This window comes from Humulus lupulus, chromosome 7 (genome assembly GCF_963169125.1).
Source record: "Humulus lupulus chromosome 7, drHumLupu1.1, whole genome shotgun sequence".
Taxonomy (NCBI): domain Eukaryota; kingdom Viridiplantae; phylum Streptophyta; class Magnoliopsida; order Rosales; family Cannabaceae; genus Humulus; species Humulus lupulus.
This window is the reverse complement of record NC_084799.1, coordinates 56,898,530-56,970,618: the sequence shown is the minus strand read 5'-3', so window position 1 is coordinate 56,970,618 and position 72,089 is coordinate 56,898,530. Positions and strand designations below refer to the sequence as shown.

The 72,089-nt window shown below is 37.0% G+C and overlaps 2 protein-coding genes and 1 pseudogene across 2 annotated transcripts; 2 read left to right on the top strand and 1 right to left on the bottom strand.

Moving 5' to 3' along the window:
* Positions 1–747: 747 nt before the first annotated feature.
* On the top strand, positions 748–11,949 carry LOC133791732 (alpha-mannosidase At3g26720-like; annotated as a pseudogene).
* A 655-nt stretch (positions 11,950–12,604) lies between these two features.
* LOC133791731 (uncharacterized) lies at positions 12,605–14,972 on the top strand. The gene is made up of 5 exons (XM_062229648.1): positions 12,605–12,750; positions 13,357–13,447; positions 14,333–14,342; positions 14,412–14,761; positions 14,858–14,972. Exons 1-5 carry the CDS (start codon positions 12,605–12,607, stop codon positions 14,936–14,938), a joined length of 678 nt encoding a protein of 225 aa, XP_062085632.1. The 3' UTR covers positions 14,939–14,972.
* A 32,312-nt stretch (positions 14,973–47,284) lies between these two features.
* Positions 47,285–49,492, bottom strand: LOC133792742 (UDP-glycosyltransferase 87A1-like). Its single transcript, XM_062230654.1, has 2 exons — positions 48,889–49,492; positions 47,285–48,549 (listed from the first exon to the last, which is right to left on the bottom strand). Exons 1-2 carry the CDS (start codon positions 49,391–49,393, stop codon positions 47,621–47,623), a joined length of 1,434 nt encoding a protein of 477 aa, XP_062086638.1. The 5' UTR covers positions 49,394–49,492; the 3' UTR covers positions 47,285–47,620.
* Between the last annotated feature and the right edge of the window lie 22,597 nt (positions 49,493–72,089).

The window sequence follows — 72,089 nt, the reverse complement described above, 5'->3', positions numbered from 1 at the left end:
TCAATCAGTAACTTTGAATACTCTAAATTATACCAATTAACATATTTTGAAATCATACATATGGTTTACCATATTTACTCATTATTGTCTAAACTTTTATTGTAGGAAATGCATTCACTTGTTTGAATTTGCAGTGTTGTGATTTTGTTGAAGATTAATTTTCAAGGAGAGTAATAATTACTACTTAATGTTTTATTTCTCATTTTGATATTATACAAACTATTGTTAGAGGAGTTTGAATATATTAGATATTCATTCTTATTGAAGTAGGTTCTGAGATGAAATTGTGTGTTGTGGGGATATTAGAAGGTTGAGAGAACATGTGTGTCTTAGTGAAGTATGTTCTGCGAATTCTGCGTGCTACAGTGGTTTATGGAAAAAATTATGCTTTTTGATTGTTATGTTTTGTTTGAATTGAATCTATAGGCACTAATAATTTGACATATGTAATAGAAACAGAGGAAATTCTGCCCAATTTTTTAAAGATTAATATATTGATTGAACATGTTTTATAGGTTAATATGTAATAATTATGTTTGTTTATATTGAAATTGTAAATATATATGAATTTTGGATATGTTATAGAAATGATGGATTCCACCAATTTTTAGAATTTTGCCAAATAATTTGTAGTGATCTAGAAAGAATTCCTTGTCCATGTATAGATTGTGGTAATGGATCAAAATGAAATATTATCATGATAAAGAATCATGTATTTTGTCAGGGATTTGATACAAGTTATAGTATATGGTATTGACATGGTATTTTTTTGGTAGACTAGGAGTTGATGATTTGAATTATAGTAATTTTGACGATCATCCTATGAAATTGCTTGATGAAGCACAACAAGACTTTGTTGATGATGCTTCAAAATTCGACAAATTGGTTAGATATGTTGATAAACAATTATTTAATGGTTGTCTGAAAAAGAGATTACCAACGATGGTGAAATTTTACAACGTAAAAGCAGAAAATGGAGTGAGCGATAAATGTTTTAGTCAATTTTTAGCTGCTTTTAAGGAGAATTTTCCATCAGGTAATTGCTTTCCTGAGTCTACGTATGAAGTGAAGAAAACTTTAAATTTCATAGAGTTGAAGTATGAGAAGATCTATACATGTCTGAATGATTGTGTTTTATATCGTAAAGAGTATGTAGACATGAGCACTTGCCCAAAATGTGATTTACCACGCTACAAACCTAACAAGAGTACGGAGATTAGGAAACTTATTCCTCAGAAAGTGATGTGGTGCTTGCCTTTGATTCCGCAGCTTAAGCGGTTGTATCGAAGTGCAGAACACTCTGAAAACTTAATATCGCTTGAGAGTAGGCAAGTGAAAGATGGTAAACTTTGATATCCTGCAGATTAACAGGCCTGGAAAAAAGTAAATCACTTAAATCCATAATTTAAAACTGAAGAAAGACATCTTCATCTAGGTCTAGTTGCCGATGGAGTAAACTCACATAAATCTCTAAGTAGTAGGCATACTTTGTGGCATGTCTTCCTTGTTATGTTCAATCTTCCTCCGTGGTTAGTGATGATAAGAAATTTTTTATGGTTACGTTAATGATTTCAGGCGCAAATCAACTGGGACATGATATAGATGTTTATTTGGCACCATTGATGATTTGAAAGATTTGTATGAAAATGGTGCTGAGGCATATGACGGTTTTAAGAAAGAAGTCTTTAACTTAGAAGTTGTGTTGTTGTGGACTGTTAATGATTTTCTGGCATATGGTAATCTATCAGGGTTAAGCACAAAATGTTACCAGGGATGTCCAATATGTTGCATTAACACAAGGCTCATTATCTGTCGAATGGGCACAAAATGTGTTATGTGAGTCATAGACGATACTTGCCCCTAGATAATTGTTATAGGAAAAAAAACATTTGTTGGTAGTAAAGAACAAGGTGTTTCTCCTTTGCCACTACCAAGGAAACAAATTCTTGAAAAAGTAGAGATAGTTGATTTCAAATATGGAAAAACGAAGAAAAATACGAAAGCAAATGGATATTTCCAAAGGAAATCAATTTTTTTCGTCTTCCTTACTGGAAAGATTTACTTGTTCAATATTGTTTGGATGTAATGCACATAGAAAAAAAAAAGTGTGTGAAAATATTATAGGTATATTACTTTATATTCCCAGTAAAACTAAGGATGGTCTGACTAGTTGTTTAGATCTTGTTGAAATGGGTATAAGAACTTATTTGGCACCTGAAGAGAAAGGTAAACGCACATATCTACCTCCTTCTTGTTTCACGTTGTCTAGAGAAGAGAAAAAAATCATATGTAAATCATTTGCAGAGATGAAAGTGTCTGATGGATATTCATACAACATTCGAAACTTGGTATCCATGGAGGATTTGACATTATTGGGTATGAAATCACATTATTTCCATATGTTAATGCAATAATTACTTCTGATTGCCATCTGGTCAATCTTGCCGAAAAAATTAGAGATTGTTGAATAACTGTTTATCAACATGTTTATATTTTCTTGCTGAGCCTTGGCTCACGGGTGCTACACGGGTGCTACACGGTGCAGGTAAGGGCAAAGAGAAGTTGGACCAGCCATGAGTTGGAGGGGTTTAGGGGCAGAGTGTACATATGTGGCCTGCTCGACCACAATGGTCAAGATTACATGCTGGAACTAGGGTATAACCTTGATTTTTTCGCCTAGGGCGACTTTCTGTATTTATGTTGTATCAGTATCAGTTAATACACTCTGTTGGGATCCCATGTACAAACATAAACCCTTTCGATGAAATGGTTACTGTTTGACCGGAATTTTTAATACCTAATCCTTGAGTTGGTTTTAATTACACGTTTTAAATCCAAATGATTCGTTTAGCGAGTTAAGCACTATTTAAAATACACAGTTTAACGGTCCTGAATTAGTATGGCGTTACAATAAACGTCCCCCGAGCCCCTTAGTGGGCCGTCAAAATTGACCTGCGGAACCCCATGCTTTATCTCCAAAACTTAGAAAATTCACCTTTCTAGGGCAGTGGCGTAGTCACGCCCTACCCCAGCGCGATCACGCCACTTGCTATGAAACCTAAAATTGAATTCAAAATTTCTTACTTTCTGGGAAACTAGCCTGGTCGTGATAGGTCGCTAGAAACCCAAAAAACGAACCCAAATTTTTGTGTTCTTCCCCAATTTGAGAACTACAACTTTCCCCGGCAAAACCAGACCCAAAACTCGACCCAAATAGGTATTTCCAGCAGATTTTGACCATAAAAAACCTCAAACAACTTAGACAAACTACAATCAAAACAATACACCACAAAAATGTATCAAACACCTTAGAACATTCAATTGCACTTTTTGAGTTTCAAACTTAAGCTATCTCCCCAAAATCCGAGAATCATAACCCAAATCCTCAATTCCAAACTAAATTCGAGTCCCACTATAACTTCTAAACAAATTCCTATGCTCAATACACCCATCCTTACAATCTATACACAACAATTCAAAATTAAAATTCCAAAATTCACAAAACCTCATCCAAGGTACCATTGATGAACAAGTAAAAAAAATACCTCTTCAAATCCTTCCAAACTTCCTCAAATCTCCATAGAAATTGATATTTCACTATGTTGCCTTTGAACTTTGGTGTTTTTGAGTGAGTTTTTCTTTTTTTCTTTTAAGTAACTAAGGAGGAGAATGAAAGTCTAGAACATGTAGGAGAATAGCTGCCAATACTGAGCCAATTTTCTCACTCCCTTGGTCAAATAACCATTTCACCCTCCCTTTTGAATTTTTCTTCAAAGCATCCCAAGGGCAAAATGGACCTTAGTCCTAAATTTCCACCCTAAAACTCAATTTATACCCCAAATTCTTAATTAAATCTTCTAATCTTCCAAGTACAAATATTAGCAAAAATAATATTTCATTAACCGATAATTCTCAAAATACACAAAATTACCAAAATACCCCTTGGCTCCACCCCGACCTGGGTATAAATCCCCATTGTGATTTTTCTGTTAAATTGCTCAAAAGGATCAACTCATGCCAAATATCGCAAATATATCAACATCATAATAGGGTCTCAAGCACATAGCAAGTAAAATTTCAATTATACCCTCAACGGGTCAAAATTATGAAAATGTCCATTTTTAACAAAAGCATGTATTTGAACACATTTAATACACATCATCATGCATACTCAATCATATAAGCATATAATTCACCTAATACGATTAATTAGTAAATAATTACCCCACGTGTCCTCTTATCATGTTAATCCATGCAATTAATTCTATTTGAGATTTTGGGATGCGACAACTATCCCCTCCTTATAGAAATTTTGTCCTCAAAATTTACTTGAACATCTCGGGATACAGTTCCCGCATCTCTGACTCTAACTTCCGAGTCTCTTTCTCTACTTTTCTATTTCTTTATAATGCTTTCTCTACGGTTATCCTTTCTATCCAACTTCTCCATGACCTTCTCTTCACATGATAAGTCCCGCTATAATTTCAAGGTCTTTTAATCCAATAAGGTGTAGTACCTGACATATCCTTCATTAGCATCGATACTTGAAATACCCTATGAACCCCCCACCAATGTCACGGTAAGGCTAATCTATAGGCCACATGCCTAATTATTTCGAGGATCTCAAAGGTCCAACAAACCTAGGGCTTCATTCCATTTTCTTTCCAAATTATTTTATCTCTTTCGTTTGTGAAACTTGGAGAAACCCCAGAATCCTCAATCCTAGAACTCCACGTTCCTATATCTTTGTAGCTTTTCTATCCTTTGAGTGGATCGAGCATTCCCACTCTAACATTTCTCATTAATTTCATTTTTTTATTGGTCCTCTAAACCGTTTCAGAACTAACATACTTCCTTTCTCCCATCTCATCCCCAGAAATGGGTGATCTACACTTCCTATCCCACAATATCTTATACGGATCCACTCCGGTTGTCGACTGATAATCATTACTGTAGGAAAAAAATCAATCAAGGGAAGGTACCTACTCCTTGATCCTTCAAATTCCAATACACATGCCCAAAGCATGTCCTCTAATATCTAGATCGCCCTTTCAGATTACCCGTCTATCTGAGGATGATATTTGTACTATGTTTCAGCCTTGAACCCATCGCCTTCTACAAGCCTTCCCAAGACATGGAAGTAAAAATATAAGATCTCAATGCGACACTATCCCTGACCACCCATATAAAGATTTCAAATCCTGACACATCTTTGTGTTATCCAGATGTAACGATTATGGAGAGGTATGAAACTCCTACAGACTTCTTCCTCAATACCATCATCCATCGAAACACATATCTAATCCTTATATCTCAACATATCCATATAAAAAATAATAATAAAGTCCTTAGCCACTCCAGCTAAGACCTTCTTTCTATGCCTCACCAATTCATGAATCACTTCTTTTCATTTCCTTGTAATTTTATCAATAAGAGTAGACCGAGAGGGTTCCATTTGCGAACTTACCAGCCACAAACACAATACAAACACGGGTAATCTACTTAGCTAACTTTATTGTGATTTGTTTTAAACTATCCACTTTGCCTGAACCCTCCAACATAAGGCACTACCCGCTACATTGGTTTTTCCTAAATGATAAAGGATTTCACAGTCATAACCCTTTACCTATTTAACCAATATTTCTATCTCATATTTGAATCTTTTGGGATAATAAAATACTTTAACTCTTATGTCTGTGTATATCTCACACTCCTCCCCCATATAAGTGGTGTCACCTCTAGTAGTAAGTAGGACATCACTTTTTATATTTCTTTAACTGTCGTGAGGCATAAGCAATCACCTTCCTGGCATGTCTTGAAACGCCATAGTAAACCACAAACTTTTCCCAATCTGAAGGAACACTGAGTACTGACACAATAATTAACCACCACTACAATTCCTGAAAACTATTCTCACACTTATTGGTCCACCCAAACTTTAGGTTCTTACGAGTAAACTTACTCAAATGTGTTGCAATCCTCGAGAATTCTTCAACTAAATGCTGATAATACCCTGCCATTCCAAGGAATCTTGTAATCTCTGAAGCACTCATTGGCCTTGGAAAATCTCTCGCCGGGTCCATCCTGGTCGGATCCACCATAATACCAATCTCTCTCACAATATAACCCAAAATACTACTCAAAGTAGTCAAAGCTTACACTTCTTGAACATTACATGAAATTTATATTTCCCTTAGCCTCTGTAATACCAAACAGAGATGTTCTTCGTCTTCTTCTTATGACTGAGAATAGACCAATATTGTAATGCCCTATTTCGTTAGAGTCGTTACTAAGTGAGTTTTAACCGTGCAATCAACTCGCTGGTCGAGGTTTTAGGTCAAAAGTGTGGCTAAACTGTAATAAAAGTCATATAATTTGAAAATGTAATCATTCATTGAAATTATAAAGCGTTATACATTTAGGATCACAAAATACTGTTTAGAAATATTTACAACTCAAAAATATGAGTAAAGTCGACTAAACGACAAAATTTGGATCAATACATAGCATCTCCCAAAAATACCCCTGGCCGTGATAGCCAGGCAAAATGAACATGTACACGTTGCTTCACGCTCTCCGTACTCATGGTTGGTCGACCTTTCCCTTGCCCTTACCTGAACCATAGAGCACCCGTGATCTGAAACCCAACAAGAAAACTCAACACAAACAACCAACATATACATAACTATCAATAAGCATATAACAAGGCAGCCAACAGGCTAAACACATAGCGGTCATGCCGTCCCAGGCGATTTCACTACACCAAACACCCATTACCATAACACATCATTATAATACTATTTGAAAAGAGTTATTGTATATATAAAGTTATTGAGTAAATCACACGCGGTAAAGTTAAAAATAAAGCGCCAAGTGAAAAAAAAAACAGAGGCAAAATTTTCTCATTTTCACTATCTCGGACCGAAGTCTTATCTCTTTCTCATTTTCCCTTTTTTCCCCTTCTCCTTTTCATCTCTCTCTTCCCTTCGCCCTAGCCACACTCCCGTAACCACCATCATCCTCAGCTCCAACCACCTAACCACCATCCTCACACCCGTTTTTCTCCGAGCCAAGCTCCAAATCTCAGGCACCCGTGAACCCAACCCCCAAACCAAGTGACCCCAGGTGCGAGCCCACCTCAGCGTGCCTTCGACCCAGTGGTCTCATCGTTCTTGGAGATCGCCATTGGAAAAACTGCCGTTGGGATTTGACTCCCTCTATTTTTCTCGAATTGATTACCAAGACAGAGCTAAGCGTCTCAAAGAGAAAACTCTTGATGTTGTATGGCAGGGATCTAGGTCCCTTGGTTCTTCTTCACAGGTTAGGAACCTCTTTATTTTATTACCACTAATTGATTTGATATATTAATTCTTATATTTTTTGCTTCTACTAGTCCTGTGCTTGGATTCCAAGTAACTTCCTTTATTAATTTTATCCTCAGATTTTCACTGGCATATCGCCCCGGCATTATGATCCTCCTGATGGTTTCACGTTTGAATAAATGATGTTTCACCACCTATTCAGGTAAGTTTGATTGATCAATAATGTAGATATTGCCTAAAAGTTTGCATCTGAATGCATTCTGAAACATGTTTTTTGGTTGTAGGATGATACTTTTATGTTTGACTATAATGTTCAAGAGCGAGTGAATGACTTTGTTGCTGCCGCTTTAGCTCAGGTAAGAATTAGAGAGGAACCATTTAGTCGAATTCCATGTTTGCTAGATACTTGTATGCAAATGATCAATATTTAAAATAATAGGAGTCTACACATTAAATTCCATATCCTAATAATTGCATTTATGTTCATTGTGTAGATCATGATAAATCTGATAAACCTTTGTGTTTAGTCTTTTTGTTTTTGGTAACCTCAAATTTTGTAGGAATTTTAGTGGAATTCTTTTGGAATGATTAAAGTAAACGTTTTCTCTTCTTGTAGGCTAACGTGACAAGAACCAATCACATTATGTGGATGATGGGGACATATTTTCATTATCAATATGCAATTTCATGGTTCAGGCAGATGGACAAGTTTATTCACTATGTAAATCAGGTAGTCCTATAGATCTTTGCATATTGAATGAGTTAAATAGAAATATGTTGCTCAATCTGAATACCGAAGTAATATTTATTACCTGTTCATTGTCATTCCATCCTGGAGTTCTTGTTGAAGTCTAAAGTTACTAAATTGCATTAATTTGTCGATTCTTAGGATGGGTGTGTGAATGCACTGTATTCAACACCATCTCTTTACACTGATGCGAAACATGCAACTGATGAGAAATGGCCTCTTAAAACTGATGACTTTTTCCCGTGAGTAAAGTTTGATGTCTGCATTTCAGTTTTAGTTTTCAAGAATTGCTTCTTAAAATGTATTCCCTTTTTTAAAGGTATGCAGATCATCCAAATGCTTATTGGACCGGGTACTTTACAAGTCATCTAGGACTTAAAAGTTACGTTAGAGCTTTGAGTGGTTACTATCTGGTATATCCTGAGCCTCTTTTATATATTTAGAGTTTCTCTCAAGTATCTGGCAGGCTTCTACTGTCTCTTTTTAAACATCTATTGGTTTTTTATTCTAATGAACAGACAGCTAGGCAGTTGGAGTTTTTTAAAGGAAGGGTTGACTCAGGGCCAAACACTGAGGTACTTGTTGATGCTTTGGCAATTGCTCAACATCATGATGCAGTTAGTGGTACAGAAAGACAGCACGTTGCTGCTGATTATGCTTTGCGACTTTCTTTGGGCTACAAGGAGGTGCATATTTTCAACAACCAAGTTAACTTCAAAATATTTTTTATGTATTAAATTTCATATGAATCATTTCTGTTTACTTTTTTTTTTGTAGGCTGAGAAGGTGGTTGCCTCTTCTTTAGCATACTTGACACAACCAGATTCAAGCTCTGGAGTTGAAAACTTTCAACAGGCAAGTTGTCATTAGGTTTACAATATTTTCCTTCTCACTTGTGAGTTTTGACCTTATGTACTCTTTCTTTTACCCTGCTACTGGAACCCTTTTTTTGGTCATATACAAATAGGGCATAAATGGTTTTATTTCATTTCCCATGTTGCATGAGGCATCTTAGTCAATTGAAATTTGGGAACCTACATGCCATTGAGGCATGAAAGGGAGTAAATTGAACTTTTCTTTATTAGCTTTCATTTCAAAAGGGATTGGTTTAGGCTTTTATAATGTTGATGCATTTATTTAAGCACCTCTAACTTCAATCTTCAGCACCATTATTATTACACTTTTCTCAGTAACAGAGTGTACATCAATTCAGTTTTATGTTTTGGCTTTTCTTGGCAGTGTCCTCTTCTTAACATAAGTTATTGTCCTCCATCAGAAGCTGTCCTGACTTATGGGAAAAGTTTGGTAAGTACATTTTTACTTGTAAGTTGTAATATCCAACTCAATTGAGTATCAGAGAATTCCCTTTTTTATGTCATCTTATCATCATGTATTTTCTTGCTAGGTCGTTGTCATCTACAATTCCCTAGGGTGGAAGAGAGAAGAAGTAATACGAATTCTTGTAAGTAGCTAAACTGTACTTCATATGCTGATCAACATAAATTTGAAAAGGTCTACTTGAACTGATGATTTCTATTACACACTTTCAACCAAAAAGAGTTCCAATATTGAACACTTGAGGACAGAACGCTATGTATATCTGTGTCAAACACTTTCTTAATTTAAGAAGTAACCATCATTGACTTGGAGAAAACTGCAAAAAATTTAAGGTTGTATATATTAACTTATTCATGTTTACTAATGGCTTTGCAACTGAAATTTTATGTAGGTTTCCACTGACAGAATTAGTGTTCAGGATTCTAGTGGGAAGAAAGTTGAAGCCCAGCTTCTTCCTATATTGAATGCCACTTTTAGTGTTAGAAATTATTATGTGAGAGCATATTTGGGTGAATCTCCGAGAGAAACAATTACATATTGGCTTGCATTTACAGTGTCATTACCGCCAATTGGTTTTAGCACTTACATAATTTCTACCACTAAACAAACAGGTTGGCCATATTGTAATGTTTAAGGTGTTACATATAAGAGCTCTCCAAATTAGACCTGATAATCTAATTATTGCTCTACTTTACAGGCTCTAGTGTAGCCATTTCTTCTGTGTACAGGTCAGAAGAAAGTATAGACAACACTATAGAAGTTGGACAAGGAAGTTTGAAGCTAATTTATTCAGCTCGTGATGGAAAGCTTTCACACTATGCTAACAACAGAAATTTGGTATGCTATGTTGAAGATTTAGTTTCCCAATACCTTTTCCACTTCATTTTATATGGTTTGTTTTTGTATGGAGTTTTTTTTATGTATCTTCTAATATTCAATCTTAATTCAAAATTAACACATATGGGTAAATTATCTCATAGACATGTCATGGACAGTGATGCTAATCTTTTTCCTCTTTTTCTTTTTTTGGTTTCCAATTTCCTTGTACATTCATGTATTTGCTCATGGTTTTATAAAATTCTATATTGATGGACAAAGATGGTGATGTGTTTACTATGTTATGTTCCTATTGAAGATTACAGCATCTGCAGAACAGTCATACAGTTATTACAGTGGAAACGATGGAACTGATAAAGATCCACAGGTAGTGAATTATCTATGCACTTAAAAAATTTACTATGCTTTGTCAATTCCTAGATTACTTCTATTGTTTAGAGTAGTTTTAGCTGTTATCAATGTGGTGTTGTCTTTTCTGTTGAAGGCTTCTGGAGCATATGTCTTTCGTCCAAATGGCACATTTCCAATCAAATCCGATAACCAGGTAACTAAAGTCGTTTAATTTGTGTAAAATTTTTAAATGATCATGAACTGTCAATTTATAAAATTGAGTACCTAAAGGTAACACTCCTATGTTCTAGTCTTCTCTAACTATGGTTCGAGGTCCGGTACTGGATGAAGTACACCAACGGCTCAATCCATGGATATCTCAGGTGATTTGCTGCTCCAAATATAACAAGATCATACAGTTGTTTTAGACTTGATATATCAAACTGTAATTGGGTAGGATTGATTAGATAACATGTTTAGAATTGTGTTCTCAACCTAGGGACATTATTCCTTATAATTTCAGTAACAAACCCAAATGTATGCACAGATTACTAGGGTATTCAAGGAAAAGGAGCACGCTGAAGTTGAGTTTACTGTAAGTTAACTTATGAAATTGATCTACCAAGAGCACAGAGAATTCTGTTAACTTTGTTTTTCATATATATATATATATAGTTGTCAATTTACTGTTTGCTGATTATGTTATTCTATTTTTAGATTGGACCTATACATGTGGATGATAGCATAGGAAAAGAAATCACTACTCAAATTACAACACCCTTAAAGACTAATGGAACATTCTATACAGATTCTAACGGACGTGACTTCATTAAGAGGGTATTCTAAATCTCTAATACTTAAATTTGATAAGAGATATTTGAATCACACACTGTGCTACTTTATATATCATTGTACAGTTAAATATATGGAAGTTGAAGATCTTTGCGGTTTATTTTCAAGTCTTTATTCCATCTCATGGAAGCATACATGAAGTTATTATCCTGTGTGCTTCTGTTTCTTGACGCATTGAAACATACGACTCATATAGATATGTTATGGTATTGATTCAATTTATTCTCAAGCTGCATTGATCTTACCTCCATTCCATTTTACAGTTTTTATAGTAAGCATCAATTATTGAGCATGTACTTAGTTCAACTGTCTCAATTCAGTTTTTGAGAGGAAATCCAAAAACATATGCTTTGTTTTTGTTTTTCTCATGTTCAGCATTCTCTATGTATTATATTTCTGACTGCTTTCTTGCCTTTTGTTATTATTTTTCAGATTAATCTTGGAATATACATGCAAGACAATATCTCAGAACTGTCAGTGTTGGTTGACCGTTCAGTTGGAGGATCCTCGTATCTGATATGATCTTTTTGAACCATACATATGTTTATACATATATTTGGTTGTCAATTATGATTATAACTGTATTAATATGTATATATTTTTATTTGAAGAATCAATCATGGTTGGGTTTCCTTATCAACACTATAGTTGGAAATTTGAAACTCTCAATTTCAAATATTCATATCAGATACGAGGACAGTGAAAGGTGTGTAATAGCAAGTTAAATTTTATATTTTGGACTCTTAACATTCTTATTTTCTGTCTGAATTTTAATTTCCTATTCTCTAGCAATCCTGGTCACCCATTTGCAGCAGGTGTGACCTTGGAGAAACTCTTAGCTTCCTTCTGAGTGGGTCCAGGTAGAACCAATATTTAGTTTATTCTTGCAGTTACATATGTTGAGGGCATGTTAAAACTATGAAACTTTGATCATTTATTTGCTTCAGGTTTTTAGATATGGCACTGAAGAAGGCAAACCTGCTGATAGAATTGTCAAACAGCACACTTATATTCTGGAACCAATTACAAGAAATGCAAAGTATATTCTGGATGATGTCATTCTCCATATATCAAAAGTTTAATTTCATAATTCAACTGTGATTGGATACTTGGAGGCATGTTTTGATTGGCCTTGAAAATTTTTAGTATCTTGTTGTTGTAGGATGGATACAAGGATATGTTAAAACTAGCTGATAACTTTTCTACCTTTAATCAACGCTTAAAATATGCGCATTTTCATCCACATGTTTCCGTGAAATCTGATCCTCGTTCTTGGTGGAAGTATGCTTATAGAGCTGTATCTGACAAAGTGAAGAAGGGAAGGTAACTTCTTTAGGACATGGCTTTGTGTATAATGCAAGATATATTTATATAGAATTAGTCAAAATTGTTAACTCAACGTAGCAGTTAATAGGAACTTTAATTACATTGTTCGGTATTGTTAAGTAGTACATACTACCTTATTGTATATCAACTTAACCTTTTAGATTATTTAATGCTATTTTTGTATCTATGCAATCAAGATATTTCTATTGGCATGTATTGCTTATATTGTATATATTTTATTAGCTATAATAGTACTTATTAATTAGCTTGACAATTTTTTTTGCTGCTGAAATTACCTTGACTTAGCATGGTTTGAAATTTGTATTTTTGTTTAAAGGTGCATGAAACTTTCTTGCATATAAATTATGTTCTCATATGTGTGGTGCCACTAACACTCTGTTTTGGTTATTGATTATAAGCCCTGTTTATTTTATAAAAAAATCAGCACATTCTTGTTGATTAAGATTCTAGGTGCTATAATTGGAGGTTTTACTTAGCTCTCTTTCATAGATAAAAGAGTCAAAGTTCCAGAGTATTATTAACATATTGGATTTATTGCATTGCATTTTAATCATGATTTTTTGTAGTTTTTGTGCTGTAAAGACTGTTATTTCTCTGTTCTTCATCAATTAAATTGATTAGTATATTTTCACTGTTAGTTGGAAGATATGCAGCTGTTGTTGACATGAACCAGGTTTTAACTAGAATTAGCCTAACATGTTCTACATTCTGCATAGCATGCACACATATCATGTATTTACAATTAGACAGAGACACTTAGAGAGATCTAAATGAGTCATGTGTCAGAGCTTGGCTCTATTCTAGGTTAGTTTCTTCAAAGTCTTTGTTGCTGATTTTTGTCTGTTTCCAGCCTTCATTGCTGAGTTTTTTTGGGGGGCTATGTTTTCTAAAGACAAAACAGAGTATTACATCTTATTTTCTGGTTTACATTATTGGAATTTTTTTTGGCCATTATTTCCATTCCTTCATAGCCATCAAGTATGATTTTACCTTTCACAATGTCTGAAACAACCGTGCCAAGTGATTGCTTATATTGAATTGTGTCACCCTCTTTAACGGTAAATTGGCCATAATAATATATCATTATATTTTGAGCACACCATGTCACTATGTTAGGTACCTTTTGGCATATTTTAGGCAAGTATCCAAGACTGGGTCTTGTAAGTCAACATACCTCTATAATTTTTTAGGCTAATGAGTTCTTATGAATACTGTTGACTGTTTTTAATAATAGATAATATTTTAATTGTTTCATCTTTCTTTTGTCCAAGTAATCTATAGTGATTACTTTCTTTTTTAGTAGTTCAGGGTATTTCTTTTTTTAATACTTTCTTTTGTCAAACATCTTACTTGCCTAGATGTCACGTTAAGTATTATTTATTTCTTTAATTATTTTTATTGTTACACTAAATAAAGAGAAGTTAAGTTTTCAGTTTTACAGAAACATTTACTTTTGCCCTTTGGCTACTGAAGTAATATGATAATTTGCAAACCTCTTTTTTTTTCTCTATGGGATACTAAATTGTAGAAAATGACTGCTTAACTGTCTATTTTGCAGATTGATGTAGGCATTGGATCTTCATCATTTGCAAAATCACAGGGCCCGGAATGACTCATTGATAGAGGATGTTTGCCAGGTGAGTGGGAATTAAAGTCTTCTTTCTTGAAAGCTATATTTCTTCTTTCCTTGAACCATAAGCATTTATTTTTTCCGTACAAAAGTATTTTCTTCTCTTATAAGTCGACACTGGTTTGCCCAGCATGTGGAAAGATTTCAATCACTTTTGATCCCTTCATTTATTTGTCGTTACCGCTACCTTCAACTGCAACTCGGCAAATAACCGTGACTGTGTTTTACGACGATGGAAGTGGTCTTCCTATGCTATACACTGTTAGTTTGCTAAAGCAAGGTTGCTGTAAAGATCTTAGTGAACAACTAAGTAATGCTTGTTGCTTGAATGCTGATGAGATTCTTCTGCTTGCAGAGGTAAATTTGGTTTCCATTGATATCTGCTACAATTTATTTTATTTATTCCCTTAATTTTAGTTCTAGTGGTTGAGTAATTGTAATTTCGATTGCCAGGTTTATGAACATAAGATTTTTCGATATTTGGAAAACCCCTCAGAGCTATTGGCTCCAATTAAGGAGGATGACCACTTATAGACTTTCTAAAAACGTCATGGGAAGATCCAGAGTTGAAATAATTCATCGAACACATGAAAAGTAAGCTTGCATCCCTATCCTTATGTAATTGGTAAATAGCACTGGTAAACATGTGATGTACAAATTGGTGTTGCCAATCCATCTATTGAAAAATAGCTTTAACTAAGTAATTTCAGAAGGGGATTATAGTATCAATTAAAATAATTATTGGCTACTTGTTCATTAAGAAGCTGAAGTCCGTATGAATAAAGTTCAAGCGCTCAAAGTCAAGTGTTGACTGGATAATACTGGCTATATTATCTGCTTTTGAGAAATATGTGTTTTAATTTTTTGTATCCTAGTCATTTTATGTCTTGGATCATCTACGCAGACTGCTTGTTAGATTTCTGCTGGATTTCCTAACTTAGATAGTTGGATTTTTCAGGTGCCCGTCAGACAGTGTTAAGGGTTGTTAGGGAAAGCTTATCGGTACCCCTTTTGTTAATTATTTAAAAGAGCCAATATGTGGAGCCAATGTTGAAGCCGCTGTTACTAAATTGTTGTCACCTTTGAAGAGAACGCGTCCTTCAGTTAAGCTCCAGAATGGTAAGGAAAATGGATTTGAAAAAGAGGTTATTGAAGAACCATCAAATAGCTAAAATTCTAAGAACCTGTCAATGGATGATGCAGAAGTAGAGGAAAAATCCAGCGAAGCGTTATTTCTGTGTTGAAAGTAGTAAATTTTAGACTCCTTGAATATTTAAAGAATATTTTGTTGTTGATGACAATGTTGCATGTTTTAAACTAAATTGTGGATTGTTAATTCAATGTAGAATGTTCTTACTTTTTGTTATTTGAAAATCAAGTTCATTTGATGATGCTAGTATATATTAGAAAGCTAATTTTAATTATATAAAAAAATTAAAATATAATAGAATAAATTAGTGTAATATAAATAAAATATATAATGAGAATTTAAATATATCTAAATATAACAATAATACGAAAATTGAGTTATAATATATATTACAATAACACAATTTATGCAAAGAATTATGTTATGGAAACTTTATTATATAACACAAATAATGTGTTACACTAAAGTGTGGTATAACACAAAAAATGTGTTATACTAAAGTATAGTATAACACAAAAAATGTGTTATAGTAAAGTGTAGTATAACACAAAAAAAGTGTTATACTAAAGTGTAGTATAACACAAAAAAAGTGTTATAGTATCGACTATAAATAACATAATTCAACACTTATCTATATATTAAAATAACACAGAAATTGTGTTATCGTTGACAGTACAATAACACATTTGTATAACACTGATAAAGTGTTATGTAAAGTACCCTGACCTACGATAACATAGTCTGTCTTAACACATCAGAAAGTGTTATCGTAGGTTTTGATAACACATTTTTGGTGTTATTAAAAACATTTTTTCTTGTAGTGTTTACCAGGCCCTGGGTTCGCGGTCTACACCATGTGGATGACTCTAGGCATCCAAGAATGGTCTCACCCTAGCAACTTGCACTCCACATGCTCAATGCTGCTCCCGACCCTTGCCATACTCGACCTTGCACTCCACGTGCTTAATTCCGTTCCCGACCCCTTTTTGTACTCGGCTTCCTGCCGTTCTCGGCCTTCGCCATTCCCAACCTTCGTCGTTCATTCAAAAATATGCAACACGTAGCATACATTCAACAAATACTTAAAAAAAATACAAAGATAAACATTAGGGCTACACCCTACAACATAATCACATAGGGTCGTGCCCTGCAATATAAACAATAGGGCCACACCCTGCTCTACGAGTACAATAGTTTTCTTACCTGTGTCCCAAGCTTCTCGAGCACCGATATCCAGAGCACAATCCCCCAGTCCAAGCCTTGGGATTAGCTTAAGTGACTTAAATTAGATAAGATAAAACATAGAAACCCTTAGAATTTTCCCAAAAACCGACCCTGCCTCCCTTTTCTCTCCCTCTTGTGATTGTGACAGTCAGTATCCCGTGATCCATAGAGGGAAAGACCGGGTAAAGCTGTGCAATCCCACACTGTCTGGGGAAGGTTAAGTGTGATGATTCTAAGACTGTATAGGTATGGGACTACATAGTTGAAGATGGCTTAAATGGATTGATTAGTACTACCTATGCCAACAAGATGCATCTTCTTTTCGGTAGCCCATCACTTAAGAACTCAAAAGTTAAGTGTTCTTGACCTGGACCAATCTTATGATGGGTGACCTGCTGGGAAGTTTTCCCAAGAAGCGTGCGAGTGAGGAAAAAGCACGTTGGAATGAATTGTCTTGGTTTGTAGGGCCAGTCGTTATTCCAGGAAGCAACCATAGTGATGTGGGGCGTTACAAAAGGTATCAAAGCCTTGACCCAACCGGAAGTGTGGCCGATGGGGACGTCAGATCCCTATGGGTGGGTGATTGTGACAGTCAGTATCCCGTGATCCATGGAGGGAAAGATCGAGTAAAGTTGTGCAATCCTAGACCGCCTGGGGAAGGTTAAGTGTGATGATTCTGAGATTGTGTAGGTATGGGACTACACAGTTTTAAATGGATTGATGGGTACTACCTATGCCAACAAGATGCATCTTCTTTTCGGTAGCCCATCACTTAAGTACTCCAAAGTTAAGCATGCTTGACCTGGAGCAATCTTATAATGGGTGACCTCCTGGGAAGTTTTCCCAGGAAGCATACGAGTGAGGACAAAGCATGCTGGAAAGACTTTTGTTGGTTTGTAGGGCCAGTCGTTATTCCAAGAAGCAACCATAGTGACGTGGGGCATTACAAATATGTCATCAATTAACACCATCACGAACTTGTCCAAATAATCCTTGCACTCTCTATTCGTCAAATCCACAAGAGCCGATGGAGTACTGGTCAGTTCAAAGAACATCCCAAAAAATTAATGTTGTCCATACCTCATGTGGATAATAGTCTTTGGAATATCTTTTTCCTTGATCCCCAGCTGGTGATAACTAGATCATAGATCGATTTTTAAAAATCTTGTCTTGCCTTGCTACTGATCACCCAAGTCGTAAATCTTTAACGGATACTTATCCTTGATAATCACCTTATCCAATTCTCAGTAGTTAATACACATTCGTAACAATCCCTCTGTCTTCTTCATAAATAGTACTGGTGCACCCCATGACGAGAAGCTAGGTCTAATAAATCCCACATCAAGTAGTCCTTGTAACTAAGCCTCCAGTTCTTTTAACTCTTTTGGTACCATTCAGTAAAGTTCCTTAGATTTTGGTTCTATTCCAGCCGTCAATTCTATCACCCACTCGATCTCTCGATGTGGTAATAATTCAAATAAATATTTTGGAGAAACATTCAAAACCTTCCAACCAATCTGGTCTATTTCAATTCAACGGTTCCCGTAATGGGTTTCTAGCCTTCAACACTGAAGTAAAAAGAACACAGGGTCTATCCATAGCACCCATAATTACAAAGGGATCTTCTCCCATAGGCTCAAAATTACCATCTTCTTTCTTTACAATCAATAGCTTCCCCCTACTTGGCTATTAAGGCATAATTATTACCATGTCAAAATCATCATTCTCTAACTCAACCAAATTCGAAAGTAATTTCTTACCATCCAACTCCATCTGTCATGATTTAATCCATCTCTTAGGGATTACTAACTCTCTAATAGATAACAGGGTACAAAACCTGACACCATGCCTACCACAAGGTCTTCAAAATTCATTTCTCGCCAAACTTGATACAAACAGACAAATGGCACTAAGTTGTCGCCTATGTGGTATGCCCTTAAAATACGTTCTCCAATTCTCTTTTCCACCCCGATGCTTGCATTGAGTACCCCAAAATCATTTATCCTACATGGCGGGACCAGAAAGATTTATATCATTTCCTTTAAATAAATGGGGTCACATCCCCTACTAGATCCTGTTAACAGAGGAGTTTTTCTTCAAGCATTGCGCCTTACAACACCCTCTCTAGATCCCATGTTCCTTGTCCTCTTAATAATAAAGGACTCCTCTACCACCTGAGCATATGCAGCAACTCTCAATATAGATGTGATTCTCCCATTGCGAGCCCACATAAAATTCAGCCCCCAAAACAAATCTTTCATTCATTGCGACATCTGTTGGCACTAAGTCGTCAGTAATATTTTTTTTTTTTGCCAACCTATCAACTTTCAAGGCACGTTGAGTCACAATACTATTGCCCTGAACCGGCTAGTGAAATTGTCCACCTTCGTAGTTTGACTGCATCAATATGATCATTTTCATAAAATAACTCCTGGGACTCCTCCTCGTCCATTGCAACAATCACTGCATGTCTGGGATACAACCTCCCATCCTATTCAAGCATCATTTTGCAGCATATACTTGGCATAAGCTGTTCTATCATTACCCACCATCCTCATAAAATCCAGGATGAAAATGTCCATGCTTATTCGTTGTTCAGTTTCGCTCTAACTGAATCTACGCCTCCCTCAAAACCGAAGTGTCTTACTTTCAAAACCTTTCTCACAATGGTTCCAACCGATTTCCTTACTTCAAGTTACACCACCAAACCTATCGGTGTAGGAATTACATGCTAAGCAATATTCTCTGACTGGATCTATTGCCTCAACTGTCCAGTCTTTCCACTTATCTCTGTAATTTAGCTTGCACCTCAGTTAACATATGCTCACACTCCATGAGGACTAATATGAGGTTCGACAATAACATACTCCGTCTAATTAATCATCTCAGAAGCATTATTTCCAATACTCCTACAATCGATGCCTCCAGTTTGTCAAGGAATGACAACAACCTCTAGATCGTCCCACGATCAGACCAAAAAAATACATTAATCCACATGCAGCAATAAATACACATGTCTATAATATTCACGTATCCATCAAAAGGCCATGCTCTAATTGTAAATACCACACTCTACTTTAGTAGTGAGCATACATGTTCAGTCAATCTTTAAGAACCATAATTCTTGGCATCTCTGATACCAAGTTGTGATGTCCTACTAATCCATGACCGTTACACCGTGTGTTTAAAATAGTGCTTAACTTGATAAGCAAGTCATTTGGACTCAAAAATGTAATTAAAATTAAACAATGGTTTAGGTACTAAAAATTTCGGTCAATAAAATTAAGCTTTTCATTAAAAGGGTTGAATATATACACAGGATCCCAAAATTTATAAACAAAAGATATTTATATTAGGCATTACAAAAATAGCCAACCTAAGAGGCAAAACTGAACTAATGTTCTACGTTCCTCAAAATAACTTGACCGTGACAGTCAAGCAGTCTGAATATGTAAGCACCGCTCCAAAGCCCTCCAACTCATGACTGGTCCAACTCTAGCCTACCCTTACTTGCCCCATAGAGCACTCGTGAGCTAAGGCCTAACAAGAAAACCCCACATGGGATATAATAACCCAATTCTTTATAATCAATAAACACATGCTTCATAGATACAACTGCATTTATTCCAATCATATAAATCATAAACATGTTTCACAATTCACAAGTACATCTATTTCAATCACATGAATCATTTACACAGCCTAGGAAAACAGCCTTGCCGAACAACCCAATCGAGTGGTGCTCATACTTTGGCACCAAGCCTACGATATATGCCGAGGAAGTGGGGACTGCACTCTCAAACTTAACTCGCCTTCACGGCCCTTGTTACGCACAATGGTTGATCGGCCCACGTTACACACGATGGTCGAATGTCAATTGCACCAATCATTCAAAGATAATTCAATGGCAGTATGCATGGCAACCAATCTGCTCTATGTGCATATGCTAGTTTTCTTACGTCGGGTTCTATGCTAAAGACGGAGTGACCTTGAGTGCGTTCCCTTTCACGAGCCCCGTAGAACCCTAGTCACAACATAAATGGTATGCTTATTAAGGATAAAATTCAGATCATGAGTTCCAATCTAGACCCTAACTCTTGGAAACATTATTCCTAGACAACGGGGTAATAGAAACGTCCCCCGATCCCCCTAGTGGGCCCTCAAAACAGACCATTGGAATCCAAAGCCTTATCTCCAAAACTCAGAAAATTCACCTTTCTAGGGCACTGGCGCGGCCGCACCACTAGCTTCGAAACCTAAAACTGAATTCAAAATTTCTTACTTTTTGGGACACTAGCGTCATCGCGCCTCAACCAAGAGCGGTCGCGCTAGGTCGCCAAAAACCAAAAAACGAGCCCAGATTTTTGTGTTCTTCCCCAATTTGAGAACTATGGCTTTGCCTGCAAAACCAAACCCAAAACTCGGCCCAAACAAGTATTTCCAGCAGATTTTGACCACAAATCACCTCAAACAACTTAGACAAACTACAATCAATATCAAGACACCACAAAAACGTATCAAAACATCATAAAACATTAAATTGCAATTTTCGAGTTTCAAACTCAAGTTTTCTTCCCAAAATCTGAGAATCATACCCCAAATCCTCAATTCCAAACAAAATTCAAGTCTCACTTAAACTTTTAAACATATTCGTATGCTCAATACACCCATTCCTACAATTTATACACAATAATTCAAACTTATAATTTTACAATTGCCAAAACCTCATCCAAGTGACCATTGATGAACAAGTAAAGAAATTACCTCTGCATTTTGAAAATTCCAAAGTAAATGAGACCTTGGTAGCTCTTAGCTCATTTCCTTGCTGCTCAAATCCTTCCAGGCTTCCTCAAATCTCCATAGAAATTTACCTTCCACTTGGATATGTTTTGAATTTTTTTTTTGAAAGTAACTAAGGAGGATAATGAAGGTCTAGAACGTGTAAGGAGAATGGCTGCCAATACTTTTCCAATTTTTCCCACTCCCTTGGTCAAATGACCACTTCACCCTCCCTTTTGAATTTTTCTTCAACCATCCCAAGGGAAAATGGTCCTTAGTCCTGATTCCCCCCCCCCCCCCCCCCAAACCTCAATTTACATCCCAAATTCCCAATTAAATATTTTAATCTTCCAAATACAAATATTTTCCCCAATAATATTTCATTTACCGATAATTCTCAATATTACCAAAATACCCATTGGCTCACCTCGAGTCAGGTATAAATCCCCATTGCGAATTTTATGCTAAATTTCTCAAAAGGATTGACTCATGTCAAATATAAAAAATATATCCACATAATAATGTGGTCTCAAAACATAGCATGTAAAATTTCAATTATGCCCTCAACGGGTTAAAATTAGGAAAATGCCTATTTTTAACAAAAGCGGATCTTTAAACAGATTTAATAAACATAATCATGAATACACAATCATATAATAATATAATTCTCCTAATACAATTAATCAACACCTAATTACCCCACGTGTCCTCTTGACACGCTAATCCATGCACTTAATTCTATTAGAGATTTTGGGACGCTACACAGATTGTGCTTGCAACTCTATCTCTTGTGATTTCCATTAGAAGAAAGTACACATAGTGATCAAACTGGCTGCATGTGTACTTCTAATCGATGATGAAGCTATCAAAGACCTTATACCACTATTACAGTGATTGCTTCAAACCATGCAGTGACTTGCTCAGCATGCACGCCCAATTCTCTCATGCTGAAACTTTGAAGCCATCTGGTTAAGACATGTAGATCACCTCGTTCAAAGTACCATGGAGAAAAGTTGTTCTGACATTGAGTTGAGCTGACTCAAGATCAAACTGTGCTACCAAAGCCAACAATATTCGGATAGATGAATGCTTAACAACAAGTGAGAATACCTCATTGTATTCTATTCCTTCTTTCTGAGCATAACCTTTTGCTATCAGTCTGACTTTGTTTTTGTAACGTTCCAAATTCCCTAATAAGGCTTAGTGCCTTGATTAGGCGGTCAGGAGGGCAATAACTGATTAATTGCATTATTATGTGATTTGATGCATGAATAAATGAATTATGTGAGTTATATTATAATATGATTCTATTTGCATGTATATGGTCATGTTTCTTATTAGAACTACATTTTAGTAATTTTAGCCTATTGATGGCATATTTGCATATATATATATATATATTTGTCTATTGATTGAGACCACATTATTATGTGGATATATTTCGCACGATAAGATCCTAGCAAGCAAAGTAGTGGTTTAGTCATAACGGGGTCAAATACCTGGCTCGGGGGCAAGCCTAGGGGTATTTTGGTAATTCAGTTCATTATCAGGAGTTATCGGGTAATGGGAAATTATTTGATGAGTATTTGGGACATTAGAATTATTGGGAAAATTATGAGATAATTTGAAGATTAGTAAACAGTGGTGGTAAAGAAACACTTTGCCCTTGAGGGAACTAAAGGTCCTAAGTTTGACTAGAGGGTAATTTGGTCATTTCTAGCCTAAGGAGAGGATACAATCAGTTAATCTAGAAGCTAGTGGAATACTTAGAATACTCTTTGCTCTCTCTCTCTCTCTCTCTTTCTCTCATACCTTTTGGGAATTTGATTATTGTGTGGAGGAAAAGGCTTGGAAATTGAAGATTGAAGCTGGGAATTTGAGTAGGAGGAAGCTTAGGGACGTGATTCTTCATTGAGGTAAGGTTATGCTCAGTTTTTTTGGTGAACTCCTGCAGTGGTTTAAGTTTTAGCAAAGTTTTAAGCTAATGGTTGGGTTTTGATTTGGGTTAGAGATTTGGTTTCATTTTTGAGGTGTTTGTATTGCTTATGAAGCGTTATTGAGAGTCTTGGACTCATTTGGGACCTTGGTGCAAGATTGGGATGAGATTTGGGAGTTTTGGCTCGGGGGAAAAGTGGTGGAAAAACCCAGATTTTCTGGGTTCGCGCAAGGGCACTGCGACACTCTTCTTCCGAGCCACAGTGCTGGGGTGGTCCAGGGCAAGATGGCCCTGGCTGGGGGCCGCAGTGCCTGATAGGCTGTGCCACAACGCTAGGCCATTTTTAGGAGCCTTAGTTTGGCATAGGCTCAGGGGCTTGGGGGACAATTTCACCACCCCGTGTGGGGAAATTGGAGGTCCCGAGAGCACGAGATTAGTCCCGAGGTTTAGTTATGGAATCGAATGGTAAGGAGAACGTTATTTGTTGGTTGTGACTAGGTTACCGCTATGGCTCGGGAGAAGATCGTTCTCGGGAGTCATGTTTGCTTGCGCTTAGACCAAAGGTAAGAAAATTGCACCCAATATGTGATGTATGTGATTTAGGCTTTGCTCGGTTGTTGAATATAGATTTTATTAGGGCTTGGGCCCCTGTAAATGCGCATAATTATGATTATGCTTGTGAATGTTTGATTAAGCATGTTGAATGCTCTGTATCTGGATAATTGTTATATAATGTATGTCTGTTTGCATTATCTGATTGGGAAAGGCTTGACTTATAAGTCAAGGAAGACAATAGCGCTGAACGCTGGTCAAAATCATTGACTTACAAGTCAAGGGTGGCAATAGCGTGCTGAGTGCTAATCGTTATGTTTAGGCCTAATCAAGAGCGCATCATACGCTTGTTCAATTCAATGGTCGTGGAAAATTCAAAGCGCTAGGTATGATGGGCCAGCTCCAAGGCTAGTTATACAGAGGATAGGGCAATGGGCCCCAGATGACTTATTGGTCCCATATCCTAGGGTTGGGCCCCAGTGTGACGCTGCAATCACCTATCTGAATGGAATGCATGCATGAGTATGGTTATTGTTGCTACGCATGTTTATTATGATTCTATAATATGTTATCAAATGCTTATGAGCATGTTTATGTTTTCTTGCTGAGCCTTGGCTCACAGGTGCTATGTGGTGCAGGTAAGGGGAAAGGGAAGCTGGACTAGCCATGAGTTGGAGAGCTTCGGTGGCGATGTGTACATATGCGGCTACTCGATCACCACAACCAGGGTTTCTCAAAGGAACTAGGGTCAAACCCTATTTTTTCGCTTAGGTCGGCTGTTTATTACTTTTAAGTTGTAATTACCCCTTTTGGAATTGTACACGACTTTGTAAATGTTTATTTTGGGCTCCCTTGTACGAACTTAACATTTTAATAAAATGACTGTTCCTTTCATACAAAATTTTTAAACCTAAGTCGTTAACAACGTTTAGTTACACGTTTAAGGGCAAATGACTCGTTTAGAAAGTTTAACACTATTTAAACACACAGTGTAACGGTCTTGGCTATCCAGGGCATTACAGTATCGGATGTTGTCTTTACCAGGAACTCCTTCCTTCTTGGCATAGACCCACTTGTAGCCAATAGCTTTCTTTCCTTTGGGAAGTTGAACCAACTCCCAAGTCTGATTCTTGTGTAGAGACTTCATCTCTTCATCCATTGTCATCTTCCACTTTTTATTGTCAACTATTTTCACGACGTCTCTGTATGTGGATGGGACATCATCATCAATTATTGGAAGTGTGAATGCTACCATGTCTGTGTATCTGGCAGGCTTTCTAATCTCCCTTCTCGTTCAAGATGTGGCAATAGATTCTGGTTGCTGATTGATCGGCGGTGATGGTGAGGTAACATCCACCTCAACTTATATCTTCTCTGGATCTTCACTTTCATCTTCATCATGATCGGTAATCGGAACAAATTTTTCAGGATTTTTTGATGTCTCAAGCTCCACCTTAGAAAGAGCATTCATATTCTCATTTTCTGAAGTTGTCTTTCTCTGCATAACAAACTCATCAAATGTGACATCTCGGCTTAAGACTATCTTCTTGGATTCTCCACACCAAAGACGGAATCCTTTAACTCCTCCACTAAAACCCAAGAACACAACTTCCTTTGCTCTACGGTCCAGTTTGGATTCACTAACATGAAAATATGCAGGACATCCGAATATTCGTAATGAATCATAATCAGAAGCAGGCAGTCCAGACTATACCTCTTTAGGAGTTTTCTCATCTAGTGCAGTAGCAGGGAGTCAGTTGACAATATGGGTTGCATATGACAAAGCCTCTGCCAAATATGCCTTGCTCAATTTCGATTTTGAAAGCATACATCAAACTTTATCAACCAAAGTATGATTCATTCGTTCGACAACTCCATTATGCTATGGCGTTCGCAGAACTAAAAAATGTCTGACTATCCCTTCGTTTTGACAAAATTTTAAGAAGGGATCTGATTTGTACCCGCTGCCATTGTCTGATCTGATTCTCTTGATCTTCCTACTTGTCTGAGTCTCAATAATTTTCTTCCATTTAAGAAAGATATGAAGAACTTCATCTTTGTGACTCATGGTGTATACCAGACATATCTAGATCAATCATCCATAAAAATTATAAACCAGCATTTACCTCTAAGTGAAGCATTCTTAGAAGGTCCCCCGACATCAGTGTGAATGTATCTAGTGTTCCCTTAGTGTGATGAACAACAGTGTTGAACTTGATGCTCATTTGTTTTCCCAGTACACAATGCTCACAAAAATCAAACTTTCCAATCTTGGCACCTTTAAGTAGACCTTGCTTCATTAGGCCTTGCAAAGCCTTCTCTCCAACATGCCATAAGTGCATGTGCCAAAGGTGGGAAGAATCAGATGTCTTATCTTGAGAATTGCTAGAGACAACTGCTTTTTTCTGAAACTGTACTCCCGTCTAGGAAGTATAAATTCTCTTTTCATGTACCTTTCATTGCTACAAATGCACCTCGTACAACTTTCAAGAATCCATTTTCCAATGTTACCTTGTAACCATCAGAATCAGGAACACCTAAAGAAATAAGGTTTTCTTTAGATCTGGAATGAACTTGACATTTATAAGTCGTCTGATTGCACTATCATGCATCTATAGTCGTATCATTCCAATCCTTTTTGTCTTACAAGCATTGTCGTTGCCCGTAAGCACAACTCCTTCATCGAGCTCCTCAAAACTCGAGAATCAATGAATGTTCGGACACATATGATAGGAACATCCATAATCAAGGATCCATCTGTCTGAGTATGTTTCTGATGATGAAACTGTAAAGACGGATTCTTCATCATCATCGGCCTTCTATGAAACATTTACATTTGGCTTGTCCCTGTTTGGACAATCTTTCTTCCAATGCCTTTTCTAGTGGCCATAGGCAGACTCGTCCTTTTGCAAGACGTCTTCTGGATGACACTCCTTTGGACTTTGATCTGGATCGACCCCTATCATTTGATTCACCTAATTTCTTGTTGTTTGTTCGACCTCTGGCTGTAGTCAATGCTTCAGATGTTGAATCTCTATGATCGTATTGATCCTTCTTCTGGTACTCATTATTCACCAAAGCATTAGTAACATCTATGACTTTAACCTCATACTTCCATATAATAGAGTTGTGGTTAAATGATCATAGCTTTCAAGTAATTAATTCAACAACAATAAAGCTTTATCTTCATCAGTAATTTCAACATCTAGATTTTGCATATCAACCATAATTTTATTGAAATTATCTAAGTGCTCAATCATAGAGGTACCTTTCTTATATTGAAAATGAAAAAGCTTCTTCTTTAGGTAGAGTTGGTCATCTACATTTTTTTCATGTACTTGTCCTCGAGCTTCTTCCAGAGAACTTTAGCTACGTTCTTTTTCATGACAAAGTACTTCTGATCTTTTCCCAAACACAATCAGACTGTGCCACAGGCTTGTCGATTGACATAATTCCAGTCTTCATTGGAATAATCTTCTAGCCTTGTCTCTAAGGAAATATTAGATCCTTCTCGGAAAAATAGGTATAACACTTTGCATGCCACATACTAAAGTTATTTGTGCTGCCAAATTTCTCCCCCTCAAACTTTGCATTGGATAACATGCTTCTTCGAATAAAACCACTAATTATTTCGCCAGAGCTTCTAATATCACGTTGTTCATCTGAAGAACTTCTACCCTCAAGTTGTGCACCTTCCTCAGTTTCTCCAATGTTAGCCATTAGTGCAAACAGATAACAAAATTTTACACTTATAACTTAAAACAGGGCTTTTCCAAAACTTTAATACCATATTTTAAAAAAACTGGAGTCTGCAGTTGAATCCGAAATAATTCAATTAGCTAGGAATAGGTCCGACTCGATTGGAAACGGGTGAAAAAATGGACTAACTCGGCCAAAATTCACTTTTCACTCAGTTGACTCGTTGGTCAACAGTCAACGACTTGGTCAAAGGTCAACGAAAGTCAACGCCTAAATGAGTCGATCAATAGCTCAGCCAAACAGGCTCAACAGCTCGGTCAACAACTTCGTGGCTCAGTCAAATGTCTCGGTCAATGACTTGGTGGCTTAACTCGGTGAGTTGACTTAGCTACTGGCAGCAGCAATCTGGCGCCTCCTAGCGGTGCGTCCGACCTCTGATTTGAACGATTCTTCCGGCATTGGATTCGTATCATTGAGAGCCTTGATTTGATATAGTACCACTATATTTGGCTCTAATATCATTTTGTTGTGCGCGAAAGAAATAAATAACTGTATAGAAATGTATCAAATCGGTAAAAATAAAACACATCGAATTACGTGGTTCGACAATTTACCTACGTCCATGGGAGGCTGCATATATTATTGAACTGAGTAGAAAATTTAAAAAATACATATTCAGATTTCCTCACCAATAATATCTCTCACGTGTTCCCCAAAGTGTTTCCCAAATACTCTCACCAAAGAGTATTTCTCCCAACAAATGCTCTCACTCTAACCCAAGTCTTTTCTCCCTAATTCCTCCTCTTCAATCGATTGCTCTTCTTAAAAGAGATCCTTCTTATTTATAGAAGGGAAAAGACTCCCCGCCCCCCCCCCCCCCCCCCCAAATGTGCCTTAATGAAGAGACACAAAACTCTCAATTTACCACCCAACCACCCATCATTTGACTTTAGGTATAAGCTAGGCGTCTTAAGCCTCGAGCTTGAGCCAATTTGTCTACAGTGAAAACGAAGCCATCAGAATATTCCTACGATGGCCGACTTTGATGGGCCATGCCATAAGGCTATCTGTTATGATAGCACTCACAGGAGGCTTGTCAAGCCTATCAAGAAGCTCCTCAAAAAGGGCTTCTAACTTGGTTGAAACAGACTCAAAAAAATCAGCAAACTAATTCGCCCGAACATGCTCAGAAGGCACGACGTTGGGTATGGTGTCAAACCTGATGTTATCGGGCTTCGGATCCGATTCAACCCGATCAACCATAACTATTATTCAATTACAATGAAGGTGATGAGGATGTTGATCCGAGAACATAGCTGCTTGCACAAGTTCATCAAGGCGTTGATATGGCTTCTACCTGGATAGGGCATTGCTACCACGTGGCAGACCATGGCTGGATAATCATTCACGTTTGTAGACATCATCATATGGTTTCGTTCATTTTATAATTTATTGAGTTAGCTATATGTCAGGTCCCGACCAGTGACCCTCGACCAGTGGGCGCGCATCCTGTGCACGGACTCGTACGGACGAGTGGGCCGAGTAATGTCACGACCAGTGACGCGGCCCACGAAGGGCCCATGGGGCTTGGGCTGCTTGGGGGATTACTTAGCATGGATGTACTCCTCCTTCTTAAGTAACTTAGCATAGTGGGTTTACTCCCTTAATGGGTCGGCCACTTAATTTATGGGCTTGTCCACATGCTTTATGTAGATATCTAAGGGAAATGGATGGTGGGGAGCTTGCCACTTGTCGGCCTAGGGTGTTCTCTAGTTTCCTATATATATGGCAATGCCCACACTTGTTTAGGGGCTGACATTACATTTCTCTATACTTGTAAACACATTTGTTATCAATATAAAGCACAGATTCTTTGTACCTTGTTGCCTTGTTCCTTTCATTAGGTTGCTTGCACTCTTTCAGAGTGGTTTTCCATACCCACTCTTTTAGGCTGACTTTGCCAACGGACTGGTGAAGTGCCGCACTCCCTAACCTCGGTGGGTTCAAAGTGTGTGAGGTGGTATCAGAGTTGATTGTGAGGAGAAAGAGTATAACTAATGACGGATCAACCAATGGCGGAAGCCACGAAGCAAGTGTCTAAAAATAAATCTGATCTAAGAGAAACGGTAACTGAACTAGAAAAACGTCTCGAAACTAATGTGTACCAAGTCCATGCCATGGATTCGCGAATTGGAGGCCTCGAAGAAAAATGTAAGGATCTAGAAGCAGAAGATGCTGCTATACACGGATCCATTTCGGATGCACTTCAAATGCAGGCCGAAGGTCTGCGAGATGAAGTTGGAACCATGAGGGATTTGCTGCTCGCAGAAATGAATTCCATACGAGCCCGGCTCGATGTCATGGAGGTAAATAAAAGAGAGAGAGACGCAGAGCATCGAGAGATGCTCAACCGGTAGGAGGAGGCGAATACAGCCACCATGGCCAAGCTTGAAGAAATCCAAGTCGATTGGGCCATGTGTAGAAGAGCCGCGTCCGGAGGTGGAGTTTCTACCCCCTCGGTTCATAAGATCGAAATATCGAAGCCAAAAGCTTTTGGCGGGGCCCGAAATGCCAAAGAAGTTGACAACTTCATATGGGGCCTATCTCAATATTTCGAAGCTACCAACATCACCGATGAGGCAGTAAAAATCCAAACCTCGGCTATGTACTTATCCGATACCGCCATGTTATGGTGGCGCCGGAGACATGGCGAGATTGGAAGACAACTCTGCGTGATGGACTCTTTTGAAGATTTCAAAAGAGAGCTAAAGAAACAGTTCTACCCTGAGAACGCACTAGACGATGCGAAGGGCCAGTTGAGACGGCTTAAAAAAACTGGTGGGATCCGAGAGTACGTAAGAGACTTTACAACTTTTATTTTAGAAGTTCCGAACACTACCGAAGAAGACTCACTGTTTAACTTCATTGATGGGTTACAACAGTGGGCTAAAGTTGAGTTAAGGCGGAGGAATGTTCAAGATCTTTCTTCGGCCATTGCAGTGGCCGAGAGCTTAACCGACTATACTTCTAAAGAATCCTCCAGACCGAAGGAAACAAAGACGTTTGTTAACCCGAGGAGCGGAGGAGGAGAACGGTGGAAGGCTCGTGGGACGACCGATGCTAGTGCGAGTCAAAAGGGGAAGACTAAGGAGATGGCCACACGAGACACTGTTCGATGCTTTGTCTATGCTGGGCCACATTAGGCGTAGGAATGCCCACAAAAACGGCTGTTGAATGCTCAGGCAATCGTTAAGAAAAGGGAGCTCGAGGAACAACGAAGACTCGAGGAGCAAGGAGCCAGATGCGGCTCAATGAAATTGTTGAAAGCCCTGAAAGCCAGGCCACGAACAAGAGCAGATGGCCAGATGTTCGTGGATATCATCCTCAACGGAACGAAGATGACGGAGCTGGTCGATACAGGTGCGTCTCACAATTTCTTGTCACCCTTTGGAGCGAGGAGTGTTGGGGTAAAGCCTGCTCATGAAGGCGGGGCACTGAAGACGGTAAATTCAGTGCCTATCCCAATAACTGGCGTTGCCAATGGCATTGAAACCAGTCTTGGTGAATGGACTGGTCGGACTAATTGGTCGATAGTGAACATGGACGACTACAACGTTGTCCTAGGGATGGAATTCTTTGATCAAACAAAGGCCATCCTCATTCCCTACGCCAATCAGGTTTGCATCTCTGATGATGCCGGTCCGTGTGTTGTTGCTACCCGAACAGCCATGGAAATTGAAGAGCGAGCGTTGTCCGCCCTTCAATTCAAGCGAGGAATGCACTAGGAGGGTGTGAGTTACCTTGCTATACTGAAGGAGTTTGATGATGAGGTATTATCAGCCCCAACAGTGGAACTCGATGAAGTACAAAGTGTACTGAATGAGTTTAAGGATGTGATGCCGGATGCTGTACCTACGCAGCTACCCCCTCGACGTGGTGTGGACCACGAGATCGAGCTAGAAGCTGGTGCCAAGCCTCCCGTGATGTGTCCTTATCGGATGGCTCCGCCAGAGTTAGCCGAGCTGCGTAGTCAGTTGAGAGAGTTGCTCATCGCTGGCTTAATCAGACCCTCTAAGGCACCCTTTGGGGCGCCTGTGTTGTTCCAGAAGAAGAAGGACGGAAGCCTTCGGATGTGCATCGACTATCGGGCACTTAACAAGATTACCATAAAAAATAAGTACCCGATACCGCTGATCGCGGATTTGTTCGACCAGTTAGGAACTGCTCGATACTTTACCAAGCTTGATCTTCGCTCCGGCTACTATCAAGTGAGGATTAAAGAGGGCGACGAGCCGAAGACCACTTGCGTGACTCGTTACGGCTCGTATGAATACTTGGTGATGCCCTTTGGCCTTACCAATGCCCCCGCGACGTTCTGCACATTGATGAATAAGGTATTTCAGGATTACCTTGATAAATTCATTGTTGTTTATTTGGACGATATAATCATATATCGCAACACTCTGGAAGAACACCTTGAGCACTTGAAGTTAGCTTTTGCTTTGCTAAGGGAAAATCAGCTCTTTGTCAAAAGAGAGAAGTGCACCTTCGCGAGCAACGAAGTAATGTTCTTGGGTCACAAAATCAGAGACGGACTTCTGATGATGGATGGGGCCAAAGTGGTGGCCATCCAAGATTGGGAACCCCCGAAGAAAGTCCCTGAACTAAGGTCCTTCCTTGGTTTGGTGAACTACTATCGACGGTTCATCAAGAGCTACTCTGCCCGAGCAGCTAAACTGACTGACATGCTCAAGAAAAATAAACCTTGGGTATGGGACGCTGCTTGCCAAAGCGCGTTCGATGACTTGAAGGACGCGGTTGCTGTTGAACCTTTGCTGGTCCTGCCTGACTGCGCAAAGCCCTTTGAGGTGCACACTGATGCATCCGACTTTGCCATTGGAGGAGTCCTAATGCAAGACAACAGACTGGTTGCCTTCGAGAGCCGCAAGCTCAACGAGACAGAGCGGCGGTATACGGTCCAAGAAAAGGAGATGACAGCTGTGATTCATTGTCTGAGAGTATGGCGCCATTATCTCCTCGGATCCTTCTTTGTTGTCATGACTGACAACATAGCCATAAGTTACTTTCAAACTCAGAAGAAGCTGAGCCCGAAGCAGGCTCGATGGCAAGACTTCCTTGCTGAGTTTCACTACTCGCTAGAGTACCGACCAGGGAAAGTAAACGTGGTCGCAGATGCACTGAGTAGGAAGGCATCTCTTGCTGCACTCAGTCGACCACTGGGCACTCTTGTGGCTCGGATAAAAGAAGGGTTGGTACATGATCCTTTGGCCAAAAGTTTGATTACTATGGTCGAGGAAAAGAAGAGTCGGAAATTCTGGCTGGTCGATGGTTTACTCTATGCCAAGAGTCATTGAATATATGTGCCTAAATTTGCCAGTCTTCGAAGGGAGCTCATCAAGGAATGCCACGATTCCTTATGGGCTGGGCATCCGGGGATGAAGCGCACTTTGGCGTTCATTAAGGCGATTTACTATTGGCCTCAACTTCGTGATGATGTTGAAGCTTATGTTCGTACTTGTCTTATTTGCCAACAAGACAAACCAGAACATCGCTCACCAGGCGGGTTGCTGGTCCCCTTGCCCATTCCTGATAAACCATGGGAAAGTTTATCTATGGATTTCATTACTGGCTTTCCAAAGTCAGATGGTTGCGTGAGCATAATGGTGGTTGTTGATCGATTCAGCAAGTATGCAGCCTTTATCCCGGCCCCGACCGAATGTACGGCGGAAGTAACGGCGAGACTATTCCTAAAGCACGTTGTGAAATTTTGGGGGATACCCTCAAGTATCATAAGTGATAGGGACCCTCGTTTTACTGGTCGCTTTTGGACTGAGTTGTTTAAACTCCTTGGTACGGAATTAAACTTCTCTACTTCATTTCACCCTCAAACCGAAGGACAGACTGAGAGGGTGAATGCGCTGGTCGAGTTATATCTGAGGCACTATGTTAGTGCGAATCAGAAAAATTGGGCAAGTCTGATTGATGTTGCCTAGTTTTCATACAACCTTCAGCGAAGCGAGTCCACGAGCAAGAGCCTGTTTGAACTGGTCGTGGGAATGCAACCTCAGACGCCTCACGCGCTGGTCGCGAATTACGATGGGCAGAGTCCCGCGGCGTTTAGGTTTGCAAAAAATTGGAGTGAACAGGCCGAGTTGGCCAGGGCTCATTTGATGCGAGCCCAGAAACGGATGAAGAAGTGGGCGGATAAGAAGAGAAGGCAAGTCGAGTTCCAAGAAGGTGATCTTGTCTTGGTGAAGATGTTGCCTCAACAGTTCAAAGCCTTGCGGAGATTCCACAAAGCTTTGGTTCGGAAATAAGAAGGCCCATTCCCAGTGCTCCGGAGAGTAGGCCAGGTCGCCTACAAACTTCAGCTGCCTCCACAGTTGAAGATTCATCCAGTATTTCACGTGAGTATGCTGAAGCCTTATCATGGTGACGAAGAAGACCCCGAGCGGGGAGTGTCCAAACGAGCCCCTACGGCAATGACTACTTCTTATGATAAGGAAGTCGAGTGTATACTGGCCGATAGAGAAATCCGGAAGAAGAGGATCCCCAGATACACGGAATACTTAGTTAAGTGGAAAGGTTTGCCAGACGAAGAGGCTAGTTGGGAACCAGAATCCCTTCTTTGGCAATTCAGAGATCACATCCTGCGTTACAAGGATGGTGATGTGACGGGGACGTCGCGAACTTAAGTGGGGGAGGGTGTCAGGTCCCGACCAGTGACCCTCGACCAGTGGGCGCGCATCCTGCGCACGGACTCGTACGGACGAGTGGGCCGAGTAATGTCACGACCAGTGACGTGGCCCACGAAGGGCCCATGGGGCTTGGGCAGCTTGGGGGATTACTTAGCATGGATGTACTCCTCCTTCTTAAGTAACTTAGCATAGTGGGTTTACTCCCTTAATGGGCCGGCCACTTAATTTATGGGCTTGTCCACATGCTTTATGTAGATATCTAAGGGAAATGGATGGTGGGGAGCTTGCCACTTGTCGGCCTAGGGTGTTCTCTAGTTGCCTATATATATGGCAATGCCCACACTTGTTTAGGGGCTGCCATTACATTTCTCTATACTTGTAAACACATTTGTTATCAATACAAAGCACAGATTCTTTGTACCTTGTTGCCTTGTTCCTTTCATTAGGTTGCTTGCACTCTTTCGGAGTGGTTTTCCATACCCACTCTTTTAGGCTGACTTTGCCGACAGACTGGTGAAGTGCCGCACTCCCTAACCTCGGTGGGTTCGGAGCATGTCATATAACTAATAAGGCTTTGGCTAGCTACGGGGATTTTTAACACTGAAGACTGAATATTCTCTCAAGTTAAATTTTAAAAGAAAATACCTGACACATAATTAAACAATTTTTTATGGTCACGTGAAATTTCTCTCCTTTTTTTTTTAACTTACCTATATATTCAATTACTTTTTATTACTCCTCTCTCTCCAACTTAAATATTAAATATTTGAGAAATCTTCCTTCTCAACTATTCTCCTTGTCTACTTTTGGGCAATTGCTAAGTAAGTCCATTTTTCTAATCAACTAATATCTATTACAAATATATTGATGATGATGATCCACCTTAACTCATTGAATTATTTGTCCTTTTTAATTATTATTTTAATAATATTTTGTAAACAAATGGTGTATTATGTTTTTAACTAGATTTGGCGAGATCTGATGAGTTATTTTGTATATTTTTTTCATTGAAATAATCAAAAGAAAAGTTGTGTGTATTGCCATAATTGTCTTATCTACGAAAAGATAAAGAGGTTGGTAGCCAATAACATAAAACTAGTTTTCAAGAGAGGATTGTGTGTAGGTTTCCAGAAAAAAAAAATGAAAGAAATGTGTTTTACAACAGTTACAAATGCACTGAGTTTGACAAGCAGATATATCCTTTTTTTTATCTTTCGAAGTAGAAGTTTGTTCTTGGTCAATCTATTAAAACGAAAGCTTGAATGTACACTCGAGAAAAATTCCTATAAAAAGCGGTCAATACAGTTTCTCGGTCGAGGCAAAGAAAAGTTTGTATCATCTAAGGTGGGAATTGCATTAACACAAGAGCTCTCAAATTATGAATAATGATATGTGAACTAAAATTATGCACCAAAATATTACACCAACTAACATGATATTATTTTTTAAAATAGTGAGTCATGCCTGAAATAAATTTAATTAGTTAAATGAAACTTACAGATTAGTTAGTGTAATATTTTTGTGCATAATTTTAGTACACATATCATTACTCTAAAATGATATGTGATTTGGAAAATTGGCGCATAAACCTATAAAATATAACAATCACTCATTAAACATTAGCAATTAAGTTCTTGTACGTGATTTTTTTGACTAAATTTTTATGAAAATAGATTGCAAGGTATAAATAATGTGGCAATATAAAATGGCGATAATATAAAATGCGTTGTCCTAATTAGTAAACAACATAATTTTTTTTATTTCTCTCTAAAAGAAAACAATGAAATAAAAATAAATCTTTTGCATATCAAATTGTGGAGTCATAAACAAAATAATGAATTTAAGATCTCCATTTTTATACTTTGGTAATGCCATATTATATTTTTTATGAAAAAATTACCCAAAAAACCACATACTCGTAACTTAATTGCTATAATTATTTAATGAGTCTAAGGATTTAATTGCTACATTTTATAGTTTATAACTCAAGGGCTGTCATGTTAATAACCTGATAATAAAAGTACTATATCTTTTGAAATGAGTTTACAATGGTCATCTATCTCCTTCTCTTGGGTTTTTCTAGCCAGAGTCTCTTTTTAACGTGGGAGATCAAGATTGCTTCTAGTGTGCCTCGTTGTTCTCCTTCTTCGTGCAAGCTCCGAGATGAATTTTTTGTCGAGCACTCTTGCCCTTTGGGAGGTGATCCACCTGATGAAGATCCAAAGTCTACGCTCTCATGAGCATTAGTTGTCATGCTTGAGCTTGACTTGGATCTTCATGACTCCTAGTGGGGAGTCAAGACTTCTTTATGGTGCTACCGTGGAGCTCACTTATCCTTGCTAGATTCAATGGACATCTTTTTTTTATTTATGTTTTTTTATGTATAACAGGGTGAATGAGAAGTTGTCACTTAAAGTTGGTAAAATGAGAAGGAAAAGTAGTTTTATTTATGATAGTGCCCCATGGAAAATGAGTACCCTCACAAAGTGGTATAAATTGAATTCCATATCCTTAACTTGGTAAGTTGATAAGCAAGAGGCTATCTCATGTGCACAAGGGGTGTAAATCATCGTGGACTGAAAGTGCATGCAACTAGTGTGTAGTCATGCGTCCTATTGGCAGGAATGTTGGCCCAAAAAGTCTGCTTGTGTTGGACTTCTTTTTCAACTAAAATTTTAAATTTTGTTCTTCAAATTTCATTTAGGATATTCTGAAACACTCTAAAAACAAATCTAGAATATTTTTTTATGACTCATACACAATTCTACATTATGTGACAACCCAATAATTATCCAAAATTAATTTTGGAATTAATGCCGCAATTAAATGTTTTATTCCCTGTTGAAAGTCTATACATAGAGAGCTTTTCCTCTTTATTCAACACACCAAATTTGAAACTCGCATTCCCATCTTCAAATTTCTCTATTCCCTTGCTCTATGTCGTTGGTTGAAGCTCATTATGAGTTTAGTCCCTCTGGTAGTCAAAGCTCTTTATTCTGAGTCTTATCTTGATGGTGGTTTTAGACGTAGTTTAGTTCGTTGGGAAAAGACATAAATGTGCTTAGCTACTACTCATTAAATCATTTTATCTTACTAGATACAATCACCATCATTACAAGAAAATGATTCTACAGCAACAACTTTTATTGCAACAACGCTGAAGTCGTCCTTGTATGTAGTCAGTTTCCACAAAAAAATATTTTTCTTTCAATTTATTAAAATAAATTAGCTACAGCAACGACATGTCATTGGTGTAGGGTCGTCAATAAAATACGACCAATCCCTGAAAACAAGTCATCGTTGTAAGGTACCAAGAATTTAGAGGGAACACGAGGTGGGAAAATGACTCTACAGCGACATGTCGTCGCCACCATAAAGTTATCGTGGAAAAAAGGGAGGGAAGTCCCTACAAATTTTTTTAGTCTATAGCGACGACATGTCGTCGCTGTAGCGTCCCAAAAAAATAGAGGGAAATTTGACCGCCAAAATTTAGCAGTCAAATTTCGGACCCTATAGCAACGACATGTCGTCGCTATAGGATCCCAACAATGTTGAGTGAAACGGTGCGTTTGATATTAGGGACGACAAGTCGCCGCTATAGGTCCCAACAACGTTGAGTGAAACAGTGTGTTTGGTATTAGCTACGACATCCTTATACTCTATAACAACGACGTGTCGTCGCAAAAGAGTATGTCTATATAACCCCCCCCCCCCCAACCCGAGCATTCTTCTTCATTTTCTAGAAACACATAGCGCCGCCAGCGATGGAAAACCGTCCCCACTGCCGATCCAAGGTGTTTCAGGACGATTTGTGGCCATTTCTTCCTTGTTTTGCTAATCTATGCCCATTTTCTTTGTTTTTTATGGTTTAAAATGTATTTTTCTGTTAATATATGTTTGTATTTGGTGCTTGGTATAAATGGTTTTTTGAAATTTTTTGTGGGTTATTTTTTTTCTTTTTTGCAGATTACTTGTGCCTAGCTCAAGCCATGGGATTTGATTATTGGCATTGGATAACGCTCAAGCCTCATGTTTGGCTATTATTTTTAAGCTTTTTATTATTGATTAATTGTCAAATTAAGTTTTCCATTGTGTAATTGGTTATTTTGTATAGTGTTGAATTTTTTTTTTAGCTTAGATTTGTATATTTGTTAATTTAATTATTTTTGTATTTTTTTAGGGATAGATTGTAAATATATTTATTAATTTGATTTAATTAAATATTATGTTATAAAAAATTCATATGATAGGTTTAGATATTGGATGATATTTTTTGTATTTATATATATGTTTATTTTTTATGTGTATATGAATGTATATATATAAATATGAATATGTATGTATATGTAAATAAATGTGAATAGTTTTATATTATTTAATGTGGATGTGAATATTAGAATTTAATAAAAAAAATAGTTTATTAGGTTAGATAAATCTAATTAAATGTTTATAATGTAATTTATGTTGTTGATATGAGATTTAAATCTTTATATTCAATTATATGTATGTTCTGGGACTGGTTTTGTATATTTTATGCAGATTTTAATTTTTTGGATATGTTAGATTATAGTTGTCATGCAGCCAAAATTTTAGTAGATTTTAACGTAATTAATAAAAAAATTATAATGTAATAAAAAGTAGAATAAAAATTTATAATAAAGTAATTAATATAGTCAACTTTACTCTTGAAATTTTATTAAAATAAAAAGTAGAAAATAAAATAATAATTTGATGATTATTAAATAAATTAAAATAATAATATTTAATGGTAAATTAATAAGATTATAATTAAATATTTATTTATTTAATGAATTTGATAATCTATTCATAAAATTGATAATATATATTCATAAAATTTAATAATTTATTCATAATACTCAATAAGATATCATAATTTACTTAAAAAAATTTAGTGCTTTGGTGATAAAAAAAATTACCAAATAAATTTAATTTTTTATGATTATAATATTGTGACAATTTATTTCCCACTTGAAGCAGTTATGATGATTGACAAGAGTTTGATAACCAATTGAGGGCGTAAATCTTATGAGTTTTGGAATGGTCTTCAAACATTTATACAAATGGTCAAGAATCATGTGAATGCTTCGGGAGAAGTCAGGTGCCCATGCAATCAATGTGTGAATATGCTGAGTCAGAAACTGGATGTGGTGGAGGCTCACATACATAGATATGAGTTTCTGTAGCGATATGTGAAGGAGACCTACCACAGTGAAGTTGATATGCTTCCAGTAGTGGACGACGGGGCTCCAGTGACTGGTGAGATGATTAAAATCACCAATGATGTTATTGGTGAACAAGACACTATCGAAGAAGGCGTAAATGAAGGAATTTCAGATGGTGGTGGCAATAGTGCGGAGAATCAATTTGATGACCCATTTCAAGAGGTCGAAGCAAAGTTATGCCTTTGTTGTACTTGGTTGTCTTCTTTAAACTTCTTGGCAAAGATATTGCACATGAAGGTTATGAAAAAAAATAGACAAATAGTTCATTTGATGAACTTTTGAAGTTTATGAAATTTTCATTTCCAAAGAAGAATAAGATTTCGGCTTCATACTATAAGTCTAAGAAAAAAATGAGAAAGTTATAGTAAGGTTATCAATCAATTCATGTTTGCAAGTACGACTGTTATTTGTTCTTGAAGGAGAATTCTCAAAAACAGAGTTGTCTTATATGTGGTGAGAGCAGATGGGTTGACAAAGACACAAAATGGAAAAAGTCACCCAAAAAGTGTTGTGCCCTTTCACTCCTAGGCTGAAGCTTCTTTATGGTTCAAGGCATACATCAAAGGATATGATTTGTCATAGTACAAGACGATCAAAAGAAGATGGTGTGACACACCATCCTGTTGATGGGGGTGCTTAGAAACAATTTGATTCTAAATATCCAGATTTTTCCAATGAACCCAGAAACATTCGATTGGGTTTGACTGGTGATGGTTTTAATCCATTTGGTAACATGAGTCTATCTTACAGCATGTGGCCGGTAATATTTGCACATACAATATGCATCCTTGGTTGAAAGATTTATCATTCATGCTGACCTTATTTATTCCTGGTCCGAAATCACTTGGAAAGGACATGGATGTCTTTTTGAGGCCTGTGGTAAACGAATTGAAGGAGTTATGGGATGAAGGAGTTCAAGCCAGAGACGTCACAACGAACAGTATATTCAGAATGCGTGTAACACTATTATGGACTATCAATGATTTTCTGGCCCGTAGTAGTTTGTCTGGCTAGAGTGACCAATGATATATGGCATGTCCTTCATGCAATGAAGACACTCCTTCATGTCGAGAATCTGGGAAGACGACTTATGTTCTTCATAAAAGATTCTTATCTTCTACGCATAAGTAGAGGAAGAGTCGATTGTTTGATGGGAAATACGAAAAATGACATCCTCCAAGAAAATTCAGTAGTCAAGATATACTCCAATAATTAACGCATGTTCCAGATCATTTATCGAGAAAACATGTCAGTTTTGGAGATGTAAAAAGAAAGCGAGATCCAAAAGAGATTAATTCGAGTAAAAATAGTATTTTCTTTGAACTTGATTACTAGTCTGAACTTGAATTGAAGTACAATTTAGATGTTATGCATGTGGATAAAAATATTTGTGACAGTTTACTCGGTACTTTTCTAATGAATGAGAAATCTAAAGACACCACCAACGCACGAGTAGACTTGAAGAATTTGGGTATCCGATAAAAGTTTCACCTCAATTAAGACGATACCATGTTGATCAAACCACATCCTATGTACTCTTTCACACTGGATGATAGACCATTTTTTTGTCAGTTCATAAAAGGAGTTAGACATCTTGATGGCTTTGGTTCAAATTTTTCTAAGAAAGTAACTGATAATGATGGCAACATTCTTGGGCTGAAATCCCATGATTGTCACATTCTTATGCAACATTTATTGCAAGTAAGAGTTCGAGGCTACTTGGATAAGTTTATTTCTAAGACAATCATTGAGCTTTGCAATTTCTTTAAGCAAATTTGTGCTCGTACATTGGTTGTTAAGGACATGGAGAACACAAAAGATCAAGTGATACAAATTCTTTTCAAGTTGGAGTCCATTTTTCCTCCAGCCTTTTTTGACATAATGATTCATTTAATTCTTCATTTACCGCAAAAAGCTATCATCGGAGGACCAATTTACATGAGGTGAATATATCAATTTGAAAGATATATGAAGAAGTTGAAAAATTATGTCACGAATAATGTGCACCCTCAAGGTTCTATAGCAGAGGGTTATGTTGCCAATAAATCCTGAACTTTTTGTTCGTAGTGTCTTTAAGTCGTAGAGACTAAATTTAATCATCCAGAAAGATTGTTATTCCTAAGAGGCAGTTGTCTGTTTTTTAATCACAATCTCATCCAAGTAGGAAAAAGAAAATCATATCCCTTGACTATCTTCGTTGAAAAGAAGCAGGGTGATTTGTACTCAACAATTACCCTGAAATCCAACCATATATGGAGTAAGTAGCTCAACACATATATGACTTCATTAACATAAATTCATATTCAACTGTTATCTTACCTTAATCCTTGTGCTCTACAGTGAATACCTTCGAGAAAATCTAAACATAAGTCTTCAAAAAGATTTCCCTAGCTAGTTTAAATTGAAGGTAAGTTATCAAAATTGTACACTTCTTACGAAATTCCTATCGATCAGTGCTCATCTCATTGTGTTTTGTTTTTTTGTGTCATACATTATAGTGTATTGTCTGCAACAAGTAGAGTCAACTGAGTGTACTGATTGCATACTCCTACACTGCTTACATTGTTAACATTGTGAAGTTTTTGGTACATAGTCGTGACGAAAGACGTACCACTCAAAATAATAGAGTTTCGGTGCCAGGAACCGATAGTTTCACTTTCTATGGCCAACTTGACGAGATTGTAGAGTTATGTTATTCCCATAGTTACTCGGTAGTATTGTTTCGATATAAATGATTCAACACTGATGTAAGCACGAGTCGAAATGTGACTAAGAATAACATCACTAGTATCATGATTAATTATGAATGGTACAAGAACGAGCAGTTTATTCTCACCACTCAAGCAAAACAAGTTTTCTACTTGGAAGACCCTTCAAGAAACAAAAATTGGAGTGTAGTAGAAGAAGTTAATCATCGAAAGATCTGGGATCATCCAAGTATCGATGATGATAAAGAGGTTGATGTCGTGCATGATAGTACTTTATCAATTTTTGTACTCACTGTGGAATTAGGAGAGTTGGAGGTTCTGACTTTCGTAATTAGGGAAACATTTCAATATGTTTCGGATGTGGACGATGATTTTATCAATGACGATGAAGATGATGAAATTAGTAAAGATGGTGTAGAAAGTACAGATGATGATGTAGAAATCGACATTTATGAGGAATAATATTTTCTTGTGATATTCTTATTGTTTCTTCAATGTGGTTGTTTTCATTTCAAGACTTTCCAATCAATATATGACTTTAATGATAGTGTTTGTTTTTCAATACACTACCACAAAGAAGGCATTGTAGGGCTCCCAGGGCGCGAGTCCTCTATTTGAGAGCCTGAAAAAGTGAGGTTTTTTAGGGCTTACATTGCGAGTCCTAAAAGAATGTTTTTAGGACATGCAATGAGTGCCCTTAAAAGTTTTTTTATAAATTTTTTTAAAATAATGAATTTATATATATTTTTAATTAAAATTATGATTTAAATGAAACATTTATATAAAAATCTAAAAAAATATTAAAATAACAAAACGTATATATTCCATCTATAAAGCAAATATGAATAATAATGAAACATTTATATATATGAAAATGATTAAATGACAGAGAACTACAATTTTCTAATTACAACTAAAATTATATACAACTAATTAGTATTTCCAAAATTATAATAATGTTAATCTCAAATTACATGAAAAAAAATAGAAGAAACTGCCTCCAATCTGCTCTTGACCTATGAGACAACAAGGAAAAGTCCAATCAAAACATGACTTGGTAAATTTCTATAAAGACGTGCAGCATAACAACTGAAAATTGGACATTCCTAAATTTTAAAAACCTGCAAACATATCACATAAAAAATCCCAGAGCAGTCCAATAAAATCACAAATCACAGTACACTAATTCACTAATAACTGCATTTAATTTCTTAATTCGTAATTAATTTATATAACCCAAAACAATTAAAATTAGGGTTAAATTATACCAAATGCTCAAATAGTGAAATGGGGTCGAGGATGATGTTTGGAGCTTGAGATGAACCTCGGAACACCCAAAAGTGGTTGTTGGCCGAGACTCCCACCGGAGCTCCGGCGACAGCGGCGGCGCCACCACCCTACGACGATGGTTCGAGAAAACAATGACTAACTTTCGAAGCTGAAGGCTTGGGGAACGTCGTGGTGATGGTGGTTCTTCGTGGAACAAAACGTGGTGGCCGGATTGGAGCCAACAATTTTTGAACTCCATAGATTCCGACGAACACCAATCTGGGGACTTCTAACATGATCCTTAGTTGGGCTCGACTCACAACGACCCAAGGTGGTCGAAATCTCGTCGAAAACTTTGGGTAAACCTAAAATCGCAAGAAGATTGAAGGCGTCGTTGTCTTCCTTAGGAGGCACGTGAGGGTTTGGGCTCGCGTGGGTCGAAGCTTCGACGACCTCCGAAGCTCCCTGGCTGGCGTGTGTTGCTGGTGGCAGCGTGGAAGGCGGCGGTTGAGCTCTACAAAGATGCGGGCGAGAGAGAGGGAAGGAGAGAGGATTAAGTGCGACTTGGGAGAGAATTAGAGAGAGATGAGAGAAAAAGATGAGGAGACTGAGTGGGATATGGTTTGTTTTATTTTATTTTTATTTTTTTTAATTTAGTTATTAATAAAACTTTAATTTCTTAATTTCTTAATTTATTATTATTTTAGGGCACACTTTGAGTGCCCTCAATACTTTTTTAGGGCACTCAAAGTGCGCCATTAAAATTCTTCACTGAATCAAATTTCCTCATAGTCTTTCAGAACTCACATCAGTAATTAGGGATCACACTACGTGTCGTAAAACATACATTTTAAGGACTCTCATTGAGTGTTCGAAAAAATCTAGGAAATGTTTTTAGGGCCCACATCTAGGTGAGTGCCCTAAAAAAGTGTCCTAAAAGATCATTTTTGTAGTAGTGATAGTTTCCAATGCATTACCGAAATTTTAATGTGGATGTCCACACTTTATTACTATTATTTCATAACTGATTTAAATGTAATAATTATATAAAATATAAAGATATGTCTACTGTTGTTGCTCGTTCTCATGGGAGTGATGGAGCGGGTGATTCTCCTCCAGGTCCTTCACGGGTGCCTACATTTTGTAAGACAGGTAATATAATATAATTAGTCTATGTTTTATCAATAAATGACAAATTGTTATTCTTTTATTCAATTTTATTCTATTGTTTAATTAAAATATGCAGCAGCTCCCGCAAAAAGAAGAGGTTAGTCTCGATCCAAAAGTTTGGAGCAGATCGTCCAAGAAAATAAGGGCCCATTGGCTCTACAATTTGATCTAAAAGAGGGAACCTACAAAGTAGTTGATGATTTTGGAACATTGTTCACGAGACTTATTGGTAACCTTATTGGTCACCATGTGTCGTTATATTATAACTCGTGGCAGAGTGTTCCAGATGAGCACAAGATCGGATTGATGCAAAAGATTGAGGTAGATTTATCAACTTATTCACATGTAATGTTATTTATAAGTTGAAAATTCTAACATGTTTTTTTTAAAGAATTTTTCATTCTTCCCTGAGTTCTGTCTGAGTGGCGACTGATAGAGACTGGCATTGAGCGAGAGTTTTAGGATTTCTACAAGGATAGAAAATGTCGCAAGAAAAAACACTTCGATAAAGATGGAGGATATGATGATATCGAGACAACCAGAAAGAATCCACCAGAGGACATTGACAACGAGAATTGACAGAAGTTGGTTGACATTTTCTCCTCTCCATAGTTCATGGCACACTCAAAGGAAAATGCTGCTAACAAAACAAAACAGAAGTATCCAAGTCTCCATGGATTTATCTATTATGCTTCTGCTCGATTTAAGAGAGTAAATAAAAATCTGTAGATAGTTTGAAATATTTTAAGTTATCTTAATAATAATTTCAGTATTTGACTGATATTTTGTTTTCTAAATATGAATCTTCAGACTAAGGAACTACCCAACATTATTGATACGTTCCATCACATGCACAATCATTTGACACATGGATGGGTGAACACGAATGCTAAGGATGCATATGTAAGTAACTTTCTAAGTTTTGTATATATGAATATAATTTAATTATATCATGTATTAATTGTCTTGTTTCTAAACTGCAGAATGTCTTGCAGCAAGAAGTCCAGACACAAACGCAATTCCAATCCAAATCTGAATCTTCAGCAGGAAGTGCCTCTGTCAATGAGAAACAAGTCTTCTCGAAGGTACTTGGTCAACGTCGTGGTCACAACTGAGGTATTGGACGCAAGTTGAAGGGCACTAGTTCCTTTGCCTCTAGCGCCACCAGATTCTCTTCACAGTCAGAGGCATCACCATTTACATTGATCACAGTTGATCCTCCAATGGTACCAGCTGAGGCTTTCTAGTCAATGGTTCAAACTTCAGTCAAACCATTATGACCCAGAACAACAACTTCCTCCAAGTGCAACAATTTATGCAAGCTTCCAATCTGAACATCCAAGCTCCACAATTTCAACCTGTGAACTTGGACATGAGTATGATACAGTCCATGATGGCGAACTTTCCAGGCTCAGGCCAATTTCCACCACAACAGCCACAACAGCTACAGCCACCACAACAGCCCGACAATGATGACGACTTTGAAATTAATTTAGATGACATTTAGTTTGGTTTTTTATGCTTTTAAATTTATTAATATTTTGTGTTTTTCTTTTACATTTTGGAGACTATACTTCTTATTTTTATCTTGATATCATATTAATATAATTTCTATTAAATATTATTTTATTAATATTAAATTATATTTTCATTAAATAAATTGGTTTTATTTATTTATAATTAGGATTTAATTAATATTCAAAATAATTTTTAAAACAAAATTTTAAACACCTATAGCGACGACATGTCATCGCAGTTTGGTGCACGTAGAACACGAAATTCTGAGATTTCGTAACCCTACAACGAGACATGTGGTCGTTGTAGGTCCATGAACGCATATTTTTTCGTTGTAGAGAGTCCGGGTTCATGGACCTACAATGACCATATGTCATCGTTGTAGGAGTTTTTGCCCACAGTGACGACATCTCATCGCAATATCCCAGTTAAAAAAAAATTCCTACTGGGACCGACATGTCGTCGCTGTAGCAAAACCCTATTGCGACTGCGTTTTTTTGTCATTGTAGACCTCTTTTCCTATAGTGCATAGCAATCCTCTAGGATCTAATGAGGTGTTATTATTTTAAGGATATAATGTGATACATTAGACTTGTTTTGATTATAACATGGTATCTGTGACATATGATTTTTATTTTATTTTGTAATCTCCTTTGATTATTTTGAATTATATTTTATTTAAATATTTTTCTAACTTATTTTATTCATAATAATCTTGTTCGGCAATATTTTTTATAACTCATACTGTTTGAGTAATTTTTCATTGTAATCGGATTGGTTAAATCTCATTTAGGAGATTTGTATTTGTACTACAAGCTCTTTAGACCTGTATAGACTTTGTTCCATTATAATCAATTAATGAAATCTCACTCTCCTGCAAAATAAATAAATCTGAAAGTATAGAATAAATAACAGCTACTCCAATTTAGTTTAATTTTATTATTATTATTAAGTCGTACGGACATTATCCATGATCCATGAACTGGATAGAGAAAAGATATCTATCTAATAACAAGAAATGGAGGAGTTGCAAGGCCTACAAATATAGACCTCATCGTTCATTCTGAAATCAAAATAAAGAAAAAAAAATCACAAAGAAATAAAAACGTAATATCAAGTTGTGTAATGAGAAATGAACCAAGTTTGCACGTGAATCATCATCATTACTATTTTTTTTTCATCCTCGTAAATATGGCTTATCAAGAAGTTGCATTTGTCTCAATCATGAGCATATAACAAACTCTTTGAAAGCTTAATTATGACTAACGTCTTGTGAAATACCTCTGATAAAAGCATCAAGATTTGAATCGGACGAGCCCCCTTTGGTGACAGCAAGTTGACATGATTTTTGAAGTTTTTCGACTCTTTCTCTCATCAGTTTCCTATCATTATTTTCTGGATCCATGAATTTCTTTACAAGCTCTGAAATCTCTTCTCTCCCTGTTAAACTTTGTATTTGTTGATTCCCCTCAAATATTAAGTCCTTGTTAACTTTATATCCAATCTTCCATTCCTCGACGATTCGCATGCTATTATGATATTGGTCCCCAACTATAGGAATAGTCAACATCAGAACCCCAGCAAAAATAGCTTCCATAATAGAGTTCCACCCACAATGAGTCAAAAACCCACCAACAGAAGGATGACCCAACACCCTCAATTGGTCACACCAAGGCACCACAAACCCCTCATTGCCACAACCATCTTTTATCTTTGACGCACTCTCACGTGTCACCAACATGTACCTTATGCCACTACTTCGTACCCCAGCCACAATTTCGTCCAATTGGGTATCTGAAACAGAAAGATAAGTCCCAAACGAGATGTACAAGACAGATCCCACAGGTTGAGAATCTAGCCACTGGATGTACTCTGGGACAGTAGTAGTAGTAGTAGTACTAATATTAGTGTTTTCAAGTTGAAACTGTGGCTTAATGCAGCTGATAGGTCCGAAAGGGTAAATGGGGAATGGGAATTTGGGCTTCAAAGCGTCAAATACCAGTGGTTCGAGCTCATACACGGAAGTTGTTAAAAGGTATTTTGCTTTGGGCACTTGAGAAACAGCTTTTACTAGTAATTGCAGGGCTCTTTTACCATTTGTATGTAAAATTCTGCCTGATAAATCTGCAAGGCGACATGGAGAAATGCCTGGGATATAGTCTATAATTATGTTGTCTGGATCTGTGACATGATCAACCAATGTATTGACACAAGTTAAGATTCGGTAATAGAGTATGTAAAAAAAAAACAATAAATAAAAGAGAAAAGATGAATTGACAAAACAATCGAGTTTATATTGAGAAATTATGAATATGAGTTACATGATAGATATATGGTTCTAATCACAAATTAAGATTCAATAAAAGCATTTTAAGTGGAAAATCAACTAAAATTTTGGTGTAAATTGCTTGCCAAATAAGGACTAAAATAATTCAACGTAGTAATGACTATCCATTGAAATCAAAGTCACTCCAGACTTTATCATATCAATGAAATTAAATAAATAAATAACAGACTAACCTGAGAGCTCAATTGGGTAATGGCCGTTTCGATTGAGGAGATCAAAGTGATAGTACAAGGAAAACATAGAAATAGGGAGGGCCCAAACCGAAGCCACCGGAATATTCCTCCGATTCCCGACATGGATAGGCCAAGCCATAAGAGTATCAGTGATGATAGCCGTGACAGGAGGCCCATGGAGCCTATTAAGGAGCTTCTCAAAGGGATCTTCCAACTTGGTCGCCACAGCCTCAACAAAAGCAACAAACTGATTTGCCCGAACATGCTCGGAGGGCACCACGTTGGGTATGGTGTCAAACTGGATGTTATCGGGTTTCGAATCCGACCCGATCAGCCCGAACCATTCTTCGGTTACGACGAAGGTGATGAGGATGTCGAATTTGACCCGAGAACATATTTCCTTGCATAGGTTCATCAATGCGTAGATATGGCTTCCACCTGGATAGGGCATTGCCACCACGTGGCAGACCATGGCTGGTTGATCATTCACATTTGTAGCCATCATATGCTTTCGTTCGTTTTATTGACAGAGCTAGCAGTAAGGCTATGGCTATATGGCTACGGGGTTCTTCAAAACTGAATGCTATCTTTTGTCCAACTTAAATTAAGAATTCAGCAACAAAAACAAAATCTCACACATAATTAAACAATATTTTATGGTCACGTGAGATTTCTTCCCAATTTTTTATATTCACTCTTTTACAAATCAAAACCAATCAAGTATATTAATTATTTTACAAATCAAAACCAATCAAGTATTATCAATTATTTTACAACTTCACTTGGCCTTATTAGACTGTTAAAGTATCTCGTGTCTGTTCTCGTTCAACTCTTCCTTATCTTACTATTTTTTTATTTTTGGACTTTTCGTATAAGTAGATAAGATTAATGAAATAATTACAAGAAAACGGTATAAAAATATGAGAAATTTGCCGGAAAAACAATTAAGAATCATTAAATATATTTTTTTATGACAAAAGTCAAAAAGTTGCATGAAAGAATGCACTATTAATTTTTTTGGCGACAAAGATTATTAAATTATTGCATTTGAGTCATTAAGTAAATATTTTTGTTGTAAAAATCACATTTTACACAGATTTTATCTTAATTAATCATAAAATGTCTACAAATATATATATTCATAACATCAATATAATAAATTGAATCTCTATTAAAATAAAAAAAAATTAAAATTTATAATATAAAAATGTTATTCACTACTAGTTAAATTAGATTTTTTTTTAAATAATAATATTTAAATTGAATTAAAACTTACTTTATTTAAAATTAAATAATTTTTCATGTTATAACTTTTGATTTTTTTAATTTTTAAAATAAAATACAAAACAAAACATTAGCCCTAAGCACCTCTTCCTCTACTTAATTTCTTATACTTTTATAAGAGTGTCTTTCTTTTCTAAAGGATAGTTGTTCTGTCATTCCTTGATTATTTTGTGTGTCATTGTAATTGCTTATGTGTTAAACAAAATCTCAAAGAGAAGAACGTGAAGAACAACCTTCACGAGAAGGTTCATCAAAGTCTTGCATTGGGAGTAAGCAAGCATTCATCAAGCAATTTGACGGGAGTTCAAACCTTGGTGTCTTAATGAGATTCATTCAGAAAAGAGAGAGTACATAAAGCTTGCGGCAAAACCATTAGAGGGAGTCTAAGTTTTGCTTAAGTCAATTGCTTTGTACTTGTGAAATTTGACTAATAAATCTTATCTCTGGGCATGATCCCATGGAATAGTAATATCATAAAGGATATTGACACCACGTAAAAAAACTGTGTCATTTTATTATTTAGTTAATTCTATTTTATCACACTAGTTTGATATTATGTAGTGACACGAACTTAATCTGTAGCTACAGAATACTATTTTGGGTACCAACTTGTTTGTTCCGCATTTAATTACTTTGGTTAATTAAATAAAAAGTTGGTAATCATAAATTACGGAATTTCAATAATCTATTTCTCTAATTTCATATTTCGAAATTTACTACTAGAGCTTTTATTTTTCCAAAACAATTCCAGCTTATTTTTATTTGTTGTGTAGGATTTGAAATTAAAAAAAAATGAGAATCTTATTTCTCTTGAAAAACTTATTTAGTGAAAACCCACAAAAATAATTTTTGCAAGTGTTTGATGAAACAACTCAAGATATTTTAAAGTGTTTCAATTAAGATTCTCAATTATTATTTTTCTTTATTTTTACAAACAAATTGTCATCTTTTCCTCCTATTGTAAAATTCGAAATTATTCAAACTTCTTAGATATCAACTATTAGGGTTATAAATTTACATTGAAGGTTATATGGTTTTAAAAATTTCCAATTTTTAAAAATTTTCTGTAAAACATCATTATTACAAATTATTTTGTAGTTCATTTTTCTTTAATAAACTAAAAATGTGAGGAATTTAAATGTTTTGAAAAATTAATCATGTAAAATTTTCAAACATATATTTTGTTTTTCTTGAAGGAAATATTTATTATAGAGTGATAATATTCATCAATTTTTTTTGTATAGAAATTCGTGATGAAATCAGAAATGGAATGAAGGACAGTAATTGAACACGAGTTGAAGGAGTTGAGAGATGAACTAAACTCTATTAATCTGGATTTACAAGCCAATGATAAAATTCCATGTAGATATGAGAAAGAAAAAAAACTGACATGTGAATCCATTAGCGAAAAGCCTCACCATAAGTATTTAAAAAAAAACAAAAAAACATGTTATTAGCCAAGATGATATTGTGTTCTTTGAACATTTTAAACTCGGTAATACTTTAAGACCGAAAGATAGGGAAGTGTTAGAATACATTTTCCCAAACTCTGATCAATTGTAAGATTTTCTATCTTAATGTATATATTTTTGTTATTTTTTCAATATATTTTAATGTCTATTGTTGTATCTATTATAGGGAAATTATAGTTGAAAGTGAGTTTAGTTTTCTATGACACTTTGACTTCCGTTATCTTGGACCTAAAACGGAAATGGAGATTGAGGTAATTCATTTGTATATATTAATAATTTTAGCATGACTGTTATAATTTATTTTTGGTAAATGCAGATTGTTAATATGGTTTCTTCATTCTTGACTAAAGATGAAAGGTTAAAGAAGGGTAAAGAGTGTAAGAATTGGTATCTTCCTGTTCGAAATATAATGAGTTTTTTGTTGTTGTTCTTTTTTGTCAAAACATATTTCATGTTTGCTGAGTTAATTTTTAATTTTTTTTTTAATTTTGATAATAGAAATACTTACTACCCGACTCCTACTCCAATTTACCACTACATCAAATTTGGAGGAAAATGCATTATTACGAAAGAGTTGTGGACTCCCTCGAACATTGCAATGAAGTATAATTCTAATGGCTTGTGTTGAACCTATTTTTAAACATCTATTTATTATGTAATTTCTAACCATAATTATACTTGTAGATTTATATTCCTATTCTTGCATGGGGTGATACTGAAAGAAAAAAAGTAGAAGTTTGAGACTTACTTGCTGATGAAAAGAATCCTATATTATAGTCATATAAGATTGTCGATATTGTAAGTTTTTATTAGTTGAATATATTATTTTTTTTATAAAATTTAAATTTATAAATTCTGATGTATGAGTGCAAATGCAGCTACACAATCTAGATTTCTTCTTGGAGAATCAGATCAAAAGGTATCTTGGTAGTTTCAACTTTGCTATTTTTGGTATAGTTCATGGTAAAAATGTCCCTAGACAACCAAATGTAATAAGTTATTATTTTCTTATAAGCTCCTTAAATATGATCTTAGGTTAGAGTTAGTTATGACTTGAGTTGTGGAATAAAGATTGCTTTAAGTTTAAATTATTCAAGTTACGATTTTATGACCTAGAAATAATTATAGTTTGGGTATTTATAATTATTTTAACAAATGATTAAATTAGTGTATAGTTTTATTAAGTATTAAATGCACATGTTATTTGATGGATTAAGAAGTGAACATGTGGCATTAAACTAAGTCCAAGTATTATAATTAAAATGAAAACCAAAATAGCTTAGTCTTAGGTTTGGCAACAAAATAGGAAGGATTTGACTTTTTAAAAAAAAATTTAAAGATAGGCAAGATTAGATCTATTTGAATTAAGTGACTATGTGTCAAGAAGATTTAGATAAATGGGGATTTAAAATATTTAATTAAGTAGTCAAATAACTAAGTAGAGATAGTGTGTGATGGTTGAACTAAGAGTTAGATAAGTAAATGAAGTTTTTGTAACTTTAGGGTGCTGTAACTTCGGACCATGTTTTGACCCAGTTGTATTATGATTTTGGAAAAATAGTATTTTTACAAAGTTGTATATAATTGAATTAGCTTTCCATAGGTATAAAAATGTCCTAAATCAAACTCCTATAGCTCCAATTATGTTAATTTTACTACAGGAGGGTCCAGAGTTACAACATATAAGATAGTAGTTTGGACTTTGAATAAAGTTTGAACCAAATGGAAACTATGTGGCATACTTCGAGATGATGTAGCAAAAATAAGGGAGTAAGACTAGGCTGGCCAAAACAATATAGTGGAGAGAAGGTTTGATTTTTAAAATTTAAGTTGAATAGTGTGGAGAAAATCAAGGAAAGGAGTTGGGGTTTGAAGCCTATAAATAGAGACTTACCCTTCACCATTTTTCTCACACTCAAAAGCTCTCAAAAAATCTCTTATAATTTCAAAATCCATAGTCCCAAAAGCTCTCTCCATTTTTCCATAAACACTCTACATAGCCATAGTCGAAACACTAGTCCTTATAGTGCTCAGGATCTTTTTCTTCTATTTTCTTTATTTTTCCTTAAACCCTATTATAGTCGAAATATTGAACCCCATCAAGTCAATATACAGTCAAAATCTACATAAGTATCCAAACTCTTGGTGTTGTTGTTGGAGATAGACATTAGAGAGAAGACTCGAGATTTCATCATTTTGGTTCTAGGTTGAAGGTATGACTTTATGAGGTTTAGACAATTCTTGAAAGTATAATTTTTTTTATAAGGCTCTAATATAAATATCGTATGTTGTATTTAAGGTTGATTGGACGTTTTCTATAGCAAGCAATTTCTTCTCTTTCTTTTTCTCTCCACACTCAAGGTAAGGAAAATTAGGTAGTTTAGTTTATGACCTAGTTTATGTTTTGTTTGACCTAACATTTCAGTTACAATAAAGGGGTAAGTATGGCTGGACCTAAGGTGTCCAATGATGTATGACGAACTTATGTCTGGTAGGCTCAGTTGCCAAACTTGTATGATAGAATTAAGTTGATGTCCGGTGGGCTCAGTTGCCAAACTTGTATGACGGAGTTATGTCCGGGGCTTAATTGCTACCCTTGTATAAGCACTTATCTTTTTATTATATCTGTCTATTTATTATGACTTATGACCTATTACCTATTTTATGACTTATGACTTGTGACCTATGATTATGACCTATGACCTATGGTTATGATTATGACTTATGACATATGACTCATGACAATGAACTATGATTTTGATTATGATTTATTATTATGACTTAGGCTATGCTATGACCTAGGGTTTTATGATGTTGTATGATTAGTATAAATAAGTTATGTTACGACATTTGTGAAATTTATGATATGCTTGATTACATGATTATATGACTGACTCTTGTTTGTATTTTCCTTACTTGACTTGGAAGCTCACCCCTTATGATGTTCTTGATTCATGCAATTAAAGATAGAAAGGTCGATGGCGAGTAGGTCCTAGGAGCTTCGTGATGTACTCGTGGGGACCATATAGTTGAGGAAGATCAAGCATACCTATTTTTATTAAAGCATGTTTCTTTTAAAGTCTTATTTAATGTTGTCCATTTTAGTGTGTTAAAGACAATTATTTTATTTTTGTAAAACCATGGATCCATTTACTTATTTTAATTTTCATTCAATAAAAGATCAATGTTTATGTTTATGATCCAACGTTGTGTTCTCGATATTTTATGAGAAATTAGGGCATTACAAGTGGTATCAGAGCCACGACTATATTGGTCCTGAACATTCTCACGAAATACACACGACAGCTATAAAGGACCAACTCGCTACCAAGTAAGTATGATTTACGAAATATGTTTATTATGTGAAATAATGGTGTTCTTTATGACTCATTTCCAGAACTTTGCACCATGAACCCTAACGTTATTAGGGAGGTTTAGGCGATAAGGAGAATTGAGGACCCTGAAGATGTATCAGAGTTCGAAAGAATATTTCTAAGAAAAAATCACATGAATTATTTTTTTTTCCTTATAAACTTAAATTACCATTAGCAGAGCCAAGCTTGTAGATAGCATGGAATGAGGTTTTGTTTGATCATAGCGTACCTATTGAAGATAAGTATGATACATTCATGGATAGGTTTGCACGAAATTTTAGAATATTTGCATATATAATCCTACCAAATGGAGAGATGGGAGAACAAGTTCATCAGTCAGCTGATAACCTTAGGATGGGATTTCACCATAATGTACCCTTCACCTCACGAGTCATATACTCTCAGGATGATTATGAAGATCTCACTCAAGGCATGTTAGAAGAAGAATCTAACGTGGAGGATTATATTAATAAGAACACATGGTTAATAGTTTATGAATTTATTATTAGGTTGTAAATATAATATTATTTGAATAAACCATGTTATTTATTCCTTTTGTTTATATTGTTAGTAAATGTTAAGAATTTTGGATTCAAATGAAAGTTGAAGGTTTAAATTACTCTCTTATGTGTTAGCCCATTTGTGAAGGGCCATTTTCTTTGCATTATTAGATTAGATCTAATTAAAATGAATACCAATTAATAAGGCAAGGGTTGAAATTCCTGTCTTTTGGGTCCAAGTGGAAGTTAGGGGCCTTAGTAATGGGTATGATATACTGAACCCAACTCTCCTCCATGGAGGTTTCAATTGTTAAGGCCCATTTACCTGAGTTGGTCATAATTGTAATAGCATAGTTTTAATAGATAGATAGACCTATAGGCTAGGTTATAATTTTTGTTTGTTTGTCTTAGTTTTTATAATTTTCTCTTTTAGGGAAAACAGAAAAGAAAATGGAGCAGGAAATAAGAAAATCAAGAAGACTAAACGAACAAGAAATCAAACAGGAAAGAGAACAAGGAAGAAGCCAAAGAATGGCTTCGCTTAGTAGAATCCATATTGGAACATATGCGCTTGGGAAACGAGGGCCAAATCTCATGCGCCTCAAGCTTACTCAAGAAAGACGCCCGCATCTGGTAGGATATAGTGAAGCAAAACCGATATGTCAATGTCATGACTTGGGAAGAGTTTATCCAAGTATTCCATAAGAAAGACTACATCCCTGCAATTATAGCCACAAGGGTGGACAGATTCATTACTTTAACTAAAGAGAATTCAACTGTGATGAAATAGGCCAGAAAATTTTACTGACTGGCCAAGTTCGTAGCAGACATGGTACCCACTGAGACGCTACGAATTCAAAGATTCGTAAAAGGGCTGAAGCCAATGATAGCCCAAGACGTAAAGTTAGGAATAACCACATACGCGGAAATGTTGGAAATATCTCGGGAAGTCGAGCAGGCGGAGGATAAAATCTAGAAAGAAGGAGCGGCCAGGAAGAACACCAAGAAAATCAGTCATGAACAAAACAACCACAAAAGGAAACATGATGGTGGTAATAACCAAAAGGCTAACAAGAAAGGGAAAACTACGTCGGAAGGCAATGGGAATAAGAAGCCTTACGTAGAATATCCTTAATGCCCAATCTGTAGAGAAAACATTAAGGAGAATGCCGATATTAAACTAGAGGTTGCTTCAATTGTGGAGACGAAGGTCATCTCAAAGAAAGACTGCCCAAAATTAAGAGACCGAAAGAAGGACAAAAAAAAATACCAACCAGAGTTTTCACTCTTACATAAAGTGACGCGAAAACTAGCAATACAGTGGTATCAGATTAGATCACAACCTTTGGCAAGCAATTCAATGTTTTATTCGATTAAGGAGCAATGCATTCCTTTGTCTCTATGAATATAATTGATAGCTTAGATAAGACATGCGAACTTTTTAGAGATAAGTTTGTCATGGAATTACCCTCGAGGGAAAGAATGCTATCTAGTAGAGGGGTGCATAGCGTTGTAGTTATAATCGAAGGAAGAGAATTACCAGTAGATTTGATTGAGTTAGACCTTAAGGACTATGATATGATATTAGGAATGGATTGGTTAGCAAAATATGGGGCAACAATTGACTGTAAGGGGTAAGACGGTCAATTTTGAAACAGAAGATGGCGAGAAGTTCACTTACAAAGGAGTAATTTCTAGAACTTGCATATGATAGTCTTAGCTCTGAAAGCTCAATGTTTAATCAGTAGCTCTTGTGAGGCATTTATAGCTAGCATAGTAGACAAGTCAAGAGAGATGCAACTCGAACCAATGAATGTGCACATAGTATGCGAATTTCCTGAGGTAGTTCCAGAAGATCTACCGGGATTACCTCCGAGTAGGGAGATCGATTTCAAGATAGAGTTAGCACTAGAAACAACACCAATATCAAAAAATCCATATAGGATGGCACCGGCGGAGCTTAATGAATTAAAGATACAACTGCAAAAGCTTTTAGACAGTGCACAACTGGTCCTATTTATAGGCAGTCGAGCATCTTGGGCTGAACTAATCCGGACCCAATAGGGATGTAATTACAGTTTGCTCGCAAATGAAGCCATAATACAAATAATGCGAGATAACTAAATGTTGTTAATCAGGGCCCATTGGGTTGGCTTAGGCGTGGCCAAGCCTTACAACTACCCAATGTACGTTAGCACGGACTGGTCCGCGTGTGCTTCCAAGGGGATCCTGGGGACAGGATGTATCAGAATAGTGGCAGTACTGTTTCCTAGGAATAGTGTACGTTCCATGCATACCCTTTTCTACAGGATAATTGGGGAGACCAATTGCTAGATTTCTCAGGGATATGTCAGCATCAGGGAAGGCCATGCTTGCTCTATCCGGACGTTTGGTCCGGGTTCGTTTACTAATATCCCGGTTCATTTACCAAGGGTTCTGGTTTATTCTCCAGGACCCTGGTTCATTCATCAAGGTAGATCTCGTGATGGTGGAGACTTTCCCTGGATTCGTGATAAGATCCATCTTAGGGGAACAATTAGTCTGCCACCTTAATAAGCATCCCGAAGGATGTAGGTGGTGCTGGTGCGGAAGGTAACTTGGCTTGCAATGCTATCCCGGGATAGTGAGATAAGTCTCCACCATGCGAAAATGGATGAAGACTTGGGGGGTAAATGTTATCCCTGTTTTCCACCCATGACACGTGGCATGACCAAATGGATCTGTGGGCCCTCAGAAGAGGTCCGGGCCCATCTTGAGCCCATTGAACAAGGAAGGAAGAATTCCTGACGGCCCAAATAGAATCATGCCCAATAAGGTTCACATGTCTGGGAATGCCGACGAACTGCTACACTGTCTCCTCAAGTTCAAGACTGAGATTATGCCGACGTTGTCGCCTGAGACTCTACGAATCTCAAATCCAATACCCCACAATAAGTTTTCTAGTAATTTTCTCCTCTTTTTTACTCCTTTGTAGTCATTTTCATTGTCACGCTATTTCTGCGACTAAAAACTGTTAGGACCATGACCACCGTGTAGGGCGATTCTAGGTAGGATAGTGGTAGGTACGAACCGTAGAGTTTTGGGTGGCACCCTATACCAGTTTGGTTGTCCTGGATTAATTCAGATGCCTCATGACTGTTTGGGGTGAATTAGAAAAACCTTTTGCCTTCAGTTCCCAACTTAAGACCCTAGGATCTCTATTTGTCCCGGATCTGAGTCCGGAGGGGACCTCTCCAAGTAGTTTTAGGAGAATCCCCATACCTTAACCAATTTTCTGCGGTTTTGGTGCTAACTGCTTGGTTCTCATTTTCCTTGTCGCTTCTAGGCCCCTGATCATGAATTGTAGCATTACTTTGTATGCGGAGGACATTGTCCAAGTAGGCCCTATAGTCATGAAGGGGACCAAACTTCTCACTGGAAACAGGTGGGAAATGGACGGGGAAAAGAACAAGTTACAGAATTACCAGATGCTGCATCAGCTGGAGAAGGCCCTTGGAGTATAGTCGACTCTGTGGCTATTTTATAACTGACTTTCTTGAAGGAGGAGAAGGCCCATACCAGAGCAAGCATGTTCAGGGCCTGGAGCATAGGCCACATCAGTGCAGGAGCTACTCTCCCGCTTCATGATTATTTCGCAAGGTTCTTCAAGTTTGTGGGGATCGTGCCTTTCCAACTTCTGCCTAAGCATATAAATTGCTCTCAGGATGGCACATATTCTACGCGTCGAAGGGGATCCCGGCGCCCACCCCTGTAGAGGTGTTGTATTTTTACAAGTTGGAGCCGCAACTCAACTCTAAGGACAAGACGTAGGATGGATTTTATAGATTGAAGGCCCACTGCATTAGTCCGGCTCCATTTAGTACATGGAAGCATCTGCTGGATGTTAGGCACTACTAGTTCATAACATCCGGGTTCCTCCTAGAGAAGAACCCCCACCTTGGTTCTGGACTTCCAGTGCATGGGTAAGTCTTCCATCTTCATTTTTTATCTAGCCCTTAGTTTTGTTTACTGGCACTCACGATCCTGGAAAATAGGTCCATATGCTCAGACTCGGCTTAGCAAATCGATCTTGGATCGAAAAAAGTTCTATGCCACTCTTAGTGCCGAGGAGCTGGAAGTGGGGGGCTTAGTGACTATGGAGAAACTTCGGCTGGTCAAGTTGATTACTGCAAACCAGACGATAAATTCCCCTAGTTTCCGAGGGCTGCAATGCGAGACAGACCCTGCCCTGAGGGAGGAGTTGTCCCTTATCCACATCGAGGAAGTGGAGGCCGCAACCAAGGCGGACACAAAGAAGATTAAAAAGGAGCAGGCACGTCAAGCGGAGAGGGCCGAATCCGATGAATTGGACGCCCTTCTCGAGGGGAGGCAACCTAACACTGGAGCTCCTGGGGCTAGCATTTCATGGCAAAGGTAAAATGCCTCCAATTTTAACTTATGCCCCTCATTTTGAGGGCTTAGTTAGGAATGGGCAACAATACCGGGATTATTTGACCGGGACTATTAGCAATGTGGGGCTTCCTTGGCCTATTGCTATTGACACACTCACCCTCATGTACTCGTCCTGGTTTCTTCAATACGGTAGCTTTTTGGACCCGGATTACATGGGGGACTGAATTCATTCTTTAGCCCTAGGAGAGTTGAGTCGTGCCCATTCCATGGATGAGGGTTTGTCAGGGAGGACTTTATACTTGAGTGTTTCTTTTATTTTTGTCTGTTACCCCCATTCCTTTACTTTACTAGTCAGTTCTCTTTTTCATTCTATCTCAGGCGACCCGGACATGTCCAATCCAGTTGCCCAGATAAGGGAGATGATCAAGGCCAGGGCGACTGTGGCCAAGGCTTCAGTAAAGAGGGATGCCAAGGGCCCTGCCAAAAATAAGATCATGGAGCAGATACTCGGGGATTCAAAGCCATCCCTGGAGGCTTCCAAAAGGGATCTAGTTGCAGGCTCCGTTCCGATGGCGCACGTCGAACCAATTTTACCCCAATTTGCTCTTCTCCAGATTATTAACTTTGAGCAGGAGCCCTCTAAAGAAGGAGGGTAGTAACGCCCTAGGTAACCAAGACTGTTACACAAAGTGTTTAAAATAGTGCAAGACCAGCTACTCAAGTCGTTTGAATATAAATGTGTTTCGGAAGTCATCTAATAGGTTAGAGTTAAAAGATTTTGATCATAAAATGATTGATTTTCATTAAGATAAAAGTTTGATACATGGGATCCCAAAAATAAGGTTTACATAGCGGAAACAACTCTAAAAAATTCATACAACTGTAGCCAGTCTAAATGGCAAAATACAAGTTTGAGCTCTAGTCCCTGTAATCCCTCGGCTGTGGTGGTCAAGCAGCTGTCGATGTACACTCAACCCCCAAAGCTCTCCAACTCATGGTTGGTCCAACATTCCTTTGCCTTGTAATGCCCTAATTTCTCATAAATTACCGGGAACACAACGTTGGATCATAATCATAAATATTGCTCTTTTATTGCATAAAAAAATTGAAAATAAATAGATGGATCCATGGTTCTAATAAAATAATTGTCTTTAACATAAAAATGATCAACATTTAAATAAAAATTTAAAATAAACATGCTTTAATAAAAAAGAAATAGGCTTGCTTGATCTTCCTTGACTATATGGTCGCCACGAGTACATCACGAAGCTCCTAGGTCCCACTCGCCACCGGCCTTTCTATCATCAATTTTCTGCACAACAACATCATAAGGAGTGAGCTTCTAAGCCCAGTAAGGAAAATACAAACAAGAGTTAGTCATGTAATCATATCATAAATTTCAACAAGTCATTACAAAAACTTATTTATACTAACCATACAACATCATAAAACCCTAGGTCATATCGTAGCCTAAGTCATAAATCATAGGTCATATTCGTAACTATAGGTCATAGATCATATTAACAAGTCAGATATAATACAAAGATAAGTGCTTATACAGGGGGTGCCAATTAAGCCCCGGACAAATGTCCGTCATACACCAGACATCAACTTAGGTCCGTCATAAAATTTTGGCAACCAAGCCTACCGGAGATATGACAGTCATACATCACAGGAAACCTTAGGTCCAGACACACTTACCCCTTTATTGTACCTGAAATGTTAGGTCATACAAAACATAAACTAGATCATAAACTAAACTACCTAATTTTCCTTACCAAAAACTGGGATATTTGAGACAAGAGCGGGATTGGAGACTCCTAAAACCAAACATAAATAAAACATAAGTCCTCTAGAGAAAGAAGATGAGTAGATGATCTAAACCATTTGAATAAAGACTTACCCAAAAACTTAAGTTTCAAAGAAATTGAACACCTAAGCAAAAGTCATAACTACAAGTTAGGTTTTGATATAAAAGAAAAGAATAAGAAGAATGGAAATGGACTAAACCTGAAGATTAACGGTACCTTAGATAGCTAAGAGCTTCGATTTGTACCTCAAACACCGAAATCACACAAAATCTTACTTCCGAAGTGTTTAGGAAAGCTTTAACCCCAAAATCCTAGTGTTTCTCTCTAGAACGAACTTAGCAGCTTAGAGGCTCTGAACTGTGCTTGAGAGATGATGAAAATTGCTGAGTGAAGGGTCCTATTTATAGAGTTCAAGGAGTGAAACTAACTCCCATTTCAATGAATAAATAAGTGAATAATAATTGAATAAATTTGAATAGTTTATTCAACAGATGCTCAGAACTCAGTCAAAATCGTTCAGGAACAAGTCAAAGTTGTTGAGGGTTGTTTCTAGTTTAGGACTTTATGGAAATTCAAAAATGGCTGCTGGAGCCGATATATCACCTACCCTAGGCGATATATCGCCCCTACCTATGCCTTGAGCTTCCGTGGTTTTTTTTGTGTGAAGTCGACGTGTTTTCCGTATCTTCCGTAGGCGATATATCGACCCCTATAGCTGCGATATATCGGCATAACGCTGATATTTTAAACACATTTTTGCACAGTTTCAACACACTTGAATTTGTTTAAACAACTTTGACTAAGTAAAATGTGATCCTAACAGCTGGTGGAAGGTTCTAGACCTTCTAGATCTATCCTTTATTAATTTATTCATCCAAAATGCTTAAATCCATAATAATCATACATGTGACAAGTGTCACGTTCTTAATTATTCTATCTAAACCTTATGTTATTATAAATAATATTTCTAGGACCAGCTATATTAACCAAACCTTATGTTAAAATTAATATTTCTAAACTATAGGCTAAACTTATAAAATTCATAACTATTTCTACGAGTTTCCAACTAAATCCCGACTTGAACCAATAACCACGAAAGCTAAAATAATAAGCTACTACTACTGCTATCTAGCTAAGTAAAATTTCGAGATGCTACTATTCTCTCCTACTTAAAAGAATTTTTTCCTCGAAATTTACTAACAAAAAAAACTCAGGATATCGCTCCCTCATATATTCCTCCAATTCCCATGTTGCCTTTCTTTCTATGTTATTGCTCAACAAGATTTTAACCATGGGGACACTTTTGGACCCTAACTCCTTACGTCCTCTCTCTAAAATGCGTAATGGCCGTTCTTCATAATTGAAATCTTGTTTTAACTCCAGAGCCTTGTAATCGAGCACATGGGTTGGATCTGATATGTATTTTCTCAACATTGATACATGAAAAACGTTATGCATTTCAGCTAATGATGGTGGTAAAGCCAACCGATATGCTACATGCCCCACTTTGTCCAATATCTCAAAAGGAGCTATAGACCTCGAGCTTAACTTTCCTTTCTTTTCAAAACACATAATCCCTTTCATTGGAGAAACCTTGAGAAAGATTTGATCGCCTACTGAAAACTCAATAGTTTGCCTCTTAGCGTCGACATAGATCTTTTGGCGACTATGAGCAGCAATCATTCATTGTCTTATCTTTTCTACTGCCTCAGTTGCTTCTCTTACAGCCTCGGGTCCTAAATATCGTCTTTCACCAACCTCATCCCAATGAAGTGGTGATCGAAATTTACGTCCATATAGAATCTCATAAGGTGCCATGCCTATTGTTGCTTGATAACTGTTATTGTAAGAGAATTCTATTATGGAAGATACTTGCTCCATGATCCTAAGAAGTCTAATGCACATGCCCTCAACATATCTTCTAATATTTGTATGGTACGTTCTGACTGACCATCGGTTTGAGAGTGAAATGTCGTACTTAGTTTTAACTTAGTGCCCATTGCACGCTGTAGACTTTCCTAGAACTATGATGTGAAAACTGATCCTTTATCAGAGACTATCGTCTTTGGAACTCCATGTAGTCTCACTATCTCCACCACATAAAGCTCTGCGTACTGCTTAGTGTTATAAATTGTTCTTACCGGCAAGAAGTGAGCAAATTTTGTGAGTCTATCTACTATCACCCAAACAGAGTCATGCTGCTTGGTGGTCCTTGGTAATCCTGTCATGAAGTCCATCACTATATCTTCCCATTTCAATTCAGAAATTTCTAGTGGTTGCAATGTTCCATCGGGTCTCTGATGTTCGACCTTAACTTGTTGACAGGTAAGGCATTTTGCTACAAACTCTGCTATGTCTTTCTTCTTCCCCAGCCACCAGTACATTATCTTGACATCGTTGAACATCTTGGTCGATCCTGGGTGAAGTGAATACGGAGTAGTGTGCGCTTCCTTCATAATACTTTCTCTTAATCCTCCACTTTCTGGCACACATACTCGGTTCCTATATCATAGCATGCCTTCTTTTGTCAAGGAGAAATCAACATTCTCTGAGCTTTATAGTGCTGCCTTCATCTTAAGAAGAAACTCGTCTTCTTGTTGTTTCTCCGTCATTTCCTCCATTAGTGTTGGCTTGATTGTGGGGTCAACTAGTTTTCTAGTTATTAACTCAATTCCGGACCTCTTAATATCATCTTGTAAGTGTTGAGCTATCCCTTTGAGTATTGATAAGCTTCCGTAACTTCGCCTACTTAGTGCGTCTGCCACGACATTAGCCTTTCCCAGATGATACAAGATCTCACAATCATAGTCCTTTACTAACTCCACCCACCTCCGTTGCCTCATATTGAGCTCATTCTGCGTAAAGAATTACTTTAGACTTTTGTGGTCTGTATAGATTTTGCACTTTTCTCCGTACAGATAGTGCCTCCAAATCTTTAGAGCGAAAACCACCACTTCTAATTCTAAGTCATGGTCGGGTATCGCTGTTCGTACTCCTTTAGTTATCTCAAAGCATATGCGACCACTCTTTCGTCTTGCATCGCAATACACTACAAACTTTCCCTTGGGATGCATAGAACTGCGGCTGATGTGAGCTTATCCTTTAACATTTGGAAGCTTTCATTGCACTTCTCCGTCCATACAAATTTATGTTGCTTCCGTGTCAAATTTGTTAAGGGTGTAGCTATTCTAGAGAACCCTTCAACAAATCGTCTATAGTATCCTACCAACCCCAGAAAACTTCTCAACTCAGTGGCACTCTTGGGTTTGGGCCAGTCCTTCACTGCTTCGATCTTGGCTGGATCTACTTCTACGCCATTTTCAGACACAATGTGTCCTAGAATGCCACATTCTCTAGCCAGAATTCACATTTCTTAAACTTAGCATATAATTGATGAATTTTGAGTCGTCCCAACGTTAGTCACTGATGCTCTTCATGCTCGTCTTTCGTCCTTGAGTAAATCAATATGTCATCTATAAACACCACAACAAACTTATCCAGGTAGTCCTTAAATACTTGGTTCATAAGATCCATGAATGCGACAGGTGCGTTTGTTAATCCAAAAGACATTACTAGAAATTCCTAGTGTCTATATATAGTCTGAAAAGCCATCTTTGGGATATCTTCTTCTCGTACTCTTAGCTGATGATACCCCGACCGCAAATCTATTTTCGAGAAAACCGTAGATCCTTGTAGTTTATAAAAAATATAATCTATTCAAGGAAAAGGGTATGTGTTCTTGATCATAACTTTATTTAGTTCTCGATAGTCGATGCACATCCTCATACTCCCATCATTCTTTTTGACAAAAAACACTGGTGCTCCCTAAGGCGAATAGCTCGGTCAGATGAAACCCTTGTTTTAAAGCTCCTGCAGTTGTAACTTTAACTCCTTTAACTCAGTAGGCGCCATTCTATAGGGAGTTTTTGAAATTGGTGCCGTCTCAGATGCCAATTCTATTGTCAAACTCAATTTCCCTACATAGAGGCAATCCAAGTAGATCTTCTGGAAACACCTCGGGAAATTTGCATACAATATGTACATCCTTTGGTTCGAGCTGTGTCTCTTGTGTTTTATCCACCACTCTGGCTAGAAATGCCTGACAACCACTATTGATTAACCGTTGAGCTTTGAGAGCTGAGAATATCGGTATGCGAGTTCAGGAAACATCTCCTTTGAAGGTGAACTGTTCTCCATCTTTTATTTGAAAGTTGACTATCTTACCCTTACAGTCTATCGTTGCCCCATATTTTGCTAACCAGTCCATGACTAAAATTACATCATAATCCATAAGGTCTAACTTGATCAAATCTACTGGTAATTCTTTTCCTTAGATTCTAACTACAACACTATGCACCCTCTACTAGATAACATTCTTTCCCCCGAGGGTAACTCCGTGACAAACTTATCTCTAAAAAGTTCGCATGGTCTATCTAAGCTATCAATCATATTCATAGAGACAAAAGAATGCATAGCTCCTGAATCGAATAAAACATTGCATAGTTTACCAGAGATAGTGACTTGACCTGTTACCATTGTATTACTAGTTTCTGCTTCACCTCTAGTAAGAGCAAAAACTCTAGCTGGCACAAGCTTGTCATCTTTCTTTTGGTCTTTCATCATTGGGCAATCCTTTTTAATGTGTCCATATTATCCACAATTGAAACAGCCTTTTGTCTTATATCGACATTCTCCTGAATGCTTCCTCTTGCAGATAAGGCCCTGGGGATATTCCACATAGGGCTTCTTATTCCTGTTACTTTCTAATGCAGTCTTATTCTTCTTGTCGGATTTTTTATTTTGACCACCGTCATGTTTTTATTTGTGGTCATTATGTTCATTGTTATTCTTTTTGGCGTCCATTCTGGCCACGCCTTCCTTCCAAATCCTTTTTTCTGCCTGCTCAGCTTCCAAGGCTACCTCCAATGTTTCTACATAAGTGGTTATGCCCCGAATTAACTTTACGTCATGGGATATCATAGGTTTCAGTCCCTTCACAAATCTTTGAATTCTTAGCATCTCAGTGGGTACCATGTCTGCTGTGAACATAGCTAGCCTATCAAACTTTCTGGCATACTCTATCACAATCGAATTCCCTTGAGTAAGCACAATGAATTCGTCCACCCTTGTGGCTAGAATCGCAGGACTGTAATACTTCTTGTTGAACACTTGGATATCCCACTAGCCTATCAAACTTCATAATGTTCACATCTCTAGTCTGCTTCACTATATCCCACTAGATGCGGGCATCTTTCTTTAACAAGCTCGAAGCGCATGAGACTCGATCTTCATTTCACAGCTGCATGTGTTCTAATATGAACTCCACCAATCGAAGCCATTCTTTTGCTTCTATTGGGTCATATTTGCGGTAAAAGTTTGGTGGTTGCTACTTTCTAAAGCGTTCATACACGACCTCATAACGAGGTTCTGCCAACTGTAGTAATTGTGCTAGAGGAATGACTTATTATTCTTGCCCTATACATTGGGTGCTTCTGGCACTCTCGAGGTTGCTGGAAATTCTTCATATGTAGGGGTGGCAGCTACTACTCTTCCTTGCCCCTTCCCCTTGCTTGGCCTCTGCCTCGGCCTCTTCCTTGGCCATTTAGTCTTTCAAATCTTCTTGGTTCCTGCTCCATGTGTCTTTTCTGTTTCCCCAAAGAGAAAAGTTGAAAAAGATAAGACAAACAAAACAAGTAAAGGTTATAACTTAGCCTATCATACTACTGTCTATTAGGTCCATCTATCTATTAAAACTACCCTATTACAATTAAGTCCAACTTGGTTAAATGGGCCTTAACAATTGAATCTTCCATGGAGGAGGGCTGGGTTCAGTATATCGTACCCACTACTAAGGCCCCCTAACTTCCACTTTGACCCAATAGACAGGAATTTAAACCCTTGCTTTATTAATTGTTATTCATTTTAATTAGATCCAATCTAATAATGCAAAGAAAATGGGCCTTCACAAATGAGCTAACCCATGAGAGAGGAATTTAAACTTTACACTTCAATTGAATCCAATACTATTAGCACTTACTAAACAATTAAATAATAACAAAAGCAAATAACATGTTTTAAAAAAAAATTAAAAAAATTTACAAACAAGTGAAAAATTTCTAAAACATCATAAAATAAAACTTAACGATGTGTTCTTATACATGTCTAATGCTCCACATCAGATCCTTTTTATAGCATAGCTTGAGTTAATTCTTAGAAACATTCTCTCTAACTTATTCTTATACTCAAGGTTTGTTATTCTTCTTATAGCTTTAACTTTTCTAACCATACTTGAGTCTATTGAGATAATTTTTGAAAATAACACAAGAAAGACATTACAAACATATTTTGACAACAATGTGTATACTTACTTGGTAACGAGTTGGTCCTTTGTAGGTGTCGTGTGTATTTCGTGGGAACGTTCAGGATCAATATAGCCATGGGATTTGATACCACCTGTAACGCCCTAATTTCTCATAAATTACCGAGAACACAGCGGTGGATAAAAATTATAAATATTGCTCTTTTATTTAATAAAAACTTGAAAATAAATACATGGATCCATGGTTTTAATAAAATAATTTTCTTTAACATAAAAAAAAGCAACATTAAAATAAATATGCTTTAATAAAAAAATAGGCCTGCTTGATCTTCCTCGACTATATGGTCCCAACGAGTACATCACGAAGCTCCTAGGTCCCACTCGCTACTGGCCTTTCTATCATCAATTTTCTGCACAACAACATCATAAGGAATGACTTTCTAAGCCCAGTAAGGGAAATACAAACAAGAGTTAGTCATGTAATCATATCATAAATTTCAACAAGTCAATACAAAAACTTATTTATACTAACCATAAAACATCATAAAACCCTAGGTCATATCATAACCTAAGTCATAATTATAAGTCATAAATCATAGGTCATAAGTCATAATCGTAACTATAGGTCATAGATCATAATAACAAGTCAGATATAATAAAAAGATAAGTGCTTATACAAGGGGTGACAATTAAGCCCCGGACAAAAGTCTGTCATACACCGGACATCAACTTAGGTCTGTCATAAAATTTTGGCAACCAAGCCTATCGGACATAAGTCTGTCATACATCATTGGACACCTTAGGTCCAGACACACTTACCTCTTTATTGTACCTGAAATGTTAGGTCATACAAAACATAAACTAGATCATCAACTAAACTACCTAATTTTCCTTACCAAAAACTGGGATATTTGAGACAAGAGCGGGATTGGAGACTCTTAAAACCAAACATAAAAAAAACATAAGTCCTCTAGAGAAAGAAGATGAATAGAAGATCTAAAACATTGGAATAAAGACTTACCAAAAACCTTAAGTTTCAAAGAAATTGAACACCTAACTAAAAGTCATAACAACAAGTTAGGTTTTGATATAAAAGGAAATAATAAGAAGAATGGAAATGGACTAAACCTAAAGATTGACGGTACCTTAGATAGCTTAGAGCTTCGATCTATACCTCAAACACCAAAATCACACAAAAGCTTACTTGCCAAGTGTTTCAAAAAGCTTTAGATTTGAAAGCTTTAACCCCAAAACCCTAGTGTTTCTCTCTAGAACGAACTTAGCAACTTGGAGGCTCTGAACTGTGCTTGAGAGATGATAAAAATGGCTGAGTGAAGGGTCCTATTGATAGAGTTCGAGGAGTGAAACTAACTCCCATTTCAATGAATAAATTTGAATTATCTATTCAAAAGATGCCCAGAACTCGGTCAAAAAACGTTCAGGAACAAGTCAAAGTTTTTGAGGGTTGTTTCTAGTTCAGGATTTTACGAAAATTAAAAAATGGCTACTGGAGCCGATATATCGCCTACCGTAGGCGATATATCTCCCCTACCTATGCCCCGAGATTCCGTGGTTTTGTTCGTGCGAAGTCGACGTGTTTTTCGTATCTTTTGTAGGCGATATATCAGCCTATATAGCTGCGATATATCGGCATACACTGATATTCTAAACACGTTTTTGCACACTTTCAGCACACTTGAATTTGTTTAAACAACTCCGACTAAGTAAAATGTGATCCTAACAACTGTTGGAAGGTTCTAGACCTTCTAAATCTATCCTTTATTAATTTATTCATCCAAAATGCTTAAATCCTTAATAATCATACATGTGACAAGTGTCACGTTCTTAATTATTCTATCTAAACCTTAGGTTATAATAAATAATATTTCTAGGACCAGCTATATTAATTAAGCCTTATGTTAAAATTAATATTTCTAAACTATAGGCTAAACTTATAAAATTCATAACTATTTCTACGAGTTTCAAACTAAATCCCGACTTGAACCAATAACCACGAAAACTAATATACTAAGCTATTACTACTGCTTTCTAGCTAAGTAAAATTCTGAGACACTACATGCCTTTACATGCATCGCATAGCACCCATGAGCCAAGGCCCAATAAGAAAACTAAATTTAATAAAACATAGGTAGTAATAGGGCATACAAAGCAAACCTCAGATGACTCAGTTCAATAACAACAAAATACAAGTATTAAACTAGACAACGATAAACATATACTTTCAAGCATATAACCCAATCTGTAATACAAATATTTAAGTGTCGGTGCCCTTAGGCCAAGCCCTCTGATTATTTAGAGGATCCCGGCTCGCTTAGGGCGAGCTGCGTTCAATACGCTTATCATCAGCCTCAACTCCCTTAGGCCGGATCCTCATAGTACACATAACAGTCTTATAAGTTATAGAACACATACATTCAATTACAGGGAATCTCAGTCCAGTTCACAACCAGATGGGTGCAGCTTTCTTACATCGAGTCCCGAGCGATGGATAACGAACAGTTCTGAGCACCATCCTCAGCCCTGAGCCTTAACAGTAACCCTAGTCACAAGCAACAATGGATAACTATCAAATTATAATCCGATTAAATGTTTTGGAAGCCAATACTAGTCTTTGGGGCCTCAAATTCTACTAAACTGGGTAGTAGAATTCATCCCGAGCACTTAGGTTTCTATCCTCGAGCCCAAAAACAATGCTAGGCCAAAACTTTCTAGGTGGGCCATGACCTGACCTTGGGGGTTGCGACGCGCCTCAAGTCAGAGGTGTAGCCTCTTGCTTCTGGGGGGAGGCAGGCTGCACCTTGCCCCTAGGGTCGCGACGCATCCTCAAGTTAGCAAGCCCTCCCAGGGCATTCTGGGCACGGGGGCTACGATGCCCATGAATTGGGTCCCGGCGCGCCCCCGTGAACCCAGAATTCCCTGGGTTTCTAGAATTTCTCCCCAACTCTCAACCCCAAAATCCAACTTTAATATGCACCCCAGTCAAAAACAGTTTCAGATTTCCAATTATCACCTCAGAAACACATCTCAAGCCTAGAATAACAATTCAATTCCCCCTAAAATAACAAATTCAGAAACCACCCAAACACCCTTAAGAAAAACTAAACCCAACAAATTTAGTAATTAGAAGTTAGATTCTTACCTAGTTGATAGCCTAATCTCCTCAGAAATTCTTGACTGATCCTAGCTTTGATTCCTAGGCTCTCCCTACTCAATTTCCAACTTAATTCCTTGAGTTTTCCTTCTTCAAGCTTCAAGATTTCCTTTAGGTTCTACAGAGGGAGTGAGAGAACGTGAGTGATAGGGAGAGAGACTGCTGAGAGCCCTCCTTAATAATTCTGGTCTTTTCCTAATGGTTCTAAGTATATTCTTAGCCCAAAGACAGAAATACCCCTTAAACTAAGTCAGCTTCTCATTGCCCCTTAAGGGCATAATGGTCATTTATCATGATTCCTGCTATTTCCTCGAGCCATCCTACAATTCCCCAATTAATCCTGACATGCCCAATTAATCACCATATACCTACCCGTTACTCAATAAATCCCAAGTATACATTGAACTTCCCAAAAAACCCCTAAGCTCACCCCGAACCGGGTATTAAACCGCGCTGTGACTATTCTGCTAATCCGCTCACTAGGATCGCCTCGAGCCATATACTACAAATATATCCACATAATAATGTGGTCTCAATCATTTAACTCATATAATCACATTTATGCCCTTAGCAGGCCAAAATTATAGATATGCCCTTATAAAGAAGAATGGGCCTACATGAATATCTAATACTCATATTCATTCATATAAATATATTCATATCATTATATATATCATGCATGCCACATAATCATGCATTTAATCAATCAATCACGCATATATCCAATTATGCCATCCCGGCACTCTAACTAGGGCGTAAAACCCTATTAGCATTTTTGGGTCGTTACAACTATCCCCTCCTACTGAGAATTTAGTCCTCGAAATTTACTTGAATACAGACATGCCCTTATAAACAAGAAAAGGCCTACATGCATATC

Excerpts from the sequence above, each read along its gene's own strand:
- LOC133792742 (XM_062230654.1), bottom strand. The coding sequence starts at position 49,393 with ATGATGGCTACAAATGTGAATGATCAACCAGCCATGGTCTGCCACGTG. Across the intron at positions 48,550-48,888 it reads TTACCCAATTGAGCTCTCAG|ATCCAGACAACATAATTATA; the intron begins GTTAGTCTGTTA and ends ATCATGTCACAG.
- LOC133791731 (XM_062229648.1), top strand. The coding sequence starts at position 12,605 with ATGTTAAAACTAGCTGATAACTTTTCTACCTTTAATCAACGCTTAAAA. Across the intron at positions 12,751-13,356 it reads GACAAAGTGAAGAAGGGAAG|ACTGTTATTTCTCTGTTCTT; the intron begins GTAACTTCTTTA and ends TGTGCTGTAAAG. Across the intron at positions 14,762-14,857 it reads AGATTCTTCTGCTTGCAGAG|GTTTATGAACATAAGATTTT; the intron begins GTAAATTTGGTT and ends TTCGATTGCCAG.